A 72,089-nucleotide genomic window follows, 5' to 3' on the forward strand; every position below is an offset into this window, starting at 1 on the left:
AGAAGGAAGGTGACCTGGCTTAGATTATTCATTTTTTGGCAAAGCTGAGGGTAGAATTCAAGACTCCTGAGCCAAAATGCAAGAGAAAATCGAGGACAGAGCTTTATCCTGGAGAAAATTGGACTTGAGACAACTTCTGAGGTAGATTTTCTCCGTGTCTGCCAACTTCCAGAGAAGTGCAGAGGGAGATTAGGAGAGCACTTTAGACACATTTTAAAATTTTGAGATAATTGTTGATTTGCACACCGTTGTAAGAAACAATACAGAGAGTTACCTTAAATTAATAGAATAAAAGTACTACAAAAATAAGGCCATTCTGAGGTGATACCCATATTAAATTCTAAAACTTTGGTTAAAATTTGGATATTAAATAAATATTTAGGAAAAATACATATAAGATGAATAATCTTAAGAATGTGATAAGAAAATATGGGGATTTGGATTTGATCAACACAATTGTAGTTAGATTTTTGCAGGTGCTTGACATCAATATTTATTGAATAGGGAGTTCCTAAGCAACAGGCATAAAGATTCAGTTAAGCAAGAAAAATAAGCTCTAGAGTCTGCTATACAACAATATACCAATAGTCAACAGTAATGTATTGTTCACTTAAAATTTGTTAGGAAGATAGATTTCATATTAAGCCTTCTCACTACAAGTAAAAGGAATGGTTCTTTAGACCTCAAGCAAGCAAACTATGTACAGAAGGTAAGCAACATTTTAAATAAGGTGGGGACACCAAAGCAATTCTTGCTGACAAAAATGAAAGGAAATGATCTTTGTTTGGAAAATAACATTTCTGGATGACAAAAAATGAATTGGATCTAGATATTTCAGGAGGATATTTTCAGTGAAGATATAAAGAAGTTAAAATTTATGATTGCCCATAATCAACACCTAACATGTATGAGAGAGTTATTTCTAGAATTCCTGTTGAGTCAAAACAACAGGAATATCAGCAGGGCCAAATCCACGTCTTGAATAGTTGGTAGTAGTAGTAAGAGCTCAGGATAGCTCTTCTTAACTAATTAAGTCAAGGGCAGTATCAACAGACCAAAATTACATAATTTCTAAGTCACATTTAGAATGAAAGAGACCCATTCTTACTTTTTAAAAAAAATTTATTTATTTATTTATTTATTGGCTGTGTTGGGTCTTCGTCTCTGTGCGAGGGCTTTCTCTAGTTGCGGCAAGCGGGGCCATTCCTCATCGCGGTGCGCGGGCCTCTCACTATCGCGGCCTCTCTTGTTGCAGAGCACAGGCTCCAGACGCGCAGGCTCAGTAGTTGTGGCTCACGGGCCCAGTTTCTCTGCAACACATGGGATCCTCCCAGACCAGCACTTGAACCCGTGTCCCCTGCATTAGCAGGCAGACTCTCAACCACTGCGCCACCAGGGAAGTCCCCATTCTTACTTTTATACAAGCAAACAAACAAATCAATAAATGAAATGCTCTTTTAACGGATTCTGGTGGGGAGGACTGGGACTGACCTTGTCCAAGATAAGACTCACATGTCATTATTTTATTGCTTGCTCCACTGCCTGACAGCAAGGTTACTGGCAGCTTAATCCTAATTTCTAAAGCACTGTCAACAACAATTTCTTTTCCTTCAAAATGGGATTGAAGTTCTGTGAAATGATATAAAGTTCTTAAAAAAAAGCTCTCTTAAACCCAAGCAAGAACTAAGAAATAAAATCTTTCCATCTTTCTTTAGCAATCTTAGAATGGCAAAAGTTTAATATTAACCAAATTACTATAAACATTCAGGAAATATCCAGGGATGTGACAGAATTGGAATCTCATGAAACTCAGTAAGTTTTTAACTAACTGAAGATTTTGGAAAAAATATATTTTTTATATGATTTAGTCTTTTCTAATTTTCTCACAACCATTAACAGTAATTTTTCATTTTCTGATTGACCATACTGGGTATTTTTAAATCCTACCCTGCAAGCACTCAAACAAAGCCTTCAATATTTCATGTGCTTACTGCTTTCACTTTGTCATTGGTTAAGAATGAAGGCTGAACAGTCAAAACTTCATTAATCGCTTTAAAAATTTAACTCTTGTCATTGAATTATTAATCAGAAAATCAAAGTGACAGATAAGTTGTTCAAATTAGAACAACTCCCTGGGGGGCCAGGATGGAGAACTATTTGGATGGATTCAACACATCTGTGGGTGTGAGATACCAGCACACTGACGAGGGCATTCATTGGCTGGGACAATAAAGAGCAGCAGGCACGGGTAAGGTTAGGAAGTTGGTGAAGCAGGTGTGTAACTGTTATCCCCTGACACAAGACAACCTGGACCTTTAGAAGGTGAGGTTGCTCAGAAAACATTAGGATTTTAAAAATGAAACCCTTGACCTGTGTATAATCAGGTAATTGGCAAGAAGCCATAAAATATTATACTTTTCAAGTGAAGTGGTTTGAAAGCATACCCTTATCCGGGTAACTCCATGTTTTAAATTCCCTTTATTGATAAACCAGAAACTAAATTTTCTTTTTTAAAATTATAGTTGATTTACAATATTACATTACTTTCAGGTGTACAATATAGTGATTCAATATTTTTATGGATTATACTCCATTTAAAGTTATTTTAAACTACTGGCTATATTCCCACTGCTGTACAATATATCCTTGTAGCTTATTTCTTTTATATATAGTAGTTGGTACCTCTTAATCCCCTACCCCTACCTTGCCCCTTCCCTTTTCCCTCTCACCACTGGTAACCACTAAGTTGTGCTCTGTGTCTGTGAGTCTGTTTCTGTTTTATTATATTCATCTGGTTGTTTTATTTTTTAGATTCCACATATAAGTGATAATGGAGTTTTTGTCTTTCTCTGTCTGACTTCACTTAGTATGATAATCTCTGGGTTCATCCATGTTGTTGCAAATGGCAGGATTTCATTCTTTTTTTTTTTTTTGCTGTACGCGGGCCTCTCACTGCTGTGGCCTCTCCCGTTGCGGAGCACAGGCTCCGGACGCGCAGGCTCAGCGACCATGGCTCACGGGCCCAGCCGCTCCGCGGCATGTGGGATCTTCTCGGACCAGGGCACGAACCCATGTCCCCTGCATCCGCAGGCGGACTCTCAACCACTGCGCCACCAGGGAAGCCCTCATTCTTTTTTATGGCTGAGTAATATTTCATTGTATAAATATATTCCACATCTTCTTTATCCATTCAACTGTTGATGGATACTTAGGTTGTTTCCATATCAACTATTGTAAATATTGCTGCTATGAACATTGGGGTGCATGTATATTTTTGAATTAGTGCTTTGGGGTTTATTTTGGATATATACCCAGGAGTTGAATCGTTGGATCATATGGTAGTTCTATTTTTAGTCTTTTGAAGAGCCTCCATACTGTTTACCAATTTACATTCCCACCAACAGTATGCTAGGTTTCCCTTTTCTCCACATCCTTGCCAACATTTGTTATTTGTGGACTTTTTGATGATAGCCATTCTGACAGATGTGAAGGGATATCTCATTGTGGTTTTGATTTGCATTTCTCTGACAATTTGCCATGTTAAGCATCTTTTCATGTATATCTTCTTTGGAAAAATGTCTATTCAGGTCTTCTGTGCATTTTAAAATCAAGTTGTTTGTTTTTTTGGATAGAAACTAAATTTTCTTATGAAAACCAAGAGTTTCTCATCCACTCTTTTTTTCCCAGAGATAATAATCTTCTGAAGTAAGACAACACAATCTGTTCACTGATGTGAATCACCTGTTCTGCCATTATAAGCACCCAGGGGCTTATCTTTGAGAAGTGGACTGCTTATCCAGGGTGAGGTTACCAACACTGGATTATTCTTCTATTTTAGCTTCTTTCTCTAGGGGAATAATAGTAATAATTGAATACTTTTGTTTTACCTTTGTTTTACCTTTAAACATCACGTTTAAACTTACTTTCCTTTCATTAATTGTTCATAATTGTACTTTCTAAGTTTTTACTCACATAAACACATACCCTTGTGTAATCCTAGGTTATATTTCTCTTACAGTCTATGAATAGAAACCTATAAAATTCTGCATCCATATTTTAGGGACATGAATTAATTATTTGAAACTCTTCACCACCTCTTTTGACTATCTTAGCTTATTATCATGGTAACCATATTCTCTAAATGTTAACCTGAAAACAGTACAAATTAAGAAGATACATTTTACCTCCTTTTCACTATATCAGTGTCTGGTTGATCAATGGGGGAAGTATAAGGCCAGGATTACAGACTCTCTATTAGTTAATATTAAACACATGGATTTGAGAAATTAGGTGAATTTTCCACCTTTTTGCATCTTGTGCCTTGGTTACCAGGAAACTATGTGAAGGTAGTTTGAAGGACAAAGGGAATTTTGAGATGAGAGATCACTGTCTTTAGTACTCAACAACTTATCTCTAAGGGAAATGTAATTTTACATGGGAGTTGTATGAGGATCATCAATTGCACGGTGTAAATGGTTCTTATTGCATTCTCCTGTCATTTCAATTGGGATCATGAAAGATAATCTTAAGTTGGGCCTGATATGCATCTATAACTATTGATAATTTAGAGAGAAGAGTTCAGGCAATAGATCTATTGTTTCAATAGAGTGACAACTGTAATTCTGGTCTTTCAACTTATAAATAAAATTTCCCTGACATTATGAATGACCCAGCTAGAATATGATGGCTCAAATCATGCCTTATTGTGACTTCTTGATCATTCAGAAAAATAATACCTTTATTTTCAGTTGAGAGCACAAATTTGAAGATATCTCATAGGCCAATGGTTCTTCAAATTTTTTACAGTTCTTTTTAGGCTGGGTAAGTAAGACTGGGACCCACCTACCCTATCTGTTCACACTTTTGGTAGGGAAAACATTGTAGTTTCAATGCATAAGTATACTTTTGTTGAGGTACTAGGTTTGTATCTGCTTTAAATCCAAGAGAATGGATAACACCTATTAATCCTAAACTCTAAAATCTATTGATTGGAAAGGTATAGCCCATAAGTACTGTTAACATTATGGGTTTAACTGATAACTCTGTACAAACTTAATTGATAAAGATAGACTAACACTAATTTCAAGTTGAGAAGTAAGAACAGCAGTCACTGAAAACCTTAAGTGACTTAAAACAAAATGAATGATGCATGGAAAAATTAAATGGTCTATCTGAAAATAGTGGGCCATATATTTGTATGCAAACATATCAGGAACTTGAAAGTTTGGCCATTGAGTGGCAACTAGGAGGTTCCAGATGAAGGATAAGCAGGGAGGGTCTTTATCTCCCAGGCACCCCTTTGTGTGATTTCATGTTGAATTCTTTTCCCCTGCCTGTTACATCCCTCTCAAAGCTACTGTCTGACTTCTACCTGACTTTGCCGATGAGTGTCTATGTACCTCCTGTATTCACTAATACATCACTTACATAAAGTACACTTTAATTGAAGATTTGAAATCATGGTGGCAGTCTACAGCATAGCAGACAACAGAGAATAACCTAAAACCACTGTTCTTACATTCCTTGCCATCTCTGCCTTGGGGATTCCTTATGATTATACCTTTCTTTGACCTTTGTGTGTTAATGGACTCTCCCTTACTCTCAAGAATATTCCTTCCGATCACACTCAACATTTTGCAAAGGTCTTGAAATAAGATTCAAAATTATAATATTTCATTAACATATCCTACTTCAAATTCTTAGGCAGTCCTTGTTCTCCCACCTAGCAAAGAAAAATCTCAGCATTTTTTTCTCTTTCTCTCTCTATATTACACATAAGTAAAAATGGAAGTTATGGAATTCCTTGGCATTCACCAATGACATCAGAAGAAAGAACTTTCATTTTTGGTGCATTCTTGGCAGCTCATCAAAAGAATTTTGTGTGTGCTCCTGACTATTCTTTGTTAATAATTATTCTTGTATCTGTTGTTCATACATCATTCAAGAGTAGTCAGTACTACCTGTGCAAATTCAAACTCTTTTTGCCTGTATATAAATATCACTTTGGTGTTATAGGATTGGCATATTAAAAAGTATTCTAAATTATATTTGAATGTAGAATTCCATAGTCAATGTGTAGCATTCTCTTAGTGATTTTTTTTTTTTTTTTGCGGTATGCGGGCCTCCCACTGCTGTGGCCTCTCCCGTTGCGGAGCACAGGCTCCGGACGCGCAGGCTCAGCGGCCATGGCTCACGGGCCCAGCCGCCCCGCGGCATGTGGGATCCTCCCGGACCAGGGCACGAACCCACGTCCCCTGCATCGGCAGGCGGACTCTCAACCACTGCGCCACCAGGGAAGCCCTCTCTTAGTGATTTTTAATTCTAGAAATTCCAAATTTTCAATAGTTTTAATGGAGCAGTAAAAATAGGATATTTTTTATCTTGGTGGTAGTGAAACTTGTTTTTTTTTTGTTTGTTTGTTTTTCTTGTGGATTCAGATTTCCTGCTACAGTCTGATGAATTTTTCTAGGGAAGGTAACCTTTATAATAATATTTAATTTTTAAAAAATATATAAATTTTTTGAAATTCTATGGGACTTAATGAAATAAGAGAGAATTGTAGTTTAAGCTTAAGAGTATTAAAACAATGATTAAGAGCATTAATTTGAACCTCTTACAGTTTACTAAAGAGATACCAAGAGATTTAACACTGCTTTTCCTTTGAAGGCAAAGTCTCTTTCTCCCGTGCTTTATTCCTTTCTGATCCTCTCTGACTTTTACTCCTGTCCTTTCTTCTTGGCTTTCTTGTCCAAAGAAGTGTATGCCTATAAGTATATGTTCAGGCTCAATTAATCCTGATATTTATTTAACCCCATGTTAAGATACTTTGATATCATTCTTATATACAAGTTATGCCTAACGATTTTTTTCCAAATTGGGAACCCCAAGGTCCCAAAGTTTGGTTTGCTTATTTGTTTATATAGGTATTCTTTGGTTGGTAAGTTTCCTCATATCACAAAAATTTAAGGTTAGTAAGCTATAATCTACCAAATTTCAGCTGTTATGTTTAATAGGTCTTAGTCCCATCCCCTTGGCTACATGGTGTTGTGTCTATCAGACAGCTTCTAGTAAAGCATTATGAATGATGTGAAGACTATGACTAAACCTAAAATTACATTGAGCAGCCACTGTAAATCTCTTTCTTCTTTAATGCTGTGCCATATATCAATAACAATAGTAACAGCTAAAGCTGCTGATTTGAAGATGTCTGTCAAACACATGATGATTAATCCCACTTTTCTCCCTCTGAGTTTGGATTCAGTAAAAACAATATGCACGATTCATATATAGAAGCATGATACTAGGTTGATTTTTTTCTGGTAAAGCTGGACTGTAGACTTGCCACCACAATCAGATTTCTTGAGACTTGCCCTCGTTATATATTTGTGGTGGCCATTTTAGAAGAGACTAAAAGTAGACATTTGGCTAGATGCATGGGTAATCAACATGTCTCATATTCCAAAGGAAGAGGTAGGCTTCTAGTTTGACTTCTAGAAGGCAAGCCTTGGGCTGTGATCTCACTGTGCTTCCTATAGAGCAGGGGAAGAATATATTTCTGCTTCCTGGTGACAGGCTATCACAAAAGGGGAATCTTGGGAAAGCAGAGTCATTCTTGCTTATTGGTTTTCTAAACCTTACCAATAAGATAAGTCACTATTCCTATCTAATGATGGGGGTTGGGGAGGGAAGGGAAGGGAAGAGAGAGACTGAGAGAGGAAGATGGCTTCTCAATATTTCTGAATCTAAAAGACAGTCATTCATACTTCACAGGCAAAAGTAAGAACATCTGGAGAGGGAGAGAGAGTCCCCACTTCAATAACTAACATTTAGTGACCACTTATTATGTACCAGGTACTGTGCTAAGAACTTTACATTTGTAGTCTTATTTAAAGCCTCATAGTAATCCAGTAAGATACCTACTTTTTTTTTTTTTTTTTTTTTTTTTGCTGTACACGGGCCTCTCACTGCTGTGGCCTCTCCCATTGTGGAGCACAGGCTCCGGATGCGCAGGCTCAGCAGCCATGGCTCACGGGCCCAGCCGCTCCACAGCATGTGGGATCCTCCCAGACCGGGGCACGAACCCATGTCCCCTGCATCGGGAGGCGGACTCTCAACCACTGTGCCACCAGGGAAGCCCAATACCTACTTTTTTATTTAACTGTCTAGCATTCCCATCTTCTGCTAATAACCCTTTGTTTCCTTAGGAGAGCTGATCTTACATGATCCATAGAGTTCTAGTAGAGCTTCCAAATATGTACCCACTGGAGTAAGACATGTGCTGTTAGCTAAAAACAGATAAATTCATGAAGGGTTGATAGATTACTTGGTGGATGTATGTGGCAGTTAGTCATGACTATAAAAGTAGTCTATAAACCTACGAATAAGAATAGAAACTCTCTTGAAAATCTTGGCCAAAGATTCTGCAGTTGAAGGATGTTATGCTTTTACCTGAAGATTTACTATTTCTTTATATTTTATTTAAGTACTTGATTTGATTTCATTTTAATCATTACTGTCACTATTACCACAATTTAACACATTGTGCTCCTGGAAATGTTAGATTCCTCTTTCTGATAATCCATCCATGTTCTATTCTTTTACAGGATTCCCATCACATTACTCTTTACATTCAAACCATTAGAATTATATAAACATAGTAGGCCTGGAGGTTTATTTGCCTTTAGCATTTCCTTCTGCATTCTTATTTTGTTTTTTTTCCCTTTTACCTCCAGCTTTATTGAGATGTAATTGACAAATGACATTGTGTAAACTTAAGGTGTACAATGTGATCTGCATTCCTACAACCATTTCCCCACTATAGTCTTCAGTAAGTTTACAGATAGTTCATTCCAGCTAATTTACTAGAGACCTGTTTTCCCCATAGAGTAACTATAAATAAGTATAAAATTGACAGTGGAAAATGAAGTTATCTTAATACAGTTTACATGGAGTATTTTGTTTGAGAATTTAGGGTGTAGTTGGAAAAGGTAATCTTTTCATATCCTGGCATTCCTGTGATCCTTGGCATGCGTCGTCATTTTTATTTTATGGAGGTGGGTAAGGGGGTTGAGAACTAGACACCAATTAATTGACCAGCAGTTACATGGACTTTATCTTCACTTGAGTGAGAGAGACACAAACACCAGGCTCCTCTGCTCCCTATATCATCTTTCTTCTTGATTTATGTCTACTTGCAATGTAATATTACACCAAGGGCCTTCAAAGGTTAGTCATAGGTAAATGCCCATTAAACAATCATGTATTTGATCTATGCAGATTATTTTTATAAAAACCTTATGGTATTTTACTAATCACAGTCTACTGGCATGTGATCCTAAATATCAAGATATAATGCCTAAGAGGAGCTTCAAGATGGCAGAAGAGTAAGACGTGGAGATCACCTTCCTCCCCACAAACACATCAGAAATACATCTACATGTAGAGCAACTCCTACAGAACACTTACTGAACACTGGCAGAAGACCTCAGACCTCCCAAAAGGCAAGAAACTCCCCACATACCTGCGCAGGGCAAAAGAAAAGAGAAAAAACAGAGACAAAAGTATAGGGATGGGACTTGCACCAGTGGGAGGGAGCTGTGAAGAGGAAAGGTTTCCACACACTAGGAAGGCCCTTCACGGGCGGAGACTGGGTGGCGGAGTGGGGGAGCTTTGGAGCTGCGGAGGAGAGTGCAGCAACAGGGGTGCAGAGGGCAAAGTGGAGAGATTCCCGCACAGAAGATCGGAGCAGACCAGCAATCACCAGCCGGAGAGGCTTGTCTGCTAACCCGCTGGGGCGGGTGGGGGCTGGGAGCTGAGGCTCGGGCTTCGGAGGTTGGAGGTCGGAGGTCGGAGGTCAGATCCCAGGGAGAGGACTGGGGTTGGCTGCGTGAACACAGCCTGAAGGGGGCTAGTGCACCACAGCTAGCCAGGAGAGAGTCTGGGAAAAAGTCTGGAGCTGCTGAATAGGCGAGTGAATTTTTCTTGCCTCTTTGTTTCCTGGTGCGCGAGTAGAGGGGATTAAGAGCGCCACCTAAATGAGCTCCAGAGATGGGTACGAGCCATGGCTATCAGCGCGGACCCCAGAGACGGGCATGGGATGCTAGGGCTGCTGCTGCAGCCACCAAGAAGCCTGTGTGCAAGCACAGGTCACTATCCACACCTCTCCTCCTGGGAGCCTGTGCAGCCCGCCACTGCCAGGGTCCCGTGATCCAGAGACAACTTCCCCAGGAGAACACACGGCACGCCTCACGCTGGTGCAACGTCACACTGGACTCTCCCGCTGCAGGCTCACCCCGCACTCCGTACCCCTGCCTCCCCCCAGCCTGAGTGAGTCAGATACCCCTAATCAGCTGCTCCTTTAACCCCATCCTGTCTGAGCAAAGAACAGATGCCCTCAGGTGACCTACACGCAGAGGCTGGGCCAAATCCAACGCTGAACCCCAGGAGCTGTGCGAACAAAGACAAAGGGAAATCTCTCCCAGCAGCCTCAGGAGCAGCAGATTAAATCTCCACAATCAACTTGATGTACCTTGCATCTGTGGAATACCTGAATAGACAACGAATCATCCCAAATTGAGGAGGTGGACTTTGGGAGCAACAATATATATATATTTTTCCCTTTGTGAGTGTGTATGTGTATGCTTCTGTATGTGATTTCATCTGTGTAGCTTTCCTTTAACCATTTGTCCTAGGGTTTGGTCTGTCCATTTTTGTTTTGTTTTTTTAGTATAGTTTTTAGTGCTTATTATCATTGGTGGATTTGTTTTTTGGTTAGGTTGCTCTCTTCTTTCTTTTTTTTAATTAAAAACTTTTTTAATAGTTATTTTTTATTTTAATAACTTTTATTTTACTTTATTTTATCTTCTTCTTTCTGTCTTTCTTTTTTTTCTCCCTTTTATTCTGAGCCATATGGATGACAGACTTCTGGTGTTCCAGCCAAGCATCAGGGCTGTGCCTCTGAGGTGGGAGAGCCAAGTTCAGGACATTGGTCCACCAGAGACCTCCCAGCTCCACATAATATCAAATGGCAAAAACCTCCCAGAGATCTCTATCTCAACGCCAAGACCCAGCTCCCCTCAACGACCAGCAAACTACAGAGCTGGACACCGTATGGCAAACAACTAACAAGACAGGAACACAACCCCACCCATTAGCAGAGAGGCTGCCTAAAATCATAATAAGGCCACAGACACCCCAAAACACACCACCAGACGTGGAACTGCCCACCATAAAGACAAGATCCAGCCTCATCCACCAGAACACAGGCACTAGTCCCCTTCACCAGGAAGCCTACACAACCCACTGAACTAACCTTAGCCACTGGGGGCAGACACCAAAAACAACGGGAAATACGAACCTGCAGGCTGTGAAAAGGAGACCCCAAACACAGTAAGTTAAGCAAAATGAGAAGCCAGAGAAACACACAGCAGATGATGGAGCAAGGTAAAAACCCACCAGACCAAACAAATGAAGAGGAAATAGGCAGGCTACCTGAAAAAGAATTCAGAATAATGATACTAAAGATGATATAAAATCTTGGAAATAGAATGGAGAAAATACAATAAACGTTTAACAACGACCTAGAAGAACTAAGATGCAAATCAATAGAATTAGAAATGAAAAAGGAGAAGTAACAACTGACACTGCAGAAATACAAAGGACCATGAGAGATTACTACAAGCAACTATATGCCAATAAAATGGACAACCTGGAAGAAATGGGCAGATTCTTAGAAATGCACAACCTTCCGAGACTGAACCAGGAAGAAATAGAAAATATGAACAGACCAATGACAAGCACTGAAATTGAAACTGTGACTAAAAGTCTTCCAACAAACAAAAGTCTAGGACCAGATGGCTTGACAGGTGAATTCTATCAAACATTTAGAGAAGAACAAACACCTATCCTTCTCTAACTCTTCCAAAATATAGCAGAGCGAGGAACACTCCCAAACTCATTCTATGTGGCCACAATCACCCTGATACCAAAACCAGACAAAGATGTCACAAAGAAAGAAAACTACAGGCCAATATCACTGATGAACATAGATGCAAAAATCCTCATCAAAATACTAGTAAACAGAATTCAACAGCACATTAAAAGAATCATATACCATGATCAAGTGGGGTTTATCCCAGGAATGCAAGGATTCTTCAATATACGCAAATCAATCAATGTGATACACCATATTAAAAAATTGAAGGAGAAAAACCGTATGATCATCTCAATAGAGAAAAAGCTTTCAACAAAATTCAACACCCATTTATGATAAAAACCCTGCAGAAAGTAGGCATAGAGGGAACTTACCTCAACATAATAAAGGCCATATATGACAAACCCACAGCCAACATCGTCCTGAATGGTGAAAAACTGAAACCGTTTCCACTAAGATCAGGAACAAGACAAGGTTACCCACTCTCACCAATCTTATTCAACATAGTTTTGGAAGTTTTAGCCACAGCGATCAGAGAAGAAAAATAAAAGGAATCCAAATCGGAAAAGAAGAAGTAAAGCTGTCACTTTTTGCAGATGACATGACACTATACATAGAGAATCCTAAAGCTGCTACCAGAAAACTACTAGAGCTAATCAGTGAATTTAGTAAAGTAGCAGGATATGAAATTAATGCACAGAAATCTCTTGCACTCCTATACACTAATGATGAAAAATCTGAAGGTGAAATTAAGAAAACACTCCCATTTACCATTGCAACAAAAAGAATAAAATACCTAGGAATAAACCTACCTAAGACTCAGAAGACCTGTATGCAGAAAATTATAAGACACTGATGAAAGAAATTAAAGATGATACAAATAGATGGAGAGATATACCACGGTTTTGCACTGGAAGAATCAACATTGTGAAAATGACTATACTATCTAAAGCAATCTACAGATTCAATGCAATCCCTATCACACTACCACTGGCATTTTTCATAGAACTAGAACAAAAAATTTCACAATTTGTACGGAAACACAAAAGATGCTGAATAGCCAAAGCAATGTTGAGAAAGAAAAACGGAGCTGGAGGAATCAGGCTCCCTGACTTCAGACTATACTACAAAGATACAGTAATCATGACAGTATGGTACTGGCACAAAAACAGAAATATAGATCAATGGAAGAGGATAGAAAGCCCAGAGATAAACCCATGCATATATGGTCACCTTGTCTTTGATAAAGGAGGCAAGAATATACAGTGGAGAAAAGACAGCCTCTTCAATAAGTGGTGCTGGGAGAACTGGACAGCTACATGTAAAAGAATGAAATTAGAACACTCCCTAACACCGTACACAAATATAAACTCAAAGTGGATTAAAGACCTAAGTGTAAGGCCAGACACTATCAAACTCTTAGAGGGAAATATAGGCCAAACACTCTATGACATAAATCATGGCAAGATCCTTTTTGACCTACCTCCTAGAGAAATGGAAATAAAAACAAAAATAAACAAATGGGACCTAATGAAACTTAAAAGCTCTTGCACAGCAAAGGAAACCATAAACAAGACGAAAAGACAACCCTCAGAATGGGAGAAAATATTTGCAAATGAAGCAACTGACAAAGGATTAATCTCGAAAATATACAAGCAGCTCATGCAGCTCAATGTCAAAAAAACAAACAGCCCAAGCCAAAAATCGGCAGAAGATCTAAATAGACATTTCTCCAAATAAGATATACAGATTGTCAGCAAACACATAAAAGATGCTCAACATCACCAATCATTAGAGAAATGCAAATCAAAACTACAATGAGATATCATCGCACACCTGTCAGAACGGCCATCATCAAAAAATCTACAAACAATAAATGCTGGAGAGGGTGTGGAGAAAAGGGAACACTGTTGCACTGTTGGTGGGATTGTAAATTGATACAACCACTATGGAGAACAGTATGGAGTTTCCTTAAAAAACTAAAAATAGAACTACCATACAACCCAGCAATCCCACTACTGGCATATACCCTGAGAAAACCATAATTCAAAAAGAGTCATGTACCACAATGTTCATTGCAGCTCTATTTACAATAGCCAGGACATGGAAGCACCTAAGTGTCCATTGACAGATGAATGGATAAAGATTTGGCACATACATACAATGGACTATTACTCAGCCCTAAAAGGAAACAAAATTGAGTTATTTGTAGTGAGGTGGATGGACCTAGAGTTTGTTATACAGAGTGAAGTAAGTCAGAAAGAGAAAATCAAATACTGCATGCTAACACTTATATATGGAATCTGAAAAAAAAAAAAAAAAGGTCATGAGGAACCTAGGGGCAAGACGGTAGTAAAAACGCAGACCTACTAGAAAATGGACTTGAAGATATGGGGAGGGGGAAGAGTAAGCTGTGACAAAGTGAGAGAGTGGCATGGACATTTATACACTACCAAATGTAAAATAGATAGCTAGTAGGAAGCAGCCACATAGCACAGGGAGATCAGCTTGGTGCTTTGTGACCACCTAGAGGGGTGGGATAGGGAGGGTGAGAGGGAGGGGGATCCAAGGGGGAAAAGATATGGGGACATATGTATATGTATAATTGATTCACTTTGTTATATAGCAGAAACACACCATTGTAAAGCAATTATACTACAATAAAGATGTTTAAAAAAAGTTATAATGCCTTATAGGTTGAGCATATATTGTACAAAATAATTGTGCAGAATTACTTTGGCTAATTTGGCTTCTACTTTAACACTGCAACCACTGTGCCTGAATGGCCTCGAGTTTAAGAAAATTAGGAGCTTTAATAGTTAGTTGGTGGGCCCCATATCACATTAAGAAGTTCTATTAAAACCATGAAAAATAAATAAAATGTCAGTCTCTATACTTACAAACCCAGGTGTCTTCACTTAATTATACTGCTAGGCTATCATAACATTTCCAGAAAAGAAGAAAAAAAATCTTTTGAGCAAATCTGTCTTCACGTTGTCAGTCAATATTTTTATTTCAAAGGGATAAATGCTTGCTGTAATCACTGTGTGATCTCTGCCTACATTAGATAACATTCTTCTTTCTTTTAAATAAGAAAACTCGTGGCTTATTGAGTTTTCTATGTACTAAATGAATCAAAGTCTTGGAAAGCACCTCATTGATTTTTGTTGAGTGAAGTTACTGGTTTAAACTTTGGAATGTAAGATTATTGTTGATGTTTAAGTGTTGAAATAGTCACAGTGAGGAAAGTTGAGGACAATTAAATAAAATTCTATTTGAAATTTAGGATGAATTGGTATTTGCACAAGATATCAGTAATTCAGAGATAAATATCACAGACCATTTGTATCCTGATTTTTTTTCTCAGCCATATTGAAAAGAAGCATTTGCAATAAGAAGGCATTGATTTTTGTCTGTAAAGCGCTCTTCCCCAAATCATAGCAACTCCAAGACAAAAAGAAAATAAAACCAAATCTTAAAGTATTTGTCATAAAGGGAGCAAGTGTTCTTTTTTAGTTATCCAACTCCAAAAGAATTAGATTTTATGTAAAGATGTCAAAGAGTTTTCCAGGTGTAAAATATTTTAGATAGCTATAAAGCAGTAAAGTGGCAAATGAAAAATGAGACAAAATGAATTTATATATAAAATAGTTTATCATCAGTTATGCTAGCTGATATCTTGAAAATAGTGTTTGATGTAATATATGATTTAGCTGCATGTATGTGTGGCAATAAATTCAAGTCTAGAGTTATCCTTCAGTCATATAAAATATTGAACACAGCCTATCATTTTAAAATGACGTGTAGAGCACCATGTAGAGAGCAAAATCACAATCTACGATAATACTTTCTGACCCCAGTTCTCTGACAAAGACACAGTTTAACTTGTTTATTGACAAGGTAGATTATTATAGATTAGAGTGGTTGACAAAAGATGGCAGCTCCCATTCTTCCGCAGTAGTCCGACTGAGCTGTTCTTGAAAACCCTTCATCCGAGGAGCTCAAAACATTACTAATAGGTACTCTTATGTCTAAACATTTGTCTTCTAACTTTTTATTTGCAAAGAATTTGGAATCTTAATTAGTATTCATCAGTTATTCCTAGGAGACATTCTAGCATATTCAAGTCATTTAAAAATGAGTCTCTAAGGCCTGGGAACTCTGATTAACCCCTCAGGAAAAACTCTGTTAGGCCACTTGGCCTCCAAAGCTCAACTCTGTCATTGCAAATTGACTCATATTTATGTCTTATGTAAGGGGAACACATCACTTAGCCTTTTCAGAACCATTTTATTTTGTGAAGGTTGCTTTACCTCCGTTGGTTTCTGTCCTTACATGATTATAAATAAGAATATCACTGATTTTCATCATTCCACTTGCTTTACAGAAGGCTTGATCTAATTCATGTATTATTTTGTTTTTCCAGAAAAGATCTATGTATATCAAATATAATTAAACACTTCTTTGTTATTACAAACAGTTTGAAGAAAAGGTTTCATTGTGCTTAGGGGATATTGTGTTTTCTTAGAAATCCAAACCCTTTGAATTCTCTTCATATGTTCCTGTGGAATATTTAGCAACTGAAATCTCCTTTATTTTAAGTGTCATGAACAACAGATGGTGCCCCTAAAAAGACTAGTTTCATAGTCAAGTCATTTTGCAATAGCAACATCCTTGAATTATATTCAAAGTAAACTTAGTGCTTGTGAGTATAGATCAGAAAGCCAAATGAATCAGAAGACAGGAACGGAAGCTAATAAATAAAAAATCTTACATTTAAATAATTTTATTGTTGTCTTAAATATAAAATCCTGGTCAGAATTATAGTGGTGGAATTTTGATATCTATAAATTCATCCCCTGTCCACACACTTTGAGACCTGAACGAAAGCTTCCTGTGTGACTTCATAAGGTAGATATGGCTTTAAGATCCTTGTGTGAATTTCCCTTAAATCTGGACTTTACCCTGCACCATTGGCTCTCCTGGATCTCAGGCTACCAGCCCACACTGCGGATTTTGGACTTGCCAACCTCCATAATGATGTGAGCCAATTCGTTATAAGAAATCTCTTTCTATGTACACATCCTATTGGTTCTTTTTCTTGGGAGAACCCAAACTAATACAAATTGATTCCTAGTTTGATATAGAATATGATGAATTATGAAATGTAGACAGCGGGGAGTAGCAAAAATGTAGTGAGGGGATTGTGGCTTTACTCTAGATCTGCAACTAACCACCTGTGTGATTCTGGGTGAGCCTCAATGGATTTGAAGCTTTTCCTGTGTCAAAATGGGGAAATTCAAACAGATAAACTCTTATATCCTTTCCAGCTTTAACATATCCCAGGATATGTTATATGACTATATATATATATATATATATATATATATATATATCCCAGGATGCTCTTGGCCTTGGAGAGGCCTGTAGTTTCTCTGGTACTTCTTTCATCACTACCATCGTATCAAGAACTACAGGAAAAAATGCACAAAATGGGGGCATTTGTTGAATATAAAGGAATGAATATCTGTTATTAATGAATTTATGTAAAATGGCAAGGCCTATTCATCTAACCCCGTACTCAATCAAAATCAAAATAATTAAGTACTCCATTCACAGAACAATCAAATTCTTACTACAAGCAATTTCTTGTCCATGTTAGACATTTTGTTTTAATACCATTGATAGAGAGTTTAATAATTCTAAAAGAAAAAAAGGGCAAGACAATAAGTAAACCAACCTTCAAGAATGATGTCTCCCAGAAATGTGAGTTGAGACTCCCTGAGGCATCAAATAGAATGTTAATGGAAGAGGTGGCTCTAATTGCTGCTGTATCAGTGCCTCAGGCATTTCCTGATTCTTATTACATGTTTTACTGAATGGTTTTGTTAAGTGATTTCTTTCTTTTGCTTTCTTTCCCACCTTCCTTTTGTTTTAAAAATCCCAATATTTTTTTCTGTTAACTTTTCTTCTTTTGTTCTCATTGTTCCTAGATACTCTTTTATAATGAAATGGAAATTAAGTTTTTAATTAGCTATGTACTTTTTATCTACACATCAGCTATTGTCAATAACGTTATCATGTTCACTACCTTTACACATTTTTGTGCATTTGCTGTGTGCTACTTTTGTAGACACCAAGTAGTTTATGGAGAAGATGCAATTTATGAGGATTTTAAGATGAATATAGAGAACAAATAAATGAAGAATTATATTAAAATGAAGCAGGTTTTCCAGTTAAAAAAATTGTATGTTTTCCTTTATCATAGTTATGTAGGTGTTTATCACAAGTTTCAAAATGCAGATTTAAAAACCATTGCTACATTTTATGAGATATCATTAAATTATTCTCAGACTATTGGCTGTACACTGTGCTCTTGGTCTAAAGGAATATGATTTGGTGGTCCAAATTGGTATAGTACGTTCTGTCCCAGTTCTTTTATAGTGTTTTGAGCATTTGCATTTGCCACCAGCTATGCAAATCTCTGTCTAGGGTAACTGTTCATTCCTGTAGGACCCACTTATAGCCTCCCAGGGTCACCAGTAGTGGCCCCACGTGGTCTGCTTGTCAGCTCTTTTTGGGGCCTTTCCTCCTAGAGAAACTATACCGTCATCTGTGATTGTTCGATAGTGAGATTTGGGTCTTGCATCAACTCAAACATCCTCCTCCATTCTGCAATATACGAAACCAAAAAAAAAAAAAACAACCTACCCTTAAGTTTCTTGCTCTCACAATCAATTTAGTAAATGTTCTTCAGGAACCTGATGACATCGATACACAAAATGAGATAAGTCCTTCACATTATATTTTCTGATTTCAGTAGCTTTTTGTCTCTCCACAACCTTGACTATCTTTTTGGTGATCAGAAGTTATAGAACTGCTATTTGTTTTTCCAGCATAAACTTTCCTTTGCATAGTGGCCCTAAGGCTAGAGACCAAAATCTGAGCATAATGTAGCACCAGAATTCACCTTAACATTTTGCTTTACTTTGATTTTAGCTATTGCAGACAAAAATAACCAAACGGATTGTATATTTAGCTTGTTTGTCATGACTTTGCATTTTTTATGTGTTCAGTGAGCCAACTGCTTGCGTGTTGGGTCTATCATTTCTAAATTCCACTGGTGACTTTCACCTCCGTAAGTGATGGCGCAACTGCTGTTACATGTTACAGGTAACTTGGGAGCTATCTCAGCAGTAAAGATTCATCAGCCCTTGCGCCCTCATCCTTTTCCCAAATAATGCTTTCACCATGCTTTAGTGAGTCAGGATTGTTCTAGAGAATGCCACTTCTGATGCAACTAAATTGTCCAAATTGATGCAGAAAAACATGTGACAAAATTCATCCTTTATTCATAATAAAATGAACTCCCAACAAACCAAAAAGGATATTTCTTCAATATGAAGACATGTAAAAAAAAATAACTTACACCCCTCTCCCCCAACCCTGCAATTAACTTCATACTTAATGGTCAAAGACTGAATGCTTTTCCTCTAAGATAAGGTGAGAATGTTTACTCATATATCCAGTCAACATTTCTGATATAGTATTTTCCATTTCTAGCATTTTTTTTTAACAGCTTGCAACTGATTGCTGAAATTCTCTCTCTTCATGCATGTTGTCCACATTTTCCCCTGGAGCTGTTAGCATTTTATTAAAGTCCCTGTCTAATAATTCCAACCTTTGAGCCATCTCTGGGTCTTCTATAGAGAGATACTTTTCTATCCTGATCACAGGCCACATTTTCATGCTTCTTTGTGTGTCTCATAATGTTTGATTGCATAGAGGCGATTGTGCATAAAAGGATACTAGACACTGAAGTTAATATTTACCTCCTAAAAGAGCATGCTACTTCTTTGGCCACACTGCTAGAGTGGCAGCTAAGTTAATGTGGTCATCTGTTGTTGTTGAGCTGATCTGTTACTAATTAATTTTTTTTAGCTTTTGTTTGATTCAGTTCACCACTGGCTTCAACATCTTAGGGTAGGATCAGGACTTTTCCTTCAATAATGTTTAGAGACAAAGCACTGGCAAGATTCCAGAAATTCCTTAGTGCTTTATAGGTGAGCCACCAGCTTTCCCAACTCTTGATGATTTTTTTCTCCTTTATATTCTGACTACCAGCTTTCTGAGTTGCTGGGGAATTATCTTTGTACCAGGTGAAGAACTAAGGGAAATGGTTGGCATATAGGTTTAGATACACTCTGTGGCTGGGGCTCCTTTGAATTTGCATGCATAATTCCATGTGGCATTCCTCCTTAAACACATCTGTTTACATTTGTCCTCATTCTTGACACTATGCCTAGGATAAAAGCAGCTGTGGTCTCTTTTCTCCTAAGAAGGGCTTTTTAATTTCTTGAATTAATTCATTTAGGTTTCTTTGTATGCTTATCCTCAGATTTCTTTTTTTAAAATTTTTATTGGAGTATAGTTCATTTACAATGTTAGTTTCAGGTGTACAGCAAAGTGAATACATATATCCACACTTTTTTTTAGATTCTTTTCCCATATAGGCCATTACAGAGTACTGAGTAGAGTTCCTTGTGCTATACAGCAGGTTCTTACTAGTTATCTATTTTATATATAGTAGTGTGTCTATGTCAATCCCAATCTCCCAATTTATCCCTCCCCCCACTTATCCCCTGGTAACCATAAGTTTTCTACATCCATGACTCTACTTCTGTTTTGTAAATAAATTCATTTGTACTCTTTTTTTTAGATTCCACAAATAAGTGATATCATATGATATTTGTCTTTCTGTGTCTGACTTACTTCACTCAGTATGACAATCTCTAGGTCCATCCATGTTGCTGCAAATGGCATTATTTTGTTCTTTTTTATGGCTGAGTAATATTCCATTGTATATACATACCACATCTTCTTTATCCATTCCTCTGTTGAATGACATTTAGGTTGCTTCCCTGTCCTGGCTATTGTAAATAGTGCTGCAATGAACATTGGGGTGCATGTATCTTTTCGAATTATGGTTTTCTCCAGCTTTATGCCCAGGAGTGGGATTGCTGGGTCATATGGTAGTTCTATTTTTAGTTTTTTAAGGAACCTCCATACTGTTCTCCATAGTGGATGTACCAATTTACATTCCCACTGAAAGTGCAGGAGGGTTCCCTTTTCTCCACACCCTTTCCAGCATTTATTGTTTATAGATTTTTTTCATGGTGGCCATTCTGACCAGTGTAGGGTGATACCTCATTGTAGTTTTGATTTGCATTTCTCTATAATAATTAGTGATATTGAGCATCTTTTCATGTGCCACATTCAGATTTCTGATTCGCTTAAAATTTTTGATTTTTCAGCTTATTTGGTTTGTTTTGGTTGTTAGGGTGAGAGGATGGACTCTTTCAACTTTCTATAGTCTAACCAGACCTAATTTACTTATGTTCATTCTCATCTTTCTATCTGGAGGAATGTGCATCAGACACTGTTATTTGTGTATTTCAGGAAGGAATTAAAGAACCTGTGACTGCTATATGGCCGATTTACTGTTTAAATACTTACCAGTTCTCCCAAATGTTATTTTTGTTCACATCTTTTCAGTAATTAATTCATCAGCCAGGCTTCTGTGACTCAGGGGTGGCCTGGGAGACTACAGTTTTTCTACAAACAAAAGGCAGGCAGAGGACCTGGGGTGGGGGTCTGTCCCAGGAAGACCCCATAGGGTGTTGCTCAGTTACACTTGTACTTTCTGTTGCTTTTAATTAATACATAATGGTTCATGCTAGTTATACTTTTTTCTTATTTTTAATATACTATTATTTCACTTGCTAATTATCTTTGCATTTGCATCACTTTGCAATTGTTTAATTTTTGCATCCTTTTGTGTTTAAGAAACATTTCCACATGCTTAGATGTCTAATGTTTTTTTTCTTTTGGTCACATTTTCTTTTTTTTTTTTTTTTTTTTTTTTTTTTTGCGGTATGCGGGCCTCTCACTGTTGTGGCCTCTCCCGTTGTGGAGCACAGGCTCCGGACGCGCAGGCTCAGCGGCCATGGCTCATGGGCCCAGCCGCTCCGCAGCATGTGGGATCTTCATGGACCGGGGCACGAACCCGTGTCCCCTGCATCGGCAGGCAGCCTCTCAACCACTGCGCCACCAGGGAAGCCCTGGTCACATTTTCTTAAGTGTGACTCTTATAAACAATGTGTGGTTGTATTTTGTTTAAGGTTCATTACTGGAGACTTTGTCTTTAACCCATTTTTACTTATTGCCATAATTGAGTGTTTTACCTGCTGTTTCCATATTGTTTTACATTTTCTAGTTTTGCTTCACTTTTTGCCTCCATCCCACCACTGCTCCTCCTCCTTCTTTTTCGTCTCCCCTTTCATCTGTCTTTTGCTATGTGGACAACTTTTTTATTGTTGCTATGTTTGTTTCTCTTCAAATTATTTTCACGTTTTACATTTTACTAGTTTTTAACCTTTAATTTTAAAATATGCCTGACCGTATATTTTTATAATTGTTTAGGTTAAAAAAAATGAAGCACTATTGCTTGACTGCTCAACTATAAAAGATGAATAACGCTAAGTATGTATATGACTTGGTCACAAGTTACAATAGCCATTTGATCTCAGTAGTTCTTGTAATTAGTGCCAATTTTTCACAATTCCCACAGTAGTTGGCCTATAGTGTTAATTTTCAGCATTGTTAAGAGCTTCATCTTTTTTTTTTTTTTTTTTTTTTTTTTTTTTTTTTTTTGCGGTACGTGGGCCTCTCACTGTTGTGGCCTCTCCCGTTGTGGAGCACAGGCTCCGGACGCACAGGCTCAGCGGCCATGGCTCACGGGCCCAGCTGCTCCGCGGCATGTGGGATCTTCCCAGACCGGGACACGAACCCGCGTCCCCTGCATCGGCAGGCGGACTCCCAACCACTGCGCCACCAGGGAAGCCCAAGAGCTTCATCTTTTTCTGAATTTTCATAGCTATTTCTTTTGGAAACTGCACAAGGCTGATTCATGCATTACTAGCCAGGTGCCATCTTTCTGAATTTGCCTCTATTAAAATGTCTAATGGTGGTTGGCAAAATGTAGAAAAGCTATTGATTTTCATTTATCTTTTAGTTAGCTAATTTACTGAACTGCCTTATTAATTCAAATGAGTTTTCAATTGATTATAATTATCTGATTATACAATTATATCATCTGAAAATAATGAAAATTTTGTATTCAGTTTTCCAGACTTATTGTTTCTAAATTATCTCTTCTGTCTTGTTTCACTGTTAGGTATGATTTGGCTGTTGGTTCAAAATATACAGTTGCTTTAGCAATCACTGCATTATTTATAAATGTTCACAAACTAACTGTATAATAATCAGTTATTGAATATTTAGATTTTGCTAAATATCCACATCTATAGCTTCCCTATTCTTTTCTTCTTCTCTGATTGAACATTACCATTTCTAGCCATCTGGATTCTTTCTCTTTCAGGATTTCCCTAAATCACTAACCTGGCTCTGCGATAATGTTTTAACGTTTCTTAATACCTCAAGAATTAATATGAACCTAGTATTTTATACTCATTTAGGGTAGTTACATGCTTTCTTCTACTATAGCCTTATCTGACATGTTTCCATACTGTCCCTAAAATGCTTGTCCCACCCTTCTGTTTTATAGGTTGAAGCATATGAAGTTGTCCTTTATGAAAAAAGGCATCTGTGGAGAATCCCCCTTACCCTACAAATATGGGTTAATCTAATATAAGTGGTCCTACTACACAGGCTTTAAAAAATCGATTCCTGTGTAATGTGGGTACAGTTGACAAATAACTAACTAGTAGAATCAGTACTGGTTCCAGGCCATGGTATTCTTTTGTACTGGGCATCCTCCCTTGAATGGAGTTAGCCAGCATTGAATGTGATAGTGGTGACTCTGTTTGGACAATGGTTTGACTGCTTCTGAGGCCCAGTCTCAGAAGAAAGCCGGAAGCACCCATTGGGTTCAGGTTCTACAACCCTGTAACTGTCACACCTGTGATTAAGGCTTATTTCTCTTTTAGTTTTGCCCACCCCTGTCCCCCTGTCCCCTAAGTCTCTTCATTGGCTTATTTCCACCAAGATTGATCTAGTAGAAGCTGGGGTTTAATTCATTATTCCTAAACCTAATCCCTTAGGAAATATGGTTGATCCCCCTTCCTCACTAATAGGAGCTAATAGTTGCTTTCTAATAGAAGTCTCTTCTCTCACCAACCTGTTCTTCCTTGTTGGTTAGAAGGAAAACAGTGTGATAGAGTGGAGTCAGCTCTCACAGGAACTCCAATTTCTCTTCTCTAATTCCAACTCAATTTCTTATTTTTTGGGAAACCTTTGGCAAAAGCCAGCAGAAGATAAATGGGGTAAGGAAGTATGTTATAAAGGAATACCTGGGAAAATCAAGGACATAATAATAGAGCATTTAAGTGAGGATAAATGGATAAATATAAGGGCCAAGTAGAAGAAAGGAAGTCTTGGGGGCTTCCCTGGTGGCGCAGTGGTTAAGAATCTGCCTGCCAGTGCAGGGGACATGGGTTCAAGTCCTGGTCCGGGAAGATCTCACACGCCGTGGAGCAACTAAGCCCGTGCGCCACAACTACTGAGCCTTCACTCTAGAGCCCATGAGCCACAACTGCTGAGCTCAAGTGCCACAACTACTGAAGCCTATGTGCCTAGAGCCCATGTTCTGAAACAAGAGAAGCCACCACTATGAGAAGCCTGTGCACCGCAACAAAGAGTAGCCCCTGCTCGCCACAGCTAGAGAAAGCCCCTGTGCAGCAATGAATACCCAATGCAGCCAAAAAAAAGTTACCTTGCTAAAAAAAAAAAAAAAAGGAAGTCTTACTCTTTCCACAGATCGCAGAAGCAATATTAATTTTAGGGATTAATTTTGGATTTCTGTTGCATTACCTGAGTTAAATAATACCCAGTGCTAAATTCCTTACTTCTTTTATTGCTTATTTAATTTTACAGAAATGAGAGTTAGAAACTTGGAAGCTGCTACTCTGAACCTAATTCTGGGCCATGAAGAAGATTTGGCTATTGAATTGGAAGTCCTAGAACTTGAGGCAGAAAGACTGCTGCCCTCTAAGTCCTCATGAAGTCCTGGAAGGGGCACCACAGACAGAGAGAAGTGCCTTGGTTTTAGGAGGGCAGATTCCAAATAAAAAATAAGATGAGCATACTCCTGTAGCCTGAAAATATAGAAAGCAAAAAATCTTCAAAGTTTGAGTGCTATCAGAAACAAATTTCAAAATACAAAAGAAAAAGATCCATACGAGTTAAAAGAGATGGGAACAAATGAAGAAAGTGATGCTCCTGTTCACAGAACCTTCTGATGAGATTTAAAATATGTATAAAAGGTGAAGGAGGTGCATAACTAAAGACTCATGAAAAAAATCAGTATAGTCCCATTAGAAGATTATCAGGAAGGCCAGTAGCTGAAATTTGCAAACAAGGGAAAGAGGGTCACGGGGCAGAGGGTCAAAGGCTCAGTTTTCTTTGTGAACATGCCTGGTATGCTGTCAACTCCTATGCCATGGATGAGAGCTGTTCAAGGAATGTAAAGACCACTTGGTTATGTGCAAGCATATCAGGGTATCACTCTAGGTCCTGTCTTCTACTTTCTTTCCCAAATCAGCTTTCTCTGCCCTATTTTTTTGTGTGTGGCTTAGTTGGGTTCTGTCACTCTAGTGTAAACCCTTAGATCAGTGCTTTGATAAGGCTGCTATATGGCTTATCCCCTCCTTTGCCCAGAAAGGTTTTTGTTTGTTTTTTTAAAAAAACATTTTGTAGTAAAATTTTCAATCATACAGAAAAGTAGAATTAATACACATATAACTACTACTTGCATATGGATATGATATTGTTTCCTTTTTATATACAGCAAGGGCTAAACTACTTTAAAGTAAATTATAGATCTGGGAGAATTTGCCTAAACATTGTAATATACATTTCTAAATTTAAAAAAACACATTCTCCTATGTAGCCACGTATTCAAATTTCCCCCCATTTTCTCCCAGAACATCTAATTGTATTTTTAAAATCAAGATATAATTAAGGACTGTGTATTACATGTAAATCTCTTAAATTATATCTCTTAAATTCCTTTTAATCTATAATAGTTCTCCTCCTTCCTCCCTCCACCCTGCCCCAATATTGTCTTTTCCAAGAGAGGCCAATTTTCATATAGAAAATTTCATATTCTGATTTTGTCAGACTTTTCCTCATGATATTCATTATTCTCTAGTCCCTGTATTTCTTCATAACTGAAAGTTAGATGTTAAAAGCTTGATTAGGGTTAGTTTAAACATTTTTGGCTGCTATAGGTACATCATATCAGGAGGCACTTGATGTCTAGTTATCTCACCTGGGTATTGATTTTTGGAAATCTCTTGGCTCCTAGAGCTTTCTGTAGATTTCTGTGTTCTGTAGCTTGAGGTCACTTTTGCTTGTCCCTGTCCATGCCCCAGCTGTTGGAGCTTGGACCCAGGTGTGATGTCATGAGACATGCATATTCTGTCCCCAGCCTGTCACTCTTCTTGGGTAATCCCATCCACTCTTATGGACTCAATAGCCAACCCTGAAAAGCCGTTGAATGATTCATTTTCTATAGAAGATAAAATCGGAATGTCATTCAGGGTAGATTAAATTCAGTTTAGCTTAGAGGTGAGAGACTGCATTTATTGTACCTAAGCTGCTGTTCTTGTGTTATTTAGCTTACGATTGGAAATGCCTATTAGATGGGGAATGCAGACTAAGGTTTCTTGCTGGCATCTATTTCTGTAGCTAAAGAAAAATGTATACAATCCGCTCTCCAACGTTCCAGCTTCACGAGTCCCTGGTTAAAACTGTGGTTTGTAGTAGCTACCTGTCAGCATGTTGATCCTCTGCTAGTGATAGCCAAAAGAACAACAGAAACTGTGGCAAAGAGCACCTGTCTTTTTAATAATTTACAGTATGGTATTAAATAAATAAAAGAGTAAAATGGAAAGTACATCCCCAGCTTTATTCTCTCTGAACTTTCACATCTGTGGCACACATACATTCACGAAAAATCTGCTTGTTATAGCCTCTGATTTGTAACTATGGAAAATTAAATTATAGTTATTGAAGATGTATGTTTGCATTTGCAGCTTTACTTTGGCAGAGTGGCATAGATGTGCAGGGCAAATATTCTAGCATCACAGGTATAAAGTCAGGAAGGAAAACTTTTTATACTCTGTCAGCCAAAAAAACCCACAGAAGACTGCAAATAAGAAAGGAGTTTGTTTAGAGTCTTAAGAATTGCGATTCAGGAGACACAGATTTGAGTAAAACTGAAAATGTTCTGGCGAAGAAAGGGTCAGGGGCTTGTAAAGACAAAGCCATGAGCTTGTACTCTGAAACAAGAAAAGAAATATTTGTCCTTAAGGGATGGTTGTCATGAGTTGTTTTAGGGTAAGGGTCTGATAAGTATCTTGAGTTTCTGGCAGTTGTTCTGGATGCCTTCATTAGGACAATAAGTGGTCAAAGGTTAAATTCCATCCAGGCTGAGATGTGCATAAGTTACACTTCTTAAATGGCCTCCTGGCTCCGTTCTAGAGCGTACTCTTAGCAATACCAAATCCATATTGATTTTCCTTTCACAACTCCTATTAATTTACTAAAATGTTGACAAACTTACTTCTCTCAGCATTATAATGGTCTCTGTGTGACCCGTTGTGTTTTATGCTAAGAATAAAAACTTCACCTATTATTCCCATTCTCTTTTACTCTGATTCTCATTTTGTCTAAATCAGGGCTGGTAAACTTCTTCTGTAAAGAGTAGCATAGTAAATATTTTAGGTAGTATTTAGGTAGGGCCACACGGGTACTGTCACAACTGCTTGACATTGCTGTTGTAGCACTAAAGCAGCCATAGATGATACGTACATGAGTGAGCTTGGCTGTGCTCCTATAAAGCTTTATTTATAGACATTAAAATTTTAATGTCTTTAGTTTTCACAGGTCATTGAACATTATCTTTCTTTGTACTTTTAAAAAGATTTATAATGTGAAAATTATTCTTAGCTCACAGGCCATACGAAAACAAAAGTAGGCAGGATGGATTTGGTCTTTGTAGTTTGCCAACTCTTGGACCGAATCTTTTGTTTTTAATCCCTACCTATTTTTCCCTCCACTTTTTCCCCCCTCCCTTCCTCTTCCTCTCACACATTTGTACAATGTTGAACAATTATTATTGTGATTTATAGTAGCAAATATGTTTGGTCTTCTTTTGGTCCCTGGCACATAGCTCCTATGGAGTTTCCTGCACATCGAAAGTTGTCTTTTATTAAGTTGATGAGGTGACTTTTGGAAGCCCCTAGATAACCTAAGGATGGGGGCTGACTGCCAGGGGAACTAACCATATGATTATAGGCTTATAACTTTTAGTCTCACCCCCTCACTCCTGGGAGGCAAAGGGACTGGAGATTGAATTCAGTCACCAATGGCCAATGATTTAATCAATCATACCTATCTAATGAAGCCTCCATAAAAACCCAAAAGGTCAGAGTTCAGAGAGCATCCAGAGAGCACACAGAGATGTGGGGAGAGTGGCACTCAAGGAGAGAGCACGGAAGCTCTGCACCCTTTCCCCATACCTTACCCTATGCATCTCTTCTATCTGGCTGTTTCTGCGTCACATCCTTTTATAATAAACTGGTAATCTAGGAAGTAAAATTTCTCTGAGTTTTGTGAGCCTCTCTAGCAAATTAATCAAACCTGAAGAAGAGGTCATTGGAACCTCTGATCTATAGCCAGTAGGTCAGAAGCCCACGTGAAAACCTGGACTTGTGACTGGCATCTGAAGTGGGGTGAGGATGGGAGAAGCACAAGCTTGTAGGACTGAGTCCTTAATCTGGGGGAAATGACGCTATCTCTAGGTAGATAGTGTCAGAAATGAGTTGAATTGTAGAACACCCAGCTCACGTCCTACAATTCCACTTGCTTGGTGGTGTCTGGAAAAAAATCCCCACACTGGAACTGGGTGCAAAATTGTAAATGACAACTCATCCAGATATTCATTTCCCCTCAAAAATATAAATACAACCTGTTAATATAAAAAGAAATGATGAATAAATGATGTAGTAATTGTCAGTAATCTCTTTATTAATGCAAATTTTACTGTTATTGCTTTTTTTTTTTTTTTTGTGGTATGCGGGCCTCTCACTGTTGTGGCCTCTCCCATTGCGGAGCACAGGCTCCGGACACGCAGGCTCAGTGGCCACGGCTCACAGGCGCAGCCGCTCCGCGGCACGGGGGATCTTCCCAGACCGGGGCACGAACCCGTGTCCCCTGCATCGACAGGCGGACTCTCAACCACTGCACCACCAGGGAAGCCCTGTTATTGGTTTTATATTTAAATATCGATTATAAAGATCTGACTCAAGGTTAAATCGTGTCCTCTATGATACGGTTTTTCTACATGCATGCATGCTTACAAATTAGACTGCCTTAATCAATTAATAAAATCAACAAGTATTGTTAGTTTAATTTTTCTTCTATCAAATGTTATTCACAATTAATTAATCATAAAATCTCATCTGTACTTATAAGCAATGATCCAGACTATTTTAACTTTCATTAGATTTCATTAGAAGCAAATTTCAAAAAGAGACACTGCATCCAAATATCCATCCAACTAATTTCTGTGGTGGGTTTAAACATATTCACAATGCCTTTGATACTTTTCCCATTGAGATGTGGGATTTATGTCCTCTTCCCTTGAATATGGACCGACTTAGTCACTCACTTATAACCAAGGAATGCAACAGATGTGTGATGCTGTGTAATTTCCAAGGTTAAGTCTGAAAAGGCCATGTAGCTTTTGTCTGGTTTTCTTGGGATTCTCATTTTGGGGGAAAGGTCCTCCAGTAAGAAGTCCAATTACTCTGAGGCTGTCATGCTGGAGAGTCCATGAGTGGATGTTCTGGTTGACAACCCATTTCTATCCAAGAGCCAGCATCAACTGACAGCCATGTAAGTTGATCTATCTTGGATGTCCAACACAGTTGAGATTCAGATGACTACAGCCCCAGCCAAAATCTGACTATAACCACATGACACTATAAGTGAGAACTGCCTAGCTGAGCCCTATAAAATCTGAGCAAAATAAAATTTTTTAGCTGCTAAACTTAAGGGTAATTTTTTATGCTATAATAGTAGCCAGAACAATATCCTTAAAGTAATTTAATGTAGCAGTTATAAGTCTGGACTCAAGCATTTCTCAGTCCCATCATATAATGCCTGTTTGAACTTCAAAAAGTTAATCAACACCTCTAAGTTTTACTTTACTCATTTAAAATGGGGATAATTATAGGACCTATCTCAGCGTTGTGTGAGGATTAAACTAGAATATGCTTGTGGAGTGCCTGATAGATGGTAAATAAATATTAGCTATGACTGTTAAACACACACACACATACACACACACAGATAACTATAAGATATTAACTTCAAACAGTTCTGTGTTTCTAGGTTTTAAAGTAGGTCAAGAAGACCAACTGGGAAATTCAGTTTTTATAGGTCAGGAATTCTGAAATGGCTGGATTTCTGGGTGGATTGGCTTGGTGTCTCTCATGAGATTGCAGTCCAAACACAGCAGGGATGTCAGTCACTTGAAGGCTTGCCTGGGCTGAAGGATTTACTTGCATGGTCACTCCTGTGGTTGATAGCAGGAAACCTTGGCTCTTCATCATGTGGGCTTCCTCATGACATGGCAGCCGACTTTCTCCAGAGCAAGCGATCCCAGAGAGAGAGGCAGATCCACAATATTCCTATGACCTAGTCTTGGAGGAACATGCCTGCTGTATTCTGTGGGTCACACAGACGAATCCTCATACAATGTGAGAGGGGACTCCGTGGGGGCAAGAGTGCCAGGCAGCGAGGCTCACTGGGGGCCATCTTGGAGGCTGGCTACTGTGGAGGTCATACTGTAACAGAACACTCTCAGTAATTATGGAGATCTCTAAAACACGGTGCTACCCACTGTGCGAAACTTCATCTTTAAAAGTTGGGGTGTTCACATTAACTGAAAATAAATAATTTAGATATTTGAAGGTGAATTACTCAAAGGGAATTTTAAAAAATTAGTAAAGTGCCACTTTTTTCCTTTTCTCTATTCATAAGGAAGTGAACTACTATAGAACAAATTAATTTACTCATTCTTTAATTCTACAAGTAATGAGTAAGGGCGTTTGTTAAATTGTTAATGATGGGCCTGTTTCCCTAGGATCAGTGTCATATAGAACTTCTTATGTAAGTTCTATCAAGCATACTATCCAGTGTGTCTAAGAGTGGCCCACATTGTAGAGGAGAGTGCATAGTGGACTTGAAAGCGGATGATACTTTTAGTATCTAGACCTGCAATCAAATATTTGTTCTTGCTCCATACCAGTTATGTTTTCTTATGTAAATTACCTAGTCGCTTTGAGACTCCTGTGCCACAACTGTGAAATGGGGAAAATATCTAACTTGTAGCCTTGTTGTGAAGATTAAATGTGAAACCTAATAATCGCTCTACAAATATTGGTTCCATTTTCCCATTAAGGAGATGCGGAAATGTGTTTCTAGGGATTGGAATGAAAAGAGAGAACTGTGCAAGTGTAGGCCTTTATTAACAATAGATACTAGCTAGGAAACTCTCTCCTTGCTGTTAGAGAAAACTTGATTATAAAATAGTTTGCCAAGAGGGATATTGTTCTTTTGAGCTGAAAGATTTTGCTGTTAAGTAGCTGCTTTGGGACAATTTCTTTGATACAGTAATATACTCTGGCCAACCACATCTATGAATTGATTCAAGTTTAACCAGAAACATAACTGAATTTTCATCCTAGCTCCACTGTTGGTTATTCCTTTGCCTCCAGTCTTTCCATTTGCAAATCCATCCTACACTCTGTACCATATTAACCGCCGCAGGACACCGCTTATAGGCACTCCATTCCTAAATGTAAAACTTTTGGAAGTCTTCCGTTGTGTTCAGTATCAAATTATTTAACAAGTAATTAAATGTCTTCCATAGTCTGACCCCATTTTACCTTTCACTCTTATTTCCAGCTTCTCGTTTATATATAAGTTTTCCCTTCTAGTTGTCTCAGCTCCTTATTCGTTTCCTGTTTTTTGCTCATTCTATTAATACTCTCCTTATCTACTTTACCTATCCAAACCCAACCCAATCTTAAAACCCTCCCTAAATATACTTTAATACAGTCTTCTCTACAAATAGTTTATCAACACACCAGCCCAAACTGTGACCATATGTATACACATAACTATCTGTAAAATAGATTGTGATTCATGCCACCAGCATAGTTCAAATTGCTAGGGTGAGAAGAGGGAGAAACCACTTTCAGCCTGGGGCTTGAGAAAGGATTACTTGAAGTGGTTAACATTTGAAAGAGTCCTTGAAAAATGGAGGGCTTAGAGGGCTCCCCCGGTGGCGCAGTGGTTGAGAGTCCACCTGCCGATGCAGGGAACACGGGTTCGTGCCCCGGTCCGGGAAGATCCCACATGCCGCGGAGCCTGCGCGTCCGGAGCCTGTGCTCCACAACAGGAGAGGCCATAACAGTGAGAGGCCTGCGTACCGCAAAAAAAAAAAAGGCTTAGAATTTCTAAAGAGATAAAGAGAGGTCACTTTTGGTAGAGGAAATAGTATATAAAATGAATCAAAGTTTGGAAAATGTAGGGTATTCTCAAGGAATATTTCAGCTTGGACAAAACATAAAATACACATAGAAATAGTTCGGGGGGCTTGGTGGGTTGGAATCTGATTTACAGGGCATTATAAATACCAAATTAAGAAATTTGCACTTAAACTCTATTTCAAAAACTTTAAACTGGCAGAAGGACTTCAGATAAAATGAGGGGGATGTGTGATAAATGGTGTGCAGAGAGGAGTTTAATAGACTAATTAGGAGACAATAACAGTCAATTAAAAGAATTTAATCAGGGCTGATTTTAGGGAACTCAATAAAGGAATATAAAGGAAAGTACAGATGTGAAATGAGGGAACAGATGTGAAAGAGGTAGAATCAGCATCAAATACTGAATGAAGGGAGGAATAGAAATATGGATGCTGTACTTTGACGGGCGTTAAATGCTTGTTATGAGTATGAGCCTTAGATCAGCTTAGGTTTACATCTTGACCATTTTCAGGCTGAAAGACCTCGGGAAGTTTCTTAAATTCTGTGTTTCAGTTTCTTCATCTGTAAAATGGAAATAAAAGTATGTGAGTTAAATGCTAATATCTGTAAAATACTCAGAACAATACCTGGTACATATTAAGCTCTCTAAATGGGTTTGCTATTATTGCAATGTGGACTAAAATAGGAGACCACTTAGTAGTTGGGGTAGGGAGAGCCTAATTTAGGGTTGCTGCAGTGTAGTCAAGAGATAGAGTTAGAAAGGCTTTGTGGAAGTGGCAATGCCAGAGTTTTCATGATGTCTTATTCATAAAAGCAGCATAATAAATATGTGATGATTTAATTATTCCTGAATATCTTGGAGCCAAATAATTTTTACTTAAATAAAAATAGTATTCTCCTTTAATAGATACCTAAAATTATTGAAAGCATCTAAAATTTTCCAGGAGAGAGAAATGTATAACATTTATTAAATGCTTACTGAGGCCCAAGCCTGTTAAATGTATCATAATTTTATTCTCATAACCATATGAGGCAAGTGTTTTAAAATTAATTTTAAGCTTATGGAAGCTGAGAATCAAATGTTAGAATTTATCCATTCTCCTTTTTTTCCCCTGGAGTTAGGGTTTAATGGCAAAATGATAAAAGAATCCCTTTAGTATCAGAAATAAGAAAAGGAGAACTCCTATCAGCCCTATTATTTAGTGTTTTGTAGAAGTACAAAGTAATGCAATTAAACAGGAAAACTACTGAAAAGGAGGCAAACACTATTTGCAGATGATATGACTGTGGCCTGAACCACTTAATAGAATCACCATAAAAACTATTATAAATTTAAAAATTCAGCAAATTGGTCACTTACAAAATCAATATTTCCAAATCAATAAATTTTCAATCAACGAACATTAATAAGAACATGTTGACAAGAAAAAGTCTCATTTCTAATGCCAATTAAAAAATAATCATAAAATAATCTAGAAATAAATCTAAGAAGAAATAAGAAGTACTACATTAAGAAAACAAATAATTTGGAGGGAAATTAAAAGACTTTTATATAGAACGGAATAATTTTTTCTTGAATAAGAAGACTCGGTTTTGTAAGGATATCAGTTTCCCAACAATAATTATACAAATTTAGTGTGAACTCAATCAAAATCCAAATGCATTTTTTTTTAATTGGAGAGGGAGATGGGAGGGGAAAGGGGAAGTTGATCAATTGATTCTTAAGTTCATTTGCAATAATACATTTATCTAAACATGTTGGAATATTCTCTATCACAGTTATAATGAGGGGTGATGAATTTTATAATTATAAAAATAAAATGAATTAGAAATAAGAATACACAGATTTTAAAAAAAAACAAATTGACCTAAATATTTATCATGGTTGTTTTTATTAAAAGTCATTAGAGAAACAATAGTTTATACATCAAATAGTATCGGGACCTGGCTAGCCATTAAGCAAAAGTAAACAGATCAAATACCTCACTCCACTGAGAGAGAAGTCATTATGTTGAACCTTACGAAACATTTTTTGACAAAAATGGTTTCACTGAATATATAATATAAATCAATATTTAAATGTAAAAACTAGAACCGTAAAATAGGTTTGTATTTATTTATAAGTTAAAAGTACAAAGAAGTTTCCAAATAAGACACAGACCCCAAAAGCCTACAGGAAAAGTGATTTGGCTATGCAACAGCATAAAAATATTATAATATAAAAGGATTAGTATAAAGTGCTTTCATTAAATTAAAAAACAAATTGGAATCTGGGACTATATTTGCAATATATATAACAAACTGACAATTTATTTTGTTTATAATAGATGTGTACAAATCAATAATAAAAATGCATAATTCAGTTGAATAATAGGCATAGACTATGAAGAAGTACCTTTAGGCCAAAAAAAAAAATTACAAAGGAACAATAATAATATAATCAGATCCGCAACTTCACTCACAAAGAAATGCCAATCAAAACAGTAGCCTACCATTTCACCTATAAATTTTTTGTCCTTTTACTAGCCTATCTTTTATAGCATGTAATTATTCACTAAGCAAATTATTATCAACATTTATTGTATGCAAGATACTACACTAGGGTGTTGGGAGAGACATAAAAATGAAAAAGTTTGAGGGTAGGTGAAGAGAAAGGGTAAATTAAGGGCAAATCAAAAAATGAGATATTATTTTCACCTACCACAAAATGAGTGGCTTAAAATAACCGTAATTTATTGTCTCACAGTTCTGGAGGTGTTAGAAGTCTCAGATTATGTTGTTTTTACTCAAAAACTGGGTTTACCTCTTGGTGGGTGTTGAGCCAAAAGACACAACCAAGTCAAAGGTGGGGAGAAGGAAGGATTTATTACTTGCAGCAAGTAAGGAGAACACCAGGGATCTTTCCCAAAATTAGTGTCTTCTCAAACAGTAAAATTGGGGAAGTTTTAAGCTAAGGATACATGCATATTCACAAAGGGGCTTGGGTGGTTGACAGAGTCCAAGCTTTAGTTGACTGAAGTCAAGAGGGTCAGAAAAAGTCAACATTATCCTCCCTTAGGTTCCAGTTGATCTGGAGGTTGAAGGAGTCAGGCTAATCTTTACCATGGAAACAGAAGTGGGAGTCTTTACAACCGATTAGTACCTTTGCTATTGTTACATCTCTTGCCTGATAACAGTCGTTTTATTCTGCATTCTTTTGTCCCCTTAAGATCATTATTACTGAGACCTGTTCAAGGGCAAGCATTGTGGCCAGGCTTAGATCACAAATGTCTTAAACCAACAATGGCTTCTCTTCTGTCAAGAAAGCCATGCCTGGTTCTCTTTCCAGGGATGTAACTGCCTACAGTATGGGCATTGTTGGTTTCTTCTGAGGGCTGTAGGGGAGCATCTATCCTGTGCATCTCCCCTAGCTTCTGGTGGTTCATAGGCGGTCACATCTTTGGCATTCCTTGGCTTGCCCCAATGCATCACCCCAATTTCCACCTTCATCTTCACATGGCGTTCTCCCTGTGTGCCTGTCTCTTGTCAAATTTCCCCTTTTTCTAAAGACATAGCCATAATGGATTAGGGTCCACCCTAATACTTTATCTGAAATAGATCATCTGCAAAGACATATTTCCAAATAAGTCATATTCACAGGTAGTGGGGGTTAGGATCTCAACATCTCTTGGTGAAGTCTGGTGAGGCAGGAGGAATCAGACGTTCTCATACAGATGTTAGGAATATAAATTGGTCTTATCTTTTGGAAGACAATTTAGTGATATCTATGAAAACTTGAAGTGAACATACTGTTTGTCCAGGCAATTGACTTAGGAAATTTTTCCTACACATATGCTCATGATCATTTCTCAAGTTATGTGCAGTGTGTTTACTGCAGTATTATTTGTAATTGAAAAATGAAACGAAACAAAACAAAATTGGACACAGCCTAAATGTTCATCAATTGAGGACACTGTTAATTAATTATGACTCATGCACACTGGAACACTACCTGGCTCTTTTAAAGAAATGGAACAGTTTTCTTATACATACTCATTAGGAAAGATCTCCAAGGTATATATAAAAAATGCAAAGTATATGATAATTGTTTTGTATGATTCTTTGGTCTAAACATTTTTAAAGATTAGTATAGTGGATATGCCAATTATTTACTTGGAGGTTGTGTAAGAAACTGTTAACACTTCCCACCTTTACAAAAAGGGTTTGGAACTGGGGATGAGAGGAGACGCTTAATTTTATACCTTTCAGTAGTATTTGAAATTTCTTCCCATTTGCATGTATTATTTATCTTGTTTTTTCTGTTTTTAATATCACCAGAGGTTACGTGTGCTGTGGGATTGTAAACAATTTTATTCTATTTTTTCATATTTTCTGTATTAAAAAGGAACTAGTGAATGTTAAATCAAAATATAAAGGACTCTCCTCAACATACTACATGAGATAAGAGACTTTTTCTTGGGGAGAACTTTCCTATAGAGACACATTTCCAAAGAATGTTTAACACTTGCTGGAGGGCTATATCCCATAGTTTTATGGATGTGTGCTCCGTGACTATATTACTTCATTTTTAAGTATGGAAGAGGTATGATTCTAGACAGCTTCAGAACTCTATCCAAAAAACTACAGTTAGAAAGAGCTATGCATATTACTTTCAGGAAAGCTGAAAAACAAGAAAACGATCATATTTATTTTAGGATGAATTCCAAAGACTAAATAAATGCAGTGTGTTTTCAAAAAGGTACTTTCTTTTTCTGGAGGTTAAACAGTCTGCTGTAGGATCTGCCTTTATTTGATGTGACCTGGCAGAGTCAACCCAGTTAGCCAACTTCCTGTGGGAAAAACTGTTCATATAATCAGTCAGTTCATTTATTTCCTGGATGTGTTACTAAGGTTTGTTCAGATATGAGTGTTTTCTCTATTAACACAGTGGAGGAAATATTTTAAAGTAGCTTTATATTTTGAATAATTTTAAGATAATTGTGCTAAGCTCCTCTAAAGAAAAATTAAAGAATGCAAAACATATGAAGCTTTTGGATGCAGACCAAGTACCTACCCGCAAGGAATAGAAAAATCCTTTCACTCATTAATTTACCTTTTTCAGCATTCCTGGAGGTTACCAAGTCGAAAGTCACTGGTGCTCTGTGAAACCACCTGAGGGTTTTTCTGTTTGTTGTAGATCTCTTCATGTAATAGGGGATTTCATCATTCAAACAGCTTCCAACCTAAGCTTACATCATCTTATATTTGAAGACTGTCTTTTTTTTTTTTTTTTTAGTATGGAGGATTTGGAAATATGGGATTCATTTTTGGTTAGGTGGGTACGTACAATAAGATTTGTTCTTCAGCAGCCAGATTTTTCAAATCTGTCAGTCACTTTCTTGCATAATCAGGTGATTCTGAACCAGCTGCATGGTCCGAGGAGGCCTGTGCAGGTGAAGATTTATAAAAGTACATCTCATATAGTATCAAGCACTTTTGCTGAACATGTAATTTAAATTGCTTAAAATAGACCCATGGGAAAAGGACTTTCATGTTCTTTCTATTTCTAAACGTCAGAAAAATACCTGGTTAAATGCAAGATGGGTAAAGAATAGTGATGTCGGGCTTCCCTGGTGGCGCAGTGGTTGAGAATCCACCTGCCAATGCAGGGGACACGGGTTCGTGCCCTGGTCCGGGAAGATCCCACATGCCGCGGAGCAGCTGGGCCCGTGAGCCATGGCCGCTGAGCCTGCGCGTCCGGAGCCTGTGCTCCGCAACGGGAGAGGCCACAGCAGTGAGAGGCCCACACACTGCAAAAAAAAAAAAAGAATAGTGATGTCCTTTTTTGTAAACAGCAGTTCCCATCATTGGTTAATCTCCTCATCCTCCTGCATCCTTGTTTTTATTTTTATTAATCTCACCACCACCACTTTTTAATATACTTGTCTTCAAAACTTTCATCACCTTGCCTCCCCTTCCCCTTACCTCTAATAAGTTTTACTCCCACAAGTTTTATAAATTTTATCTCTATAGTGTTTCTTAAAATTATTTCTACTTGCTCTGAAATTTGATGGTATTTTATTAGTTCTCTTCTTATAATGACCATAGTCACTATTATAGAGCAGATTCTTGGGCCTAGGCACTGAGTTACATGATGTACACATTACTTTATTCAGTCACCATAACAATTATATAAGGTATGTACTATTTCACCCATTCTATAGCAAAAAAGGAAATTAAACCAGATTGTTTAAATAACTTGTCCAAAGTCACATTGGCAGAGCTGAAAATCAGATCCAGTGTTGGTTGACTTTAAAGTCCATACTTTTTTTGTATTTCATCTTTTTGTATTTATCACCTTTTACTTTATAGTGTGCATGAGTGTATGTTTGTGTGTATCTTATTTCCGTTTGTAGGCTGTAGATTCTTTTAGGAGAGGTCCACGCATGACTGTTCACATTTCTCCCCTTATTTCCCCTTACCCCTTATCTCTTAGGGCCATATATTTACAAAGTACCTGGAAATGTTTGGTAATCGTTTGCAATCAAATGAAAATCTTTGCTGGGTAACTTCTGAAACAAAATAAAGGCCTTTATCTTTACAAGGAATCTCTTTTTTAAGAATTAAGGAATGTGGATAGATTTGTGATACATTTTATTCTCTAAAAACATAAAAAGAATCTGTGAACACACAGTATTCATCTCTTCAAACACATGAAATTCAAATACAAGTGCCTTGGCATTAAGCATTTGAATTTGTATGCAAGATGTCATAGTTATATAATTTTTCTGTCAGAGATGGTTGGATATGCTCACTGGCTTTTCAAATTCCCTCATGTATAAGTAGATGTACTTGTAGGGACAAATACACTCTCTAATATATGGAAAATTTTATTAGTTCATTTTGAACAGAAAAACTTCCTTCCCAGTTCTGGGCCATATGTAAGAGAATGAATGTTGTATTAGCCAAATAGACAATAGGATAACTTGCAATAAGGTGGCCTGTGCTCATAATCGTTTTTTCTTCATGATTCTGAGCTTATATTCTAGGATTTATCTGGTATCAGAATAGTGATGGGAATTACAAATCCAATGCTGGCAACATCTGTTTGAATTTTCATTTTAACCTGAAATAGTAATTGCTGCTATTGATCCGGATTTTCAGGCCTGTTTTTTTTTTAATTTATTTATTTTATTTTATTTATTTGTGCGTGGGCTTTTTCTAGTTGCAGCGAGCGGGGGCCACTCTTTGTTGCGGTGTGTGGGCTTCTCATTGTGGTGGCTTCTCTTGTTGCAGAGCACGGTCTCTAGGCGTGTGGGCTTCAGTAGTTGTGGCATGCAGGCTCAGTAGTAGCGCACAGGCTTATTTGCTCTGTGGCATGTGGGATCTTCCCAGACCAGGGATCGAACCATGTCCCCTGCATTGGCAGGCAGATTCTTAACCACTGTGCCACCAGGGAAGTCCCTCCAGGCCTGCTTTTATCTGGGTTGATTCTTTCTGTCTAATGTTGTTTCCTGAAATTCCAAAATTATTAGTTCTCTTCAGACTATTTTGGGCCCTCCCCTGGTACTCATACTATGTTCACAGTGGATACCCCTCTATCTATTAGATTCTATCTGTCTTTTAGTGCCTATTTTAAGCCATTTATCCCACAAGATATTTTCTCCTATTCTAGACTATGCTAATCTCTTCTTTTGTACAATTCCTAAAGTAGTTTTTGTTTTTCTCTGTCACATTACTTAGTATTATTGTCATCTAATTTTTAAAATTTAGGGCCCCCAGCTCAATTGAAAGCTTCTAGAGGTCAAGATTGACTAGATAACCACCAGACTTCCTGAGTTGTCAATAATATCTCCCTAGGTGTCACTCGTTAAGGGCCCCCAACCACCTGATCCAAGCCCATGAAAGCCCTCACCCAAACCACATGATTCCACACCTACCAAGAAAACCAAGTGAAGCAGCTCGGTTCAACCTGATTCAGTGTGGTGGGTGTTCTGGCCTGCTATCTCTTAATAGAACTCTAAATTATCATAATATTTAATGAGGTACTAATGAAATATTTTACTATATTTTCTTTCATCACTGGAGACTTATCACTGGACATGAATTTAAAAATATATGAAGTAAATTTTGTTTCTAAGTTATTCTCATAGTTTACATTTTATACTGTGTAAAGGATATTGAAAGGCAAGATCAGGAATGAAGTATATAATAAAAATGATCACGGTTTTTTGTATGTAGCCATGTTTTTCTTCCAATTGTTTGTATTCAACAGGTAGGAGCATAAGTTCCATGAGGGCAAGTTATTTTCTGCCTTGTTTTCTGCCCTATCTTCTGCTAAATCTTTTGGGCATAGGGCATTTTTGAATGAATATTTTACTATAGATTTTTCTTAGGAGTAGAATATATACTCTTACCTCGTGTTTCCTGAAGTGTGGTCCATAGACCAATTGCTTCAGAACTACCTTGGTACTAGTTAAAAATGCATAGTCCTGGGCTCCATCTCTGGGGATGGGGACTCTGGAAATAGGCATTTTTATTAATGCATTTGGTTATTTTGAGGCACAAAAATTTGAGAGTGACTTATATAACTCATGCCTCATGTACATTATATATTTCTTTTTGATCCGTTGCTTGAAATAGTTTGTTATTCTACAGTTTCTAGTCTGCATCTTTCTATTTACAAGTGGCCTTCGTGACTGGATGAAGCTTGCATCACTCCATCTGAAAGCATCTGATCTCAATTCTTATGGCCCTTGTGCCCATTCTACTACTTGAAACTTTTTTTTTTTTTTTTTTTGCAGTGCGCAGGCCTCTCACTGCTGTGGCCTCTCCCATTGCGGAGCACAGGCTCTGGACTCGCAGGCTCAGCGGCCACGGCTCACGGGCCCAGCCGCTCCATGGCATGTGGGATCTTCCTGGACCAGGGCATGAACCCATGTCCCCTGTATGGGCAGGCAGACTCTCAACCACTGCGCCACCAGAGAAGCCCTTGAAACTTTTATTGGGCAAGCCAAGTTGTTGAACATAAAATATGATTGTTTGTTAAATCGTCTGAAAGATTTTACGAAAGAATTAAGTTTATTTAGTTCAGAAAATCAAAAAGGAAGGAAGGAAAAAGGGAAGCAAGGAAGGAGGGAAGGAAATCTTAGAGGCATTATTTATTTATTTATTTATTTTAGTTTCTAAGAATGACATACAAAAATGTAATTTTAAGTGCTAAGACACATTAGTTGAAGACATGGGTTTGGATTCATTAGACTCCATCACTAAAAGTCACCTGCCCCACCACTCGTTGCTTGTACCATTCCCAGCATGGTTTGGGTGGTAGTCTGCTTCAAGGAAGGGAAATAGTGCAGATAAACCCCCAGATCCCTTTAACCTCTCCAGTTACCATGCAGTCAGTGACCCACAGCTCTGTCTTCTCCCCTAGACTTTAAGGGACTGGAACAAGATGTCCTACTGTAGGAGAATAAGACAGCAGAGCATTGTCGCGAATCCAATCAATCTACTTTGGATTTGGTCATTCTTCCTGTCTTCAATCTGTAAGTCACACTTTTGATTTCGTGGCAGCTACACAGAAAGTTCATAACTGGAACACCTTTTCTTGTCCAGTCAGGGGATATCAGTTTGGGAACTTCAAATACCTATGATATTTTTCTTAATTGGAACTACACTACTTGAACAGGAATACAGAAACCTTCCTAACATTTTCTTCTTCTTTTTTTTTAAATTGATGCTTGTGTTCCTCACAAAAATAGCCTAAAGATAAATATGACAAGGTCTTCAGTAGATTTAAGGCAGGAGAAAGGCAAGTTGTAAAGAGTGATATTAGTGTTTCATTTGACACAGCTAGCCTACCAACCCAAATCGCTGTTATCAGTGCAATGTAAATGAATGACTGCTGGCCTTTCTCCCTATGGCTCTGTTCCTGAAGTCACAGTGAGCATATGTGGAAATAGCCAGATTTAATACAAACACAAACGTTTGCTGTAGCTATGCCTAAGACTTGTTACAACAATCTTTGAAAAGTGAATTGTTTTGCCAAGTAAAGACTTAAACTGTAAACTGATAATTAATAATTCAGGCATCTTAGGTTTTCTTCTTTTTTAATCTTAGCTCTAAGACACTTCATATTTGATAACCAAGTGAGTTTCCTTAAAGTAAACAAATTAAGTTATAAATTTTGATGTTCTGAGTATGCCAGGGGCTTTTGAAGGTCTGTGTGTGAGCTAAGACTAGATTATTCACTTTCTGTGTTGACAGTCATGCCTGGAATTATGGAAAACGGTATAAACTCAGCTCTGAGAAATGGAGCTAGGAGGACAAAGCACTTTGTATTTTTATTGCCTTTCGAGGAAATGTATCACTCTTGCCATCTTTATTGCAGTTGTCACCAGATGCATTTATTCTGTGTGCATCTTCTGTGGTCTCACCCGTACACACAAGGTTAAACATGAGTTTGATTTCCTGTCTACTCTGAGTTTAAATTCTGAACCATGTGATGGTCTTGTGGATTTGAGTTTGATAAGTAGAATTTACAAATAAATAATGAGGAAAACATTGTGTGGGTGACTAATGAACAGAAAACTGTTAGATTTAGAAAAACGTTAACTTCTGTTTATGTCTTATGTTTTGTATAAGAGATGAATTTTAGCAATGTTTAGGATATTCACAGCATGTTCAAAATAATTTGTGCTATGATTCAAGTCACACATATATGAAAATTTTGTGTGAAAAAATATATAAAAAATATATAAAACATATTTACTGAATTTAAGGATTATGTTCTGTGAGTAGGGAACATGGTTAAAATGTATACTTTTCTGTGTTTCTTAATATTGCTTTTGTTCTTTTAAAGAATCCAGTTCTAAAGTTAGTTACTCACTCAATTCAACTGTCTCCAAATACAAAATGTTTTTTATTAAAAACATAAAGAGGGCTTCCCTGGTGGCGCAGTGATTGAGAGTCCGCCTGCTGATGCAGAGGACACGGGTTCGTGCCCCGGTCCGGGAAGATCCCACATGCCGCGGAGCGGCTGGGCCCGTGAGCCATGGCCGCTGGGGCCTGCGCGTCCGGAGCCTGTGCTCCGCAGCAGGAGAGGCCACAACAGTGAGAGGCCCGCGTACCGCAAAAACAAACAAACAAACAAAACACATAAAGAATGCTTGCATAAAGAATGTCCCTTAGAAATGGAAGATTTATAAAAAAGGTTCAGAAACATCATTTGTATTTATATTCAGATGTTATGTTACATTTAAACAGTGATGTTTTTCTGTTAATTATACTATTTGTGTGTGGTATTGTATAAAATTTTGAAAATACACCAAAAAGTATAAAGTAGCAAATTTAGAAAAAACTCATCTGTAATTCCACCATCCAGCATGGTTAACAAGTTGATATGTTTTCTTCCCCTTTTGTGTGTGTGTGTGTGCACGTGTGTGGGTTATGCTCATATATATATACACATGCTGTTCAAAGCTAAACACATACACAGTGTATTCTATAAATGGAAATCTTTAGAATAGGGATGTTAATGGGCCTACATAACTAAAATTCCCCTTTCCCACTCCTAGGAATCAGCAGCATTGCTGCTGAAGCTGCACTGTCATTCAACAATTTTCTCTCAGAGTAGTGCTTCTGCTGGACATGAGGATGTTCTGTTCCCAGAAGAGAACATCCTTTCTTTTTCCCGTTGCGGAGCACAGGCTCCGGACGCGCAGGCTCAGCGGCCGCGGAGTGGGATCCTCCCGGACTGGGGCACGAACCCATGTCCCCCGCATTGGCAGGCAGACTCAACCACTGTGCCACCAGGGAAGCCCGAACATCCTTTCTTAACTCTGGGCCTATGCACATTCTATTCCCTCTGCCTGGAACACTCTTATACCCCACCCCCAAACTTTCATTTAACTCATTTATGCTCATCCTTTTCTGCTGAGCCTATTCCTGATCCCCCAGCCCTAGAGTAGAGGAACCTACTGTGTGCTCCCATGGAACTTCATATTACTCACTTCTAAAATATATCACACTAGTTTGTGGCTGCCTGCATGTCTGTATTTAGTACTAGACAGGAGGCTTTGTAAAATCAGAGATTGCATCTTTTTTGCTTTCCATTGTATACCCAGCACAAAGCTGGCACATAGGTGCTCAGTAAATATGTACTGAATTAATCAATAATCCAAACCCTCCATGTATCACTCATATCTTGTGGGAGCTGACAGTCTCACTTTGTAGTAACCTACAGAGGAATTTTCTGTGTGAAATTTATATCTTTCAAACCTCTGATCTGCAGATGAGAAAACTGTCCCTAAAATCATCCTGTCTTTAATTTAGAAACTTTTTATTATTAAATATCCTTATTTCAATCCAGCATTTTTATTTGGTTTAATCTCACTTGAGGATACTGAAAGCATTATAAAGGGAAACTTTGATGAGAGGTCATATTGGTTCATATTATGAAATTAAAGATTAAAAGAAAAAAAAAAACCAGAAACCTGAGGCAGTATTTTATGTTTTCCTAGCTTTCTGAAATTTTGCAAAGGAGATCATCTATATTCCTAATGTCTAGCATGTATTGGGCCCTTGATCAGTGTTTTTACACAAAAGAACTAGGATGACTCTCTTTGATATATTTTTAAAAAAATATTTTGTGATTGACATTTATTAAACGCTTATTAAATGTAAAGTTACCTCTTGGTTACTCTTGTCAATTGGGAAACCCATTGGTGTGGGTAACTGAAAACTGGAGCTACTTTGAGTGAGATGGATAGAGAGAAACACTGCCTGGCAACTTCTCAGACTCCATGGTACCTACTGACCTCCTGAATGGATGATTGATTTTGACTAGATTGAGTAGGTCATACGTGTAAACAAATTATACGTTTGCCTTCAATTTTCATTTTCTCCTTGGTTTCCAATTGTATTCCAGGGGAAAATGTTAACTAAAGAAGAAAAGTCTATTGAAAATTGGAAGCACAGTGAGGGAAAGAGGTTTAAATAAGAGGGTTGATTTCAGTGTTAAAATTAGTGAATGTCCCTGAAAGATCACAGGCAGATTAATCCATGAATTTTTAAACATATAGTGTTACGTGGACTTTAGATAGATTAATATTTTAGAAAAACCAATTATTGTCTAGTATAATGAAGAAGGCTGAGAGTACTTCCTGTCCAATTTTTAAAATAGACTCTTGAAACTTAAATTATGCTATGTGTGCTAGATAGTCTCCAAAGATGGCCATCTATTTCTGCCTTTCTTCTGTATTCATGTTGTTCTACCAATCAACAGGTAGAGTCTATCCCTTCCTCTTGAATTTGAGCTGGGCTTGTGACTTGCTCTGCCCAACAGAATAGAGCTCAAGTGATGCTATGCCAGTTCTAGGACTAGCCCTTAAGGAGACTGGCAGCTTCTACTTTATTCCTTTTGAAGCCAGCCGCTACACAAAATCTGACTATCCTGAGATCACCATGTTGTAAGGAAGTCCATGTGGAGCAACCACGTAGAGAATATCAAAGTGCCAGACTTATGAGTAAAGCTCTCTTGGACCTTCCAGTCAAGCTCAGTCTTCAGCTGACTGCATCTGAGTGAGTGAACCCAGCCAATGCTATTATATGAAGCAGAAGAATTTCCCAGCTGAGTCTGGACAACTGGGAGACTTTTTTTTTTTTTTCTTTTTGCGGTACGCAGGCCTCTCACTGTTGTGGCCTCTCCCGCTGCGGAGCACAGGCTCCGGACGCGCAGGCTCAGTGGCCATGGCTCACGGGCCCAGCCACTCCGCGGCATGTGGGATCCTTCCGGACCAGGGCACAAACCCGTGTCCCCTGCATTGGCAGGCGGACTCTCAACCATTGCGCCACCAGGGAAGCCCCTGAGAGACTTTTTAAAAATAATAATCTGTTGTTTTAAACTAAGTTTTGAGTGGATTGCTTTCCAGTAATGGATAATGAAACAGTAGATGACTCATTACTCCTAATATTGACTTTAAAATTCTATTTTTTATAATTGAAATTTGCTAAGAAAGTAGAACTTAAATATTCTCTCTTACACAAAAAGATTAATATGTGAGGTGATGGATATGTGAGTTTACTAGGTGGAAGGAATCTTTTCATAATGTATACATAAGTCACCATGGTGTACACTTTAAATATCTTACAATTTTATTTGTCAGTTATACCTCAGTAAAGCTGAAGTAAAAGAAACCTGAAAAAAATTCTATTACCATGGTGCGTGTATATATATATATATATATATATATATATATATATATATATGAATATTATGTCTAAGTATTTACATGTATACATGTTTATGTGTTAATACACACAGATAAATCAGTTTAAAGTATACAGTTTGTATTTTAGCATCAGTTATGATTAATTATAAAAATGATCAATATCCACAAATTTTCTAGGCTATATATTTCTTTTGACTTGTGTCATGACCAAGACCTGCTTCTGATTTAAGTTCATTTATAACCTTTCCTCAGTAATGTGAACTACGTGGATAAAAAAAAAATTCAGCAAATTCCATCAAGAAATAAAAAAACAATTCAAACTGATGCCAATTTCAGACTAGAAATTCTAAATCATCATTTGTTATTAGAAGTGGAAAATTACCTAAGAATACCTGATTGAGACAAAACAAATGTTCTTTGTGTTCTAAGATTAAACTAAGATGTGATCTTATTTGAACATCAATGGAGGAAAAGAGAAAGAATAAAATTTAAAATATGCAATTAAAGCTTCCAGCCTTCTAAACCTTTCAGCAAGTGATGACTAGCTTCAAAGATCGCTAAAACATTATCAGCACTCCACTAAGCTCATGGACCCCAAATCAAATTCAAAAATGAAAATCGAATAACAGCACTTCGTCCATTAATTCTGTTAGCTTCAAGCCCAGACATAGCAGGGACCCTCGAGGATTTCTAAGGGAACCCCAAGGTTATTGCTTGCTGGCATGTGAATCTCTGGTGAAGATTCAGTGAGAAAACAGATGATACACCAGAGCTTTGCTTCGTGAAGAATAACAGATGAGTAGATAGAGGCTTTCAATCTGAGAGCAGAACACAGGGTGATCAGAATCCCAATCACTCGGTAGAAGATGATAAAATAGAGCAGTGGAAGGATGAATTAAGATGACATGCTGTGTTTTATCAATAAAAGTAATGGCAAGAGATATATTTCTTACAATTATTTAACCAGGAGAAAACTCCTGAGAATGATACATTCTGCTTATAAAGCAGTGTGAAGTGGGATAGATCACACTGTCAATTTAATGGCTCAGTTTGCTGCATTTGTATTAGAAGCAAGATTATTCTTTGTATTCATTCAAAATGAATGAAAACACAGGAAACTGATTCTGACTATAAATCCGTTTCTGCTGGAAACCTTTTGTCATCCTATGCTGTCCTTATTCACTAGGCTGGAGCAGGTCAGACAATTGGACAAATGACTCTTTGTATTGGGGAGGCTTTGGTATTATGCCCTATAGATCAGCTTAAACATGTAGGGTGTTTTCCTCTGGAAATTAAAAGCCCAGTTTCCATTTTGAATGAAGGATGTGACATCTACTAGGTAATAACATTATAACTCAGTTTAGGGTAATGTGAATGACAGTTCAGTGTGATATATTCTGTGAAGGAAATTTTTTAAAATTATTTATTCCCTTAGAAGTGATCTCATGTGTTCTATGCATTTACCATTCACCAGTACCAAAGTAAGAACGCAAAGTTTATTCATCAATAATCAATGGGCAAATACATTGCTATGAGTGTCAAATCTGCAAATGTACGTTTGCCTTGCAGAAAATCAAATTAGAATTTTCTTCTTCTTCAAAATATGAACTCCCTTATAAATAGACATAAAAGAATATTCAAAGGGTAAATGAGAACAGTTTTTTCTTTTAGATGATACTTTCCATTGACTATTACCATGAAAACTGTAAACTGTGTGACCATGTAATATGTCACAACTGAGAACACTGGGGCTTGCCGTTGTGGTTAAGAGCCTGACTGCCTAGGTTCAAATCCCAGCTCTGCAGCTCACTGACTATATGACATAGACACATTACTTGACTCTGTGCCTAATTCCCTCAACTTTAAAATTGAGATAATTATAGTATTTACTATATAGTTTTAAAAATGAGGATTAAGTAAGCCAATATATGTAAAACACTTAGTTTTAACAAGCAAATATATGTAAAACACTTAAGGATGACAAATTGTATTTCCTTAATCAATATTAGTTATTATTTTAAAACAACATATTCAAGTATTGAGCAGGATGAGGATGCAGACATGCATGGGAATGATTTCTTTAGAATGTAAGCTATTTTTTCTTCTTTAAAATGAAGGATAATTTTTATTTTTAAGTCCTTCATAAAGATATCTTTTTATCTACCTCTGGAACTCCATTCTTATCAGGAGATTCTTCAGGGTAATTACCCCAATCTTACTTTATTCTTAGAGATGTGTATTTATTTAATTACCCTCTTTTCCACCATTCAAGAGCATTGGTGATATTCAACATTTTTTACAAAAATAATTTGATTCCCTCCCCCTCCCCCTCAACTCTTTTTATAGAGTTACTTTCAAAACCCGTCAGTCACTGACTTAAAACATCTGATCAAAGTTGCGATTTTCATTTTAGTATGAAGAGTAGAAGTATACTACCAAACAAGAAATATAACTTTAAACAAGAGGAAATGGAGATCTATTGGTATCAGTACACTGCTGAAATCCATTGCCCTGGGGTAGAGTTTAAACTCCTTGGAGGGTTTATAGGCATGGTCTGTGCCCTCCTTTGCTTCCCTCCCCATCTTCCCATCCTCTCCCCAAAAAGCATATTCAATACACTTTAACCATTGCAAGCTATCCTCAGCTCCTCTAATAGATCATGTTTTTTCTCTCCTAGTCTACACCCTACTTCCCTAGGACTTTACACGTTGTTTACGTAGTTCTGACCTTAGATATTCTTTTCTCCAAGGTGCCATCTTTGACCCCTAAACTCTAGAGCATGTACCCCTCCCATGTGCTCTCATAACAGCCCCTATTATGTCAGCCGTCACACTCTTTATAATTTATTTACTTATTTACTTATTTTTACTTATTTACTTATGTTTTGAAGCAAAATGTTCTGCAGGTAGGGACCGTGTTTTATTCATCTGCAATTTCATCCCCATCACCTAGCAAGGTACATGTGACATAGTAAGCGTTCAAAATTATGCTGAGTGACTGATCAAACGCATGAATGAGCTGTTCGGTTTCTATTTCCACTGCCAGATAAATAAAAGATTTTCAGAAGGATCATCTCCTTTAAATATAACATTTAAATGTTATATTTAAATAACATTTCTTGTACTTGAAAAACATAGAAAAGGGAAAAAATTTAAAGGCAGTAAGGGGCTTGCTCTCAGCTAGTTACAGAGCTAGATGGGAAATCCCACAGTCACTGAACTAAATTTCACTTCTATGTCATTAATGTAGCCTGGGGAAGCATTATTTTGTTGGTGTTGTTCTATTGGAAGAAATAAAACAGACCTATCTAACAAATAACTAGTGAATTTTAAACTAACCTTAAATATTTCAAATGAGAAATTGCCTTGAAACTGATGATATATTAAAGGTTTAATATAAATGATGGTTATATGTACAGTTCATAGCTAAAGAATATGCTTATGCTCATTATTCCATTTTATTGCACCCATTTAATACCCTTGTGATACCTTTTTGTTTAATACTGATTATAGTTTTGAATACTTAATACATTAAATAAGGAAATTACAATAAAGCCAATTTTGTTCCCCAAAATACCCTACCGCTTCCCAGAAAACTTTGCTGATTCTTTTTAAAGTGCTTTATTTTAAACCTGAAGTTTTTTTCTTTATCTTAGGTTAACTGGGTTCTAACGTGTCACTAAAGTAATAAACACCCACAGATAGCCTTGCCTAACATGTAAATAGTACTCACCAACTACGAACTTCAAGCAACTCCATCTTGGGCCTGATTTACGGCCTATGTGCTCTTTAACCTCCAAATAAATCTGACAGCCTGTCTTCATATGAAATATTCATGAAGTTTCATAACATTCATTACCATTTTATGATTCTTTTAGTTGGTATAACAACAATCCTTTCTAGCACTCTATTAAATCAGGAAGCAACTTTGTAAATCACTAGACCAAGTGCATGAAACCATCACTTGTTATGTCTTAGCCGTGCTGCAAAACGTGCTGAAGCACAGGGGAAATTCATTTACATCATCCTGCAACATGCTAATTTGTTTGGGAAAATTCCTGTCTGATCTCTTCCAGCTCTGGGTTTTCCGAACTTGACAACTAAGTGAGAAATCTCTGAAAGCCTTGCATAAAAATATGTTGCTCTATGTAAAATGTGCAAAATATGTGACAGCACAAAGCCTCTCCTGCAGGTTACTAGCAGATCACGTTTCCTGGACAGGCAGGATAGAATTCTAAGGAGCGAGCTGAATGGGGGAAAATAAGCATCTCTTCACAAATCCTACCTCACTTTACTCTTTACTTTCAGCACAACTGCTCCCACTTTGCTTCTAGAGCTTTGGATAACTTTGATCTCCTATTATTGTACTGGAAATTGACAAGACTCCAAGTCGGTGGTGCTATTTATATATCTTGGTATGTGTAGATATTATAATAAATACCTTTGAATAATTTTAAAGAGGTCAAAAGGAGTAATTCCTGATCTAAAGGAGCTATGTCTTTTCAGTTTCAAGGATCAATATTTTCTTCTGTGTTTTATTGTTTAAAACTATCCTAATAAAATATCTAATGTTTATCATATAAAGATTAAGCCCTGAAACTTAAAATTAAAAGCCAGCAATTCATATGTTTTTGTTTTAAGGGTTTTCCTCTGTTCTTTGGAATCAAGCCTTAGTCATATTCAGAAGAGAGAATAATAAACATAACTGGGCATATAGTGGATCTTTTAATGGATTTTTGTGGTTTGTCATGATTGGGGATGTTATATTTAGGACAAAAGGAAAATCTGAGTCCAGAAACCTAGGTAAATCATGGTGGTGATAGTGAAGGGAGATTGAGAAATTAAGAAATAATGGAGGCGTCAGACAATTTTTATCATGATGGGAAGTGTGCTGATGAAGAATCAGCAACCCTTTCATTACCTATTATATCTTTATCATGGGATAGTTCTGTTCAGAAGCTAATGGGAAAACCACTTTAAACCTCTTAATTGCTTACTGCTTTTATATCTATCCTACTCAGAGGGTGCTACATGCAAGCCAGATGGCTGCAAATGTTATTCTGGTTTACAGGCATGGAGATTTTTGTATCACTGCCAAAGCCATTGTCAAAATGTCCTATATCAAAACAAAACAAAAAATAAAATTCTCTGTTTTCCAAACTTCTGAAAATTCTACAATAGCAGTGAAATACCAACCCCACCCCACCACATAGGTTTTGGCAGCCAAAATGAAAAATTATCCATCCCTAAGCAGCTTGTTGTCTGAACTAACCCAGCAGTGGGGCGGCCAAAAAAGGAACTGCATCATTGAGAAGCTCATGAATTTTCAAACAAGCAGCCTTTGGAATTTAGAACCTCTCGTAAGGGTCCAAGCCGATTGAGTTTGGCAGAGAAATCAGCCACTCATAAGGGTCGTGTGGTGACTAGAGAGGTTTTGGAAAATGCTACTATATTCACCCTCAGGCAAAGGGAAGGCAGTGCCTATGCATGGCTTTGGATCTAGCTAAGGTGTCTCCTAGATATTAGCTACATTGGATCAAAGGCAGTTTTACCTTGAATAATATAGGGAAATATCACAATGAAGTAGGGTTAAATGATTCCAGCCAAAATGATTCCAACCAGTGTCAGAAATATTAACAAATTCATTGTATCTTAGAAATAAAAAAGGCCCACTCTATTCTAAAATTGTTTTAAAACTGAAAGACATATAGTTGAAAGTAAATTTCTGACAAATGGATGTTGTTAATGTACAAATATCAGGATAATGTTCTTATAACTTCTATGATATAGTAAGTTTAGTTCTCTTAGGTCCTTATTCAGAACCTAAACTATGTTTCGATTATCTCCAGAACTGATGGGTTTTAATTGGTTTTTTTGTTTGTTTTTGTAAAAGAAGTATCAACTTAAAGGAGGATTTTCCAGAGGGTGAGTTAGAAGAGAGTTTTGGCTCAAAGTCTTAAGAAAGCAAAGTAGCTTTCTTACATTCTAATGAGGACTCATAAGTGTCATTAGCATTGCTTCAGCAGTAGACAAGTCTGTCATGTATCATATATTGCTCCCTGAGTATTACTCGTACATATTCTACTTCATTTCTATCTCTTCAAGTTTCTCAATTTTGACATTTCTATTAGTTGAGAGCGTTGGAGGTTGTTATTATTGGATTCTCCAGAAGCAGATACTGAGATCATGTCTGGGGATACATGGTGTTTATTAGAGATCAGTCCTGATGAAGCAGGGGGGAGCAAGAGGAGGGAGCAGGATTGGACCGAGGGAGAGTTCGGCTTGTGATACATGCCTGGTAACACCTTGGCCAACCTACAGGGAGTCTGGAGCAAGAACTGCTCTTTAGCGGGTCCATCACTGTGCCATCATGGGGTGCATGCTGCCTCAAGGAAGCGTGTGACCCTGGGGTAGATGGCCCTTTGCAGCTGAAGCAGTCCCTGATGGGGCCAGCAGTTGGAGACTGTCTACTGCCCGCATTTGTCACAGCTGGTCAATAAGTACTGCTGAGAAAGGGGATCTGGGTGATACATCTCTATATCTATCACATAGGGCAATATTTGGAAAATCAAACAAGATTCAAGGAACAAACTGAGGGCATGAGTGTGTACAATCAAGAAATCCAGAGAGCAAGGAGATTAGAAAGCAAGGACTAAAAAGCATCACTAGGGGGACTTCCCTGGTGGCGCAGTGGTTGAGAGTCCGCCTGCTGATGCAGGGGACACAGGTTCATGCCCCGGTCCGGGAGGATCCCACATGCCACGGAGCGGCTGGGCCCGTGAGCCATGGCCGCTGGACCTGCGCGTCCGGAGCCTGTGCTCCGCAGCGGGAGAGGCCACAGCAGTGGGAGGCCTGCGTACCAGCAAAAAGAAAAAAAAAAAAAGCATCACTAGGAGACCAGGGAATCTGAGTCAGGGTCATGGGCCCAGACCCTTGACCATAGCATCTTGCCAGGAAAAGCTCCAGATCCAGGAACGAGTTTGACTAACTGACATATGCACCAAGCAACAGGAGAGAATTTTGATACCGTACCAAAATTCTAGTTCCCATGTCTTGGCAGCTGAGGATGGACAACTAGTGTGAGAGCAAAAGTGGGTTTGTTTTCCTAGATGAAGGCAATTAAAAAATGCTCTCCCAATTTTCAAGTCACTTGCTAACTCAAATTCACCTGGAACCTTACAGCTTACCTTTATGCTTTGAATATTGAGGGTCTTCCATGAATCTGGGAAAAAACAAACAAAAGTCCATGAGTTTGAATTCAGAACATAAAGTTTTTGATTGTTCAGTAATTGTGAATTACAATTACTTTGTTAACAATATGTCTTTTTCCTCAATGAAAAAAAAAAGTCAATTTACCACTAATTAATTTATTCAACAAATTTAATTGAGTGTCTACCACACATATGCCAGGCACTGTTTTAGGTAATTAAGCGGGTGAATAAAACAAAGATCCCTGCCTTTGTAGACCTCTATTATAAACAGTACCCAAACGACAATATATAATATCAACAAATGAAAAGTAAATCAGGATTAAAGGAGTTGGAGGTATAGTAGAAATAAAAGAAAAAATAATTTTGATCTGGTATAGGGTGGTTGAGGCAGGTGTCTTTGAGACGTTGATATTTGAGCAAAGTCTTAAAGGCGGTGATGTCTATGAGAAAGTTGTTGCAGCAAAGGAGCCTCTGGTGCAGATGCCCTTGTGCTAAGAGCCTGCTTGGTGTATTCAAGGAACAGCAAAGAGACTGCTGAGCCTGGAGTAGAGTGAGGGCTGTTGTTGAGGTCCGCACATAAGGGGGGATGAGTATGTGAGGAGATGAGGTAAAACTTGGGCTTTAATCCCGATTGAGAGTCAGAACTGTTGAATTTGGAGTGGAAGACATTTACCATCTGATGTGTTTTAAAGGCTCACTCTGGCTGCTCTTGGAGAATAAACTGGAGGGGGTGCGAGAAGCAAGGACAGAAGTTAGGGACCAGTTAAAAGGCTGGTCCAGTAATCCAGGTAAACAAGATGCTGCCTTACTTTTTGCTGTAGATTGAAAAAAATAAAAAGGCCAAGTAATACTGTGCTATTGCTTTCACTGGACTTAGATCTAACACTCAGAGTCAGCAAAAGAACTGCACTTTGAGAGAAATTGTCTATAGTTTGGTAACCGTTGTTCTTTCAGGACTAAAAGGTGACATGAAATAGTGGAGAGCATGTCTCTTTCCTTTGTATGTCTCTGCAGCATTTCAGGATCTGAGAAGACGGTTCTAGTATTGAGGTTTATATACTGTCATGCTCAGAATTCTGGTCAACCATACCCAATGCAACTTGTCTCCTCAGAAGTGATTTTTGAAGCGGAAGTACATGGTAGGACACGGACCTTTTTTGTCTTTCTATAAAAAAATGCTTTCATGAAAGCCAAATAACTCCTCCATCAGTGGAGAAGAAAGTAAGGGATGTGTCATATTTGGAGCAATAGTCAGACAAGGGAATGCACTAAGTGTGCAGAAGTTAGATGGAGGCAAAGAAATAAGTTAAAGGAAATAATGCTTCCTGGCAGGGAAGGCAGAACATGACTAGGTCAGTTCAGGAAACAGTAAAGTGAAAATCATGCTGTCTTGAAAAGTCAGGAGCCCTGCTGGGGGCGCCTGCCCAGAGCACAACAGCTTAGTACCTTTCACTCTTGGCGTATGGGCATTTCTGAAACTGGGTTTTGAGTCTCACACTTTTTCTTTTTGTGGAACTAGACATTCTTAAAAATAGTTTTTGATGTAGCTACTCTGGACACCAATTGTGCTGAACTTTGTCTTTTACCACCTGTTTTAAAAAGTACTATGTCTGATTGTCAAAGACCTTATGGGCGGCTCCTTAAAATTTCTCATTTTATTTGATATGGGCAAATGTGTCGTGCGCGCACGTGTGTGTGTGTGTGTGTGTGTGTGTGTGTGTGTGTGTGTGTGGTTTTTCTCCTTAGTATAAAGTTGTCTGAATTCCGGTAACTTTATGTTCTTTAAACACAAAATTTTTTTCACAACTCAAAATCTCAGTGTCTGATGGGTAAATGGAAAGCTAAAGACCCTGAATGCTTGGGCATTCATTACTTTTCTCTGTTGTCAAATACCACTTGCCATGTTTTTGGTTACTCAATCTGATTTGTAGAAACCCTACATCTGCCATAGGACCCTACCATAGACATTGTAGACACTGACTGATAGCATAACATCTACTTGAATTTGAAGGAAAGAGAGGAAAGGAATAGGTATGAGCCATTTACCTCTGCTATTGGTTGATAAATCCCATCTAAGCTGCCCTACAATGCAAATTCCTCCCAAGGCCACAGTTACATAAGATGCATGGAATACAGAAAGATTCCGTCTGATTGTTTTTTTAATTTCTTTTTGAAATTCGAAACAGCAAATGGAATCTTCAATCATTGTCTATTGCAGAGCTCCTGAAGACTCTTGGGGAAACACAAACAGTGTTAAAATTTTAAGAGGGAGAGGCTGGCTGAGAGGGCTGGGGGGTTGTGATGGTGCTGATGGTAAGTCTGTAGAGGGTAGGACTGAATAAATCTTCATGCCTGCTCATCCTAACTTTTCCTTTTTTGGCCAGAGATATCTTCAATTATATTATCTGACACAGGGCCTTGTGAACTAACCATTCTGAACACTTATTGTTTGATCCAAACTGTGGTAAGCAATACTGAGGACAGAAAAAGGAAATCTAAGACTTGACACTTTCTTTCAAGAAAGTTCCCATCATGTCAGGAGAAAAGACGTTCATGAAGTAAATTTGAACAATGAAACATGATATATCATTGTATCTCTGAATATGTGGTAAAGATGATATATTCTGCAATACAACTGGAACTTTCCTAAATGTCCTCCCCACCAAAATGAGCCATCATTTGCAAGACTTAACAGGAAAGCATTGGCCTAATGGCTACCTTAATATCAAACACAAACTGCAGCAAATGAGATATTCGCTCAAGATATTTTCATGGAAACATCAATCTGTGATGAGATATAAATGTAAGGTTTTTGGAAATTGAAATGCATGGATGTCATGATAGAAACCATTTTTTTGGTGACTCATTTAAAGTACGAAAATTAAAACAATAGAAGAAGTTCCAGATAAGTTTTATTTGGACTACACAGTTTTAGACTTCATAGTATTTGTACATCAGAAGCAAATTAGTAAAGGTATTTTAATTATTAGGAGATTTCATTGAAAAAGCCAGATTCCCAGCTTCTTTTGAAACATCTGAAGACCTAGCTCTTCTAGCTCAGCAACCATCTTCCTGAGCTGAGTGGCAGATTTTCTTTTTGGTTTCCATAGCCTCATTGCTTCTTATTGTTCTTTATTTTTTTCTCCCACTATGCTTTAGTAGTTCATGTTTATTACCTAGCAAGTTCTCTGTTGGCATTTGAATTTGAGATTCCCTGATGAGGCCCAGCCTCCACTAGATGCAGTCATGCCTTTTGCAACATCCTTCCTGCTTGAATGCATCACCTTGAAGTTTACTTCTCTAGGCAACCCATTCCAGTGTTGGACACCCCCTTGTTTACTACTGAAAAGCTCTCTCCCTGCATTAAGCCTTAATCTCTATTCTTCTAACTCTTATAATTTTCCTTAGTTTTGTCCTTTAAGGCAAACATGTCTTTTCTTTCTCCTTACTAGGGTACACCTTCAAATCAAATGCGTATAACTATCAAACAATGTCAAGAAACCCCATTTCAAGAAAACTCCTTGTTTTCTACCCTGACCCTGAACATTCCTTATGCTCTCTACCTTTTTTTTTTTTTTTTAAGTTCTGTGGATCTTTTCAGTTAAGCTCGCTGTTTTGAGTTGATTGTAGATTCCTATGGAGCTGTAAGAAATAATACATAATGGCCCAATGTACCCCTTACCCAGTTTCCCTCAATGCTAATATCGTGTAAAACCATAGTACGATATCAAAACCAGGACATTGGCATTGATACTGTCAAGATCCAGAATATTTCCAGCACCACAAGGATGCCTCATGTTGTCCTTTTATAATCATATCTACACCCACTTCTTCCCCCTCCTGTCAATCTCTAATATGTTTTCCAATTCTATAATTTTGTGATTTCAAAAATGTTATATAAATGGAATTGTATGTTATATAACCTTTTAGGATTTGTATTTTTCACTCAGCATAATTCTGTGGAGATTCATCTAGGTTGTTCTGTGTGTTAATAGTTCCTTCTTTATTATTGTTTTTTAAAGCAATTAAAAAATATTTATTTGATTGCGCTGGGTCTTAGACACAGCAGGCGGGCTCCTTAGTTGTGGCACGTGGGCTCCTTAGTTGCAGCAGGCGGGCTCCTTAGCTGTGGCTCAAGGACTCAGTTGTGGCATGCAAACTATTAGTTGTGGCATGCATGTGAGAATTAGTTCCTTGACTAGGGATCGAACCCTGGCTCTCCTGCATTGGGAGCACGGAGTCTCAACCACTGCACCACCAGGGAAGTCCCCTTCTGTATTATTGTTGAGTAGTATTTCCTGGTATGCATATACCAGTGAGTTTATGCACTTACCATTGAAGGACATCTGGGTTGTTTCCAGTTTTTTACTACTATGAATAAAGTTATGAACATTTGTGTACAGGTTTGTCTGTCAACATAACTCTTCATTTCTTTGGGATAAATGCCCGGGAGTGCAATTACTGAACACTATGGTAGTAAAATATTTAGCCTTTTAAGAAACTGCCAAGCTCTTTACCAGAGTGGCTGTACTATTTTCATTGCTACAGGCAATGTATGAATGATCCAGGTATTTCATATCCTTACCAGTATTTTTATTTTAGTTGTTTTGATGTGTAGCGATATCTCACTACAGTTTTAATTTGCAGTCCTCTAATGGCTAATGATGTTGAACATCTTTTCATGTGTTTATTGACATCTGTATATTTCTTTGGTGAAATGTCCCTTAATGTCTTTTCCATGTTTTCTAACTGGATTGTTTGCTCTTTTACTGTTGAATCTTGAGAGATTTAAAAAATATTCTAGATAGAGGCATACCTTGGAGATATTGCAAGTTTAGTTCCAGACCACTGCAGTAAAGCAAATATCACAATAAAACTAGTCACATGAATTTTTTGATTTCCCAGTGCATACAAAAGTTATGTTCATACTATGCTGTAGTCTATTAAGTGTGCAATAGCATTCTGTCTAAAAAACAAGGTATATAACTTCATTAAAAATACTTTATTGCTTAAAAATGATAGCCATCATCTGAGCCTTTGATGAGTCATAATCTTTTTGCTGGTGGAGGGTCTTGCCTTGATGTTGATGGCTGCTAATTAATTAGGGCTGTGGTTGCTGAAGGTTGGGGTGGCTGTGGCCATTTCTTAAAATGAGGCAACAATGAAGTTTGCCGTAAATCAGTTGGTCATATTTGTGTGGGTTTATTTCTGCTTTCTCTATTCTGTTTTATTGCTCTTTTTTCTATCCTTCCACCATACCACAGAGTCTTGATCACTGGGTAGACTAATTTCTGGTACTTCATTTTTCTTTTACGAAATTATTTTAGGGAATCTAGTTCCTTTGTCTTTACACATAAATTTTAGAAGAATCTTGTCAATATGTACAAAAAATCTTGTTGAGATTTTAATGGATGTTATGACAAACCTGTATATCAATTTCGGGAAAATAGACATCTTTACTATGTTGAGTCTTTCAAGACATGAACATGGTATGTCTTTTCATTTATTTAGGTCTTCTTTGATTTCTTTCATTAGCATTGTGTAGATAAAGCACATGCATTCTGTACATGTACTGTTAGATTTACACCTAAGTATTTCATTTACCTTTTTAGTATTGTAGTTTAACTTCTGTTGTCCAAGTGTGCATTTTTAGTATATAAAAATATAATGGATTTTTGTGTGCTTATCTTGAATTCTGCAACCTTGCTGAACTCACTTATCAGTTGTATGAGTTTCTTTCTTTCCTTCTTTCCTTTTTTCTTTCTTTCTTTCTTCCTTTCTTTCTTCCTCCCTCCCTTCCTTCCTCCCTCCCTCCCTTCCTTCCTCCCTCCCTCCCTTCCTTCCTCCCTCCCTCCCTCCTTTCCTCCTTCCCTTCCTTCCTTCCTTTCCTTCTTGTAGATCCCTTGCAATTTTCTATGTTGCCAGTCAGGTCATTTGCAAATAGGGACAGTTGTATTTCTTCCTTTCACATCTGTGTGCCTTTTATTTGCTTTTTACCTTAATGCACTGGCTAGAACTTCTAGCACTATGTTGACTAAGAGTTGTGAGAGCAGACTTCCTTACCTTGTTTCCAGTCTTGTGGAAAAAGTATTTAGCTTTTGACAATTAAGTATAATGTTGGCTGCAGGTTTTTTGGTAGATCTTTATTAAGTTGAGGAAGTTCCTTTTATTCCTATTTTTCTGAGAGTTTTTATCATGAATGAGTGTTGAATTTTATCAAATGTTTTTTCTGCATCCGTTGATATGATCATGAGATTTTTATTCTTTAGCTTGTTAACTTGGTTTTGAAAGACTGAACTTTTGCAATCCTGAAATAAACTCCATTTGGTCATGGTGTGTAATTTTTTTATATATTGTTGAATTCAATTTGCTAAAATTTTAAGGATTTTTATGTCTATATTTTTGAGTAATTACTGTTCTATAGTCTTCTTTTTTTCCTTCCTTCCTGACTTCCTCTCTCTTTCTTTTATTCTTTTATTCCTTCCATCCTTCTTTTTCTCTTTTTTTTTTCTTCTCTTTTTCTTTCTTGTACTGTCTTTGTCTGTCTTTGGTATTAGCTTCATAAAATAAGTTGGGAACTGTTTCCTCGTCTTTTATTTCCTGAAAGAGATATTGTAGAATTGTTTATTTTTCTTTAAACATTTGATAATAATCTCCTGTGAAACCACATGGGCTTGGTAATTCCTTTTTCTGGAGTTTTAAAAAGACAAATTCAATTTCCTTAATATTACAGGACTATTTAAATTACAGTATCTGTTTCATATTGGATAAGTTGTAGTAGTTTGTGTTTTTCGAGGAATTGGTCCATTTCATGTAAGTTGTCAAATTTATGTATTGAGTTGTTTGTAGTATATCCTTATTATCATTTTGTCTGCAGAGCCTGTAGTGACATCCTGTTTCATGTTTCATTCCTGATATTGGTAATTTGTGTCTTGTCTCTTTTTTTTCCTTGTTAGTCTTGCTAGAGGTTTGGATGTTTTCCTATTACAAGACTCTAGATCTTATTTGAACCTGTTTTTTTTTTTTTTTTTTTTTTTTTTTTTTTTTGGCAGTATGCGGGCCTCTCACTGTTGTGGCCTCTCCCGTTGCGGAGCACAGGCTCCGGATGCGCAGGCTCAGCGGCCATGGCTCAAGGGCCCAGCCGCTCCACGGCATATGGGATCCTCCCGGACCGGGGCACGAACCCGTATCCCCTGCATCGGCAGGCGGACTCTCAACCACTGCGCCACCAGGGAGGCCCTTGAACCTGTTTTAACTGGATTTCTCTAACATTGCTCTGGCATGGGAAGGGAGGAGAGGACACTGCTTCATTACTGCCAGGTGGAGGTAGGAGTCCAAGTTCCTTATTTTGTCTGTATTGACACTGAGGTGAGGGTTACCTATTACTTCTGTGTGTCAGGGGGAGTTCTGGTCCCCACGTGGTCTCCACTGCACTGCATGGAGGTGTTGCCTTGATACCACTGGGCAGTCATGAATGTCCTAACTCTCCACTAGGCCTCTGTTGACACCAACCCAGTAGGGATGGAAGTGCTGGTTCCCCAGAGAATCTCTACCTGCACTGTGGGAAAGCTACCTGCTGGTGGTAATGACAGTCCCAGCTCTCTGTTTGGCCTTTCTGAAACCACTCAGAAAGGGGTTTGGGGACACCTCAATATACCCTCATGAAGGTGGAAGTGTAAACTCCCCACTTGGCCTCTGCAGCTGTGGATATGGAGATGGGGCCATAGTTTTTTCTATGGTGTTTGTCTAGAGTAGATTAGTTATTGTCTGAAAGTCTTCTGTCTTGGTAAGCTGGCCCTTTATTTGGTTAGACAGAGAAGGCTTTGGCTGGGGCTTTTTCTTTCTTCCTTTTTTTTTTTTTTTCTGTGCCCACTGGCACTTCTAGATTGTCAACTTCTTTAGCTCCCAGTCAGGGATATATGAGGGAAAAAGAAAACTCACCACCATGATGTTCCTTGAGTCCTTAAGTCTCTAGTTGATCAGACTTCTTCTTTCATTTTAAATTTTATTTTTAAAATTTCATTTTAAACTTAAAACTTCAATTCCTTAGTTGCACTTGTCATATTTCAAGTGTGCAAAAGTCATATGTGGATAGGCCACCATATTGGATCATGAATGGTGGAATTCTCCATTGCTGCAGAAAATTCTTTTAGACACTACTGCTAGAGAGTATTCTTGTTGCTTCTTGTTCTCTTCTTACCTTCTAGGCCTTTGACTTTTTGGATGTAGTATTTCTTATTTTACAGTTTTCCTATTTGACCCTGAAGACTTATACCTTCTTTTTAAAAGATAAATTTATTTATTTATTTATGGCTGTGTTGGGTCTTCGTTGCTGCATGCGGGCTTTCTCTAGTTGTGCCAAGCGGGGGCTACTCTTCATTGCGGTGCACAGGCTTCTCATTGCGGTGGCTTCTCTTGTTGTGGAGCACGGGCTCTAGGTGCATGGGGTTCAGTAGTTGCAGCAAGTGGGCTCAGTAGTTGTGGCTTTTAGGCCCTAGAGCACAGGCTTAGTAGTTGTGGCACACGGGCTTAGTTGCTCCGTGGCATGTGGGATCTTCCCGGACCAGAGATCGAACCTGTGTCCCCTGCACTGGCAGGTGGATTCTTAACCACTGCGCCACCATGGAAGTCCAAGACCTATACCTTTTGCCTTTCATTCCTGCCTTTGATACTGCCATCAACCTTAGATGAAGAATTGCTGACAACCCTCTCCAAAGAATTGACCTCTGACATCTCCTTTTGGTTTGGGTTTGGGGTTTATCACTTAGTACATAATGGTCTCAACCTGCTTACACCTGAGCTAAGACACTTACCTCCTGATTTGGCCTTAGCACCTGGTTTGTCTCCTAACAAATAACTCTCTGAGTCAGGTTAGCCTAGAATTTTAGTCCATTGCTTTCCTGTTCTGTCTTTAACTCACTGATCCTCATAGTATTGCTCTTATCTTTCATGATCTGAAATTGTAGGCAGTAATGTTTTACTACTCTGCTATAGTTGGGCTTCATTATAGTCATTATTGTGAAAAAAGCTTTTAAAGTGTGGTTAATGCTAAATGAACAATATTTTTTAATATTGCAAGAGAGAAAATTGAAGTGGAGGCTTATACTAATAGCTACTTGGAAGAAAGCTGGAACATAAATTCCAGATAGATGATAAATTTGTAAAGCTATTCATACTATACACAGAGCAATGATGCATGCAATTTGAAACCACCAACTGCTGTGCGCTATTGCCTAAATACTAGCTGATAGTGTTTTCATCCACAGAAACATTTCTTAACTAAAATAGCAGTAAATTCAACTTCACAAAATTTTTTTTAAATCCAAATTTCTACAATTAATCCCATTTAAAGAAAGAAGATCAATTAAAAATAACTTGTGATTAATTATGTATAAAAATGTTAGTTTTTTTTTTCTTGACATTAACTTATTTCAAGATGCATAGAGAAAGATTGCTAAGGGAGGAATCCTGCAGTAAAGAGAATATAGAGGCAAAGGAGAACCAGTTAAGGTTGGTAAACTATTAGGAAATGTAATCAATCTTCGAGTATCTAAGGACTTACCTGTTCGTGTATGTATTTCTTCGTCTGTTAGGGAATTGTAGGAAAAGAGAATAAAATGTAAGTTTAATCATTGATTAAAGCCAGTCTAAAACTTAATTGCATCACTAAGTATGGTGCTTTTCACAAAATGGGCACTTGATAAAACTTATGGAATTGTAGATAAAGGAAAGATAGACTACCACAAATTAAATCAGTCAGTGAATTTGAAATGCCTCCCATATGGAAAGTATGCTACTAAGAATTCCAAAGAAAAGAAAATAATTCACAGATTCTAAGTGAAAAAAAGGTGTGTTTCTATCATGAATGAAAAACAGTGCCTATTACATTTTCATATAATTTTGTAAGATACTTTATATCTGTATATATGTTTTGATAGTTGAATATTATAAATATACCCAAAAGGCATATTTATAAGATATTAGAAATTTACATTTTTAATTAACAACTAATATTTTATGAGTACATCTAACAAAACTCAATTTAAAATAAATTGCATTAAACTGTAAGGTTTTGTTGTTGTTGTTGTTTTGTTTTGTTTTTTGCTTGACCACAATAGAAATCCTACTGTCAGGATACCATGTAAGGACTTTTGAAAATAGTGGCCTAATTGTGTTCATTACTTCTACCTGTTATCCAGAGACCTGTCCTTCTGAAAATGTGCTCGTTGAAGCCATTTTAAGTATAGTTATATTATTCAAACAACCTTTGTTGACTTCAAAAACCCCAATCAAAACCATTGTTAAACATTTGTCTTCAGCTTACAGTAATCTAAAATGAAATTGTTTTATTTGCATTAAAAATAGGAGAAAAGTTGACCAAGTAAATTGTTTTGGGAATTCCCTTTATGTTTTGTATCTGCCATAAGCCACCATAAAAATGTTCTCTTTTTTCTCGTTTGAACTTTAAATATATAGATTAAAACCTTCATTTTATTGTTTGTTTCTGTTATCCTTTTTGTAGTTGGAGGTAGCTGTACGCTTTGGTGGTTTTTTTCCTATCAAAGTTTCCCTTCTTTAAAATTATCTTTCAGTTGGGCCCATGCCACAGCTGATGTGCTTTGGGATGTACACCTGACCCAGGAGCTAACAACCCACAGCTGATGCAAGTGGGGCGTGCTCATCCAATGATAGTGAGTACTTTGAAGAACAGCCTGAGGTGGGAGCTGGGATAACGTGACCACACGGGTCGTGCGCATGCCCGGGAAGCTCCTGCGAGGGCGAGCAGAGACCTGGACGATCTCCGAGAGACGGTAAGACAAGACTTAGTTCTCGGTTTTCAGTTCTGTTTCAGAGACTGTTGTGGTCTAGCTGTTCTTCATTTCCTCTCTTTGAGTGCCCATGAAATGTGCATGTTTTACCTTTATGTTAAGTCCTGTTTCCATTAAGCTAGATTGAGAGGATTCCTATTCCTTGCAGTCGAATATAATATGGCTTTACTATAACATAGGTTTTTACATTCTTCCCTGAATATTTTTCTTGACGTATCTATTTCTTTTATTTAACCTACAACTCTTACTTAATCACGTTGTTCATTAATTTGTACCAAATTAAGATTAATACAACTACAACTCTATTTTCTTTATTATTTACCTTTTGGAGTTTTATACCATATTTTGCAACAATTTATAAATTCTATAATATTCCTTTAAATACTTTTTCTTTACAAATACTATAAAACAACATGAAACTTGGAGGCATTTTCTGATTCTGAAGCTTGTGTCACAGGTTATAATTTTGATAACTCTAATCAGTAGATTTTTTTTTTAGTGTTGCTGATGCTTTATTATATGAGCCGGAATCAATTTCTATATTCTGTCAGTGCAATAGTCAGTAATAACTGTTTCATGTCATATAGTTAGATAATTAATGGGCTTTCTACTCCTCTTTATCTAATTTAGTGTAAGTTAGAGACAGCTGTTTTCTACCTACCCATTTACCTTCCAGATTAAAGGTATATAGGGTTAATTAAGTATGCGATGTAACATAAAATATTGTCATATATACTAAGACTGAAGCCAAGTGGAGTATTCTGACTGTAAGATATAAAAAAACAAGGCCAAAGTAGCATGGATCATTGTTATTAAAGTATAAGCACAATTATTTTTTACTTTTTAAACATTTACACTAAGAAATGGATTATTTTCAAAGGTCAGCATTCTATATAAATGGGACATGAACAATAACTCAACTCTTTCCCTAAAGACTACACTTAAGCTATGTGAATTTATCCCTTGCTTTAGAACTAGGTCAGCAATTCCACACCAGAAATGGCAGTACTCAGGAGAGTGACAAACCTTTTCAACTTAGGTTGAATTTAAATTAAACCTAGACTTTGCAGATACTGTCTGCTTGAGTGACAGTAAGGCCAAGAAAATAACCAAAATAATCATTTTTTATGTAGAGGTTCATAAAAGATTTGCATTCATGAAAAATTAATAGAATTTATAGGAAAGAAGTTTTTGTTGGGGGATGCATCGTGTTTATAGTTGGATGAACATTTTTAGAAGCCTGTGAATGTAAGAAGTTTGCATAGCTCAGTGATGGAGAACATGGAAGTGCATATCAGAGAGCTGTGGGTTTAAGTACTGAGCTTCCTTTCTTACTGTGTGACCTTGAGTGAGTCATTTGCATCTCAACGCCAATCTTCTTGCATCTGTGAAATGTAGATAATAGTTGGATGAACATTTTTAGAAGCCTGTGAATGTAAGAAGTTTGCATAGCTCAGTGGTGAACATGGAAGTGCGTATCAGAGAGCTGTGGGTTTAAGTACTGAGCTTCCTTTCTTACTGTGTGACCTTGAGTGAATCATTTGCGTCTCAACTCCAATCTTCTTGCATCTGTGAAATGTAGATAATAATAGTTTTTCCCTTATAAGGTTATGAGGATTAAATGAGATAAGTATAGCACTTAGCAAAGTGTCTAAGCTTACTAAGAGTGAGCTTTTAGTAATATCAGCTGTTACTGCTCCTACTACTGCACTGCTGCTACTACTATTACCAGGAAATAGTGTGTAACATTGTGATTGAGCTTATGGAGGTTTTAAGGACCAAAAGTTAAGTCGATGCACTGTATTACATTATATTTCTTGAAACAATTATGCTTCAGTTTTTTTGTAACATGGCTTAGGATATAAGCCAAGTTTCATCATTTTCTTTGACGCTTTCCAATTGACCATTTAGTTGTAAGATTGTAGAGTGACTGCTAAATATTAGGTTATGTTTTAATGTTTTTCTTAATTATGCTTTTATCCTTTTTTTGGAAACCACAGTTTGGTTATAATTAAAATAAATCAAATTAAAGTAATAATGAGTTTAGATAATTTACCAACTAATGTATTGACATAACGTGTTATTTATACTCTTTTCTCCATCCCCAAAGTCCTCCATACAGGTCACTTTCTGTTCTATGCGATTACTCACGTGTTCTCTCTCTGTGTTTGGGAGTCAGAGAATAATGGTGGTGGCAGGGTTGAGAGCATCTTTGTTGGCATCACCCTTTTAATCTTATTTTAGATTCAGCCAGGACATACCTCTATATAAGTAAGGCATGTTCCTTTTTAAAATTTGGTTTTGTGTTAATTATTTACTAGCTATGGTCATTGGAAAAAAAAACCTTTCAATAGGGGTGGGTGTTGGTGGAGAGGGCAGAAAGAGGAAAACTATACTTTTTTCTCGGCTAGAACTTCTTGGCACCTCTGCTCCAGCTCTTATCTCTCTCCCCACTGGCAGGGCATATAGGGCTTCTCATTTTTTAAGGTACGTTCTTTCCTTATGCTCTTTATTCCAGTCTTCCATCTTTACTGGCCATCGAAATCTTGGGTTGTTTTTTTGTTTTTTTTTTGCGGTACGCGGGCCTCTCACTGCTGTGGCCTCTCCTGTTGCGGAGCACAGGCTCCAGATGCGCAGGCTCAGTGGCCATGGCTCACGGGCCCAGCTGCTCCACGGCACGTGGGATCTTCCTGGACCGGGGCACGAACCCGTGTCCCCTGCATCGGCAGGCGGACTCTCAACCACTGTGCCACCAGGGAAGCCCCGCAATCTTGGTTATTTTGTTCCTTTGTCAGTTTGACATCATTCTTGTGTTCTGTAAATGTTTTCAGATCCTCCCTCAGATTTTCAGAAAAATCTTCTGAGGACTTTATTGCTCTCTGTTTGCTGTCCCATCTTCTCCTCCATCTATTATTTAACTTCTTAGGATGCTCTTTGCTCTGGTTCCTTACCATCTAGTCCTGATTTTCACTTTTGTTCTTTTGTTGCTGTTAGCAAGGATGATAGACCTGTTATTTTAAGAAGCATTTTATGACCTCTTACTCACCTTTGCAGTTTACTTTCTCTTCTGACCAGTGATAGGTGTAGAAAGTAAATGGACTCTGTAGAGGAGTGTAATATAACTTCAAACCTTTTGTCCTGTACCCTGTGTATAAAAGAAAGGGCTCCTTTTAAGTAGGATTATTGGGAGAATGAAGAAGAGAACATTTTATAAGATATAACTTTTATATTCCCGCAGCTTTAAAAATAACTAGCACATGGCTATTATCCTTTCTTAAAAAAAAATAACATTTAAAAACAAAAAAGACATGGTTAGCATCACTACTGCTCATTTGTCCAAGTTTTCCAAACTTCCCCAGCCTACTTGGAGATAAGTGCACTCTGGACACTTTGCCTCGTGGACTGGTCCTTTGTGGCAGCAGATATGAGAAGCTCCTCTATCAGTCAGGCTTCAGTCGAGGGAGGAGACACTGAGTGCCGTGGAGCAGGGATTTGTGATGGGAACAAGACCCTGCAGATTGTGGGAGAGGCTGGAGAACCGAGGTGATAACCAAGCCTCTCTGCACTGGCATGGGTGGACGGGTTAGCTTGCTGGGGATTTTGTGAAGTGACATACGTGCAGCTGCTTGGGGTATTAACATAAAGGGAAACTGGTGGAGAAGTCTGTGGAAGGTCACTGTTTCTGTGTCTGGTGATGATTAGGGTTCCTGTCTATTAGCGGAGTTAGCAGTTTGGAAGTAGTGTTGAATGCACAGTGAGGCAGAGTGAGAGCAAGCTGAATCTCCTGATAGGTCTGCATCTGTCTTTCAACATCAAGAAGGTTAAAGACAAGCTGAAATCTTCTGGAAGATCTTTGTGTCTCTCACTGCCTTTAACTAGAATGCCCCTTTAAGAGTAATGGCTGCTGTTTTCCAAATCCTGCTTTCCAAATCACGTCGATTTCTCTTTGAACCACATTTAACTGAGAACCATACCGGAGAAGAGGATTCTGGGAAACCTGGTTTCAGATTAGCCAGATTGATAAAGTGCAAAACAACTACAGGCGTCTGTTTGTACTGCTTTGAACTATATTTATATCTAACAGCTAAATCATGATTCCACCTAACATGATGCAGCTACGTGCAACTGAAAACATGCTAGCATTGTATCTTCTCCCAAAAGAGGACACTAAGACCCCATCTTTGGGTGATGTTTATTCCTTTTCTAGCTGAGTCATACTCCTTCTTTGATATCTTCTAACTTAAGTATTGACATGTTAGGTTAATTGGTGTTAACATATGTTTCAGAGTAGGGAAATAGGAAAATAATAAAGAAGCTTGATTAGCATATCTATTTATCTAAACATATGTATATGCATACACAAATACATTCATATCAGAGGAGGAAGTACCTGGAACGACTATAGTCTTAAAATTGTAAATAGTCACATGGTTATAGCTGGTATTTATAACTTGCTTCTTCTAATACCCATTCCATATTCCCTTTGCCCTCAGCAAGCAGCTTAGCTGATCATGGTTTTTTAACTGGTGGGGTATCCCAAACCTGTATTCTTGAAGGGTCTATGTATGCCTTTAGCAGTTCTGATTATTTTGAATTTTTGTACTGTTCCAATAATTTTTTATTGGAAGAATATGTGAGTCCTAAGAGGTGCCCTAGAGGATCACCTATGTCACAGACATCTGCCTCTTTTCCCTGTTGTATATAAGCAACACAACTGCATTAGATTTCTATTGTTGCAAACCAAGTTATAATAAATTCATCAGTTTAAAACAATACACACTTATTATCTCACAGCTTCTGTGGGTCAGGAGTGTAGTTATGGTTTAACTGGGTCCTCTGCTCAGGGCCTCCTCAGCTAGGACTGTGATCTCATCTGATACCCTGGATTCTTTTCTAAGTTCATTCAGGCTGTTGGCAAAATTCAGTTCCTAGTGGTTTTAAGACCGAGATCCCATTTACTCTCTATGTGTTGGCTGGGGGAGAGAGTCAATTTCAGCTCCTAGAAGCCTCTTTTAGGTCCTAGGCATGTGACCCTCTTATCTTGCAACATGACAGCTTAATTCTTCAAATGCAGCAGGAGAAACTTACTCCAGTCTGCTGCAGCTGAATCTTAGATAATGTAATCTAATCAAGGAGTGACTATCTGATCATATTCATAGGTCTTGTCCACATTCAGGGGGAGGGAATTATATTAGCATGTACACCAGGGAGTGGGAATTTTGGGAGCCATCTTAGAATTCTGTCAATCACACCATTTTCTCTTGGTAGTCAGAATCGATCATTCTACTTACCACAATTAGTTCCTGCTCTGACAGCTGAGTCACTACTATGAGGAGTGACCAGGTGGCAGTTTCAACTTCAGTTTTTGAGAACTATTGTTGTGTTCCCCTTTGGGGCAAAGATCTCTAAACTAGCAGATCCTATATTCGTGGAGGCCGGAAGGCAAAATATTTCTAGTGGATCATTAGGAGTAATAGGGAGAGGAGCTATTCTGTCTTCCATTCTTTGTTTCTCCAACCAATGAAGCTTGGCTGTGGGGGAGAAAACCCAGCATCATATACTGGGCATTGATTCAGAACATATATTAAATGCTTAAGGACATTACCCCAACCCACAAAAGTGTGATCATCCAGTTGTACTGTATCGGAGTCTTTAAAAGATCATTTCATTGCTTCTCGGAAATATGGTAAGATCAGTGAATTCGCTGAGCAAAAGCTGATTGCTGCTCTTACTGTAAGATAAATTCCTTGAACGGAAGCAATGGTGTATGGAACACCATGCTGGTAGATAAGTCATTCTGTAAGTTCACAGTTGGTGGTTTTGGCTGAAGACTGGTGGGCTGGGATTGCAAATTTGTATCCAGAATAAGTGTCTTGTCAAGTGAGGAAAAAATTGCTGCCCCTTTCAGGAAGGAAATGACTCAAAGTAATCAACTTGCCTTGAGGTGTCTGGTTTCCCTGGGGAATCATGTACAATGTTGGAACTCCGGGTTAATCTGTTGTTTTCAGGTTGAGTACTCAGCAGTTTATAGAGTGGAAGTCCATGCTTAGTTCATAAGTAACTTTCACCTTTATTACCATAACCACTTTATGCATAAGCTGGTGGAGCAAAGTCAAGGGTGGCTGGGCAGAGAGGCTGACTGGCAGCTATGGAATGAGTAATCTTTTCCACCTGATTATCAAAACCTCTTCTGCTGGTGTTGCCCTTTGGTGGGCATTGACATAGGATGCAGATACGTTCATACTCTGTGCTTATTTTCAGAGGTCCGTTCACATGCTTCTTCTCCAGAACTCCTTTTCACCAAATCCAGTCATGTTCCTTCCAAGTCCCTGACCATCCAGCAAACAAACTGTCAGCCCTTGACTAAGAATCAGCATGGATCCATACCTCTGACCATCTCTCATTCTAGACAGAATAGAAAAAACAAAAATAAAACAAAAGAGCCAGGGGCACTGCTCAAAGTTACGCCCACTGGGGATATTTTTCTTCACCATTGTCCTCAGGGCCACCCCTAAGTGGGGCTGTAGAGGAATAGCTCTCCACTTTGAGGTAGGGCCAGTGTACTGTGCAGAACCATTTGTAAACCAGTCACCAAATTTTTCTTTCTCATCAGCCAACTGGTTAAAGCGACTCCCATATGTGTGGGCTGATTAAAGTGGAGACAATGTAGCAGGGATAGAAATCATAGAAATCTGAACTGCTTTCTCCTGTGTCTTATCTGTGCTTTCAGGAATTGCTCCAGCCTGCTCTTGTGAATACCCCTTCCAGTTAATGACTTTAATGATGGAGTTAATGTTAGTGATGGAGTGCTACTGTTCACTCCCACTTTCAAGGCTTGGTAGATCAATCAACAATCTGTTCTTGATATTCAATTTAGATTTCAAGATAATTTGGTAGCCTGTGTTAAGCATTCACTTCTCTACTAGGACCTAATAAGAGCCAGAAGCTATTTCTCAAAAGGAGATTATGTATCTGCAAAGGATGGCATAGCTTAGCGCCAAAATCTTAAAGTTGTGCACTGTTTTTCACCTTTATTGACATTACAGTGGCTCCATCCAGTATTCCTGCTGCCACAGACATTTCAAGCACAATTGGATCTGTGAATTTTATTGCCTAAGTGGCAAATCAGCTTACAGGGAGGCCTGGCATTTTTTTGTACATCCCTCTCTTGTCTGGCTCCCACTCAAAGCTGGCAGCCTTTTGGATTACTCAATATTTGGGGTCATGATAGCATGCCCAAGTGATGTGTATGTTGCCCTCAAA

This window comes from Hyperoodon ampullatus (assembly GCF_949752795.1).
Source record: "Hyperoodon ampullatus genome assembly, chromosome: 8".
Lineage (NCBI taxonomy): Eukaryota > Metazoa > Chordata > Mammalia > Artiodactyla > Ziphiidae > Hyperoodon > Hyperoodon ampullatus.